Source organism: Pecten maximus, chromosome 2 (genome assembly GCF_902652985.1).
Source record: "Pecten maximus chromosome 2, xPecMax1.1, whole genome shotgun sequence".
Lineage (NCBI taxonomy): Eukaryota > Metazoa > Mollusca > Bivalvia > Pectinida > Pectinidae > Pecten > Pecten maximus.
In genome coordinates, this window is record NC_047016.1 from 5,372,144 (window position 1) to 5,426,922 (window position 54,779).

The following is a 54,779-nucleotide window of genomic DNA, read 5'->3' on the forward strand; positions in this document are numbered from 1 at the left end:
CCGATGTCATATAAGTCGACATTATAAGTTCCATCTGAACATATTCTGACCCACTTCCATTCCGCAATGCCTTGTGTGAATGTACTTGGTGATGGTGTGTCGATCTGACTCAAAAGCTGCGCGGCCACGTTACCATTATCAATAAGGACATTGTCAGCCTCCATGATATACGAACCGAATACAAGCTTCACTCGCCTTCCTTGCAAAATGAGTTTAGTCAAGGCTTCTTTGGATCCAGTAAGGGGTTCACCATCTGCATTGTGCATGTAAACCAAAGTCCAACAAGCTTCCACGAACCAGTATGTATAAGGAAGTGTACTTACCGATTCATGATTTGAGCGAATGCTTGCCAATGTACCACCGAGTTACTGTGCGCGTTGCCGTGGTATCAATTAGCGTTATGTACCAGTAGTAGGGGTTGCTATATCTACCAGTACTCGCCTTTTTACCAATTTTCCAGGGAATCTGTCCAACTAATTCGCACGACTCTGATTCGACTTCCAGACGGAATACAGAGCTCAGAAAATAGGAAGATGAACCGAAATCGTAAGCTAACCGTATAGTCATGCCTTGTTCAGCGGCTGATATCAGGCCAGCAATATTCCCACAAATAGGTTCAAAATCACTATCAGTGCAATATACGGGATTGGTGTATGGATCTGCCATGTGTACGTTTCTGAAGGAACAAAAGCAGGATTAAGAATGAATAATACATTGTAACCATGCAAAGTGCTCATAATATGTTATTAACGTAGGCACGACATACACCGTATTATTCGGATGGTCGTCAATGTAGTAAGGCTGCTGTGTTTAAGCAGTTAAATGTCTTCCTTATTGTACAAAAAACACCAAAGCTGGATATTTAATGGGGATATCTTTAGTTGTGATAGAGATAATTAAAAGGATATATCCACACGAGATATTTGTAACATGGAATTAATCTGACATTAGATTTCTTAATAAATGAAATTGAGAAATACCTTAAGAAAACAACGATATCGCATGCCTGAACAACTGATGTTAGAATACGTAGATGGCATGAAAAGTGGGAACACGGCATTGACTCTGGGATGGCTGACTGATATCCCAGCTTCCCATTTCACAACATGATGGTGTTTGTTATTAAAAACTAGATTTTAAATATCATAAATCATTGAAGTGATTATTTTGATATCCCAAACATCAAAAGAAACAACAATATGATTATAAGTAAATCATTTCAATGTGGCTATTTATTGAAATGATGTCTATATTTAATATTGCGAGGCCAATGTAGGAATCGGGATTGCTTAATTCTTCTGACCTAATTTCACTTAGCAACTATTTCCCTTGACGACTGGAACTAATAATGTGATCATGCGAATTCTACCTGTTGATGGAAATATAAACTCACTGATAATTGGATACGCAAAAATGTTCATTATATAAAACATTCATCAAAATAACAATGACAGACATAAATAATGAATTTTTAGCGATGTATGAAGTGATAACTCAAGATGGACACGGAAGTTGTGTTTTCTCTTCCACATATTCCACGTGCTACTGAACTACTTTCCCCTCTTCGCCTCATTATTAAATTGTATTTAAACATCTTTCTATCTGGCAGGAATTCAAAATACAGAGCAGACTACGACCCAAGGATAATAGATACCAAGATAAGTAATTGCGCCTTTGTGTATTACACGATGAGGACAATACATAGGAAATGATTCTATTTCTCCTACATACTTGTATATTCCTTCCTACTCGGTTATAATGAAGCAAACATCATAAATAAAATATCCCATATGGATCTCGGCGCTCAACGTTGAATAATCGTTATTGGAGGTATGCAAGACTTATTATTTCTACATTTTTTCATATTGTTTTCTCTTTTTTTCTTAATATCATATAAGTAGAGATAACAAAGCTCCACATGAATAACATTTCGGAAACAGCAATAAGAAATTTCAACTCAAATTCAAAATGATGACCTGTTGACCATTTTGCTTTTCGATCTGTCTCCAAATTCAATATACAATTGAACGATATGTCGAATTTGAGAAAGAACTTTCTGAGAAAATGATATAACAATTTCCAAATTCACTTTGCCGGCAATTTTGTTTTCCGAAAAGTTTCAAAATTCAACATGCTTAACTACATACGAAGAGGAGCCTACATATGAAACTTGAGAATTTCTGGTACAAAAAATAACGCTGATAAGAATTTTTAAAGGACGAAATGACGACACACGGACCACGGATGAAGGGCGATTTGAGCGGCCTACCATCATAATTTGAATAGAGACCCTTTGAAATATACGAAGAAATTAATCCCACTATGAAATTAAAATCATGATTTGAATAGAGACCCTTTGAAATATACGAAGAAATTAATCCATATGTTCTGCTAGACATTAAGCGTCTTCTTCAAAGCCGAAACTCGCCATACAAATGTTGGTCAAATCCGAGGTGAGTCACTTTGTCTTAATGTGAACTACGGTGGTGAAAACGGAACTAGTAGGCATATCAACAAGCATCGAACGCGTCTAACGTCATATAGCATAGTGAAACAAAATATTTACAAATGAAACCGTGACATGGTCTTCATCATTGAGCATCTATATGCTTTTATGTTGTTAATTTCTCCGCCAGTAGTCGACATTTATACCAGAAACCGCGATAATGAGAACAAGTCCATGGATATCGTATCTATTGTAAACACCGTAGGTAATGGTAAGTACCATCTAGAAATGGAAATTCAACATGTGGGAAACTCAGATAATCACACTTATCATACAACTAAATTGTAAGATGTTCATTCTGGTTACGTTGTAAGATAATATCGAGGTACATGTAGGTAGTTGGTGTTGAGGCGTCCGTAGTGTCCTTGATGTTTAGTTTTAAAGGGTATATCCGATCAATTGAGTCGATTACGTTTTTAATATTTCAAACTGACAAGATGACACGTCGTCGATATTTTGCAGGGAATTGAAATATTCTAAAGTCGATTCAACTAGGAGCATCTCGAAATATTACTGGCCAAATACATGGAGCGACCCATATTATTTTATACTGTATTAAGAAACTGCTTTTGTAATATTACTTTCTTAAAAATCGCTAACTGTATAAGTCCCTAAATAATTTGTAATCGATTATTGTAGTCGCTTATGATTTGTAATTCAAATTTAATACTTTTATGTTATGAAATATGTATGCATCTTATATTTCATTTGATGAGAATACTTCTATTTGAAAGAAATATCCTCTTATTCAATTCCATTGTACCCAACGAGAATTACCACTTCATATAGTTGCAAAAAAAATAAATAAATAAATAAAGTCGACGTAAATACCTTGTATACCAGACGGAGCGTCGGGATGATTGTAAGGATGTTAAGTGTTCGTGTTTACCGAGATACGTCCTCCCTTGGTAAACATTACCGTCGGTACAGACCATTGTGTAGCGCCAAAACATGTTTTCTTCAAACGTATCCCAGCCAGACTTTGACAAAACGAAAACGGAAGATGTACAGATGACACCTGTTTTGATAGCTACGTTGTCCACTTCTAGGAACAGATCCGGAACTATGTGGATACGAAGTTCCGCGCCCTCCTTTATAGCGTCACTAACAGTGTCTATGTCACCAAATAACACTCTACCGTCAGCTGCTACCTCATATACTTTCGTCCAGGAGTTGGTACAGGTTGCTGAAATAATGAAATAAAAAATAAATATACTTAAAAAGTAATACAATTTATATAGCTACAAAGCATAACAGACTTTAGACAATACCAACCTCGTAGTGATGAAAGGAAAGGAAATGACAAATGTTAGCCTCATTTTTTTCTTCATTCATGCTTATCTACCAAACACCTAATATTTCATAGATAAACCCGTCTCTCTTTTCTCTTACCCAGCATCTCTATTAAGGATATATAATTGACAGTGGTAATCATTCATCCATATTTGTTATTGATGTAGAAAAACAACCTGAAAGCCATAGCATTCCAGAATGAACTCAGGGAAATAAGAATGGTTCTGAACAAGCTACTGGTCAAATGTCAAAAAAATAGTAGAGGAGGAAGACAGATCCTAAAACGAGAGGAACATAGATCTGATAACGGGAGGAACATAGATCTGATAACGGGAGGAACATAGATCTTATAACGGGAGGAACATATATCTTATAACGGGGGGAACATAGATCTTATAACGGGAGGAACATAGATCCTATAACGGGAGGAACATAGATCTTATAACGGGAGGAACATAGATCCTATAACGGGAGGAACATAGATCTTATAACGGGAGGAACATAGATCTTATAACGGGAGGAACATAGATCTTATAACGGGAGGAACATAGATCTTATAACGGGAGGAACATAGATCTTATAACGGGAGGAACATAGATCTGATAACGGGAGGAACATAGATCTTATAACGGGAGGAACATAGATCTTATAACGGGAGTAACATAGATCTTATAACGGGAGGAACATAGATCTTATAACGGGGGGAACATAGATCTTATAACGGGAGGAACATAGATCTTATAACGGGAGGAACATAGATCTTATAACGGGAGGAACATATATCTTATAACGGGAGGAACATATATCCTATAACGGGAGGAACATAGATCTTATAACGGGAGGAACATAGATCTTATAACGGGAGGAACATAGATCCTATAACGGGAGGAACATAGATCTTATAACGGGAGGAACATAGATCTTATAACGTGAGGAACATAGATCTTATAACGGGGGGAACATAGATCCTATAACGGGAGGAACATATATCTGATAACGGGAGGAACATAGATCTTATGACGGGAGGAGCATAGATCTTATAACGGGAGGAATATAGATCTTATGACGGGAGGAACATAGATCTTATAACGGGAGGAACATAGATCTTATAACGGGGGGAACATAGATCTTATAACGGGAGGAACATAGATCTTATAACGGGAGGAACATAGATCCTATAACGGGAGGAACATAGATCTTATGACGGGAGGAGCATAGATCTTATAACGGGAGGAACATAGATCTAATGACGAGAGTAACATAGATCTTATAACGGGAGGAACATAGATCTTATAACGGGAGGAACATAGATCTTATAACGGGAGGAACATAGATCTTATAACGGGAGGAACATAGATCTAATGACGAGAGTAACATAGATCTTATAACGGGAGGAACATAGATCTAATGACGAGAGTAACATAGATCTTATAACGGGAGGAACATAGATCTTATAACGGGAGGAACATAGATCTTATAACGGGAGGAACATAGATCATATAACGGGAGGAACATAGATCTTATAACGGGAGGAACATAGATCTTATAACGGGGGGAACATAGATCTTATAACGGAAGTAACATAGATCCTATAACGGGAGGAACATAGATCTTATAACGGGAGGAACATAGATCCTATAACGGGAGGAACATAGATCTTATAACGGGAGGAACATAGATCTTATAACGGGAGGAACATAGATCTTATAACGGGAGGAACATAGATCCTATAACGGGAGGAACATAGATCTTATAACGGGAGGAACATAGATCTTATAACGGGAGGAACATAGATCCTATAACGGGAGGAACATAGATCCTATAACGGGAGGAACATAGATCTTATAACGGGGGGAACATAGATCTTATAACGGGAGGAACATAGATCTTATAACGTGAGGAACATAGATCTTATAACGGGAGGAACATAGATCCTATAACGGGAGGAACATAGATCTTATAACGGGAGGAACATAGATCTTATAACGGGAGGAACCTAGATCCTATAACGGGAGGAACATAGATCATATTACGAAGTCAATGTCACGTTTCTGATGACGAATGTCTTATATTATAACCCGGTAATAATATAAATGTGGCTTATCGCCTCGTTATGTTAATGGCAGAAGCGACAACACGTTTCATTATGAATTTAGGAACCGATACAGTATATGCTTAAAGTGAACACATATTGACCCTAATGAATTGTTACATTATTCGTCATAGTTCCAAGCACGGCCTGCGTTTGATCGGTCAGTAACCTTTCCGTCGTCGAATACAAGTCGTGTTCATGTACTTAGCAATCTATACTTGCATTAGCACATACATGTACATTGCATTAGCCATACAGCTGTATCACTCATACGAACTTCCGATAGTCGTCCTCGACCGACTAAATTAATTCTGCTTGGGTGTTGTTTCTTTTTGTTTTTTAGTTTTTAGTTTTTTTGTTTTTTTTTGTTTTTGTTTTTTTTTCTTTGATTTAGAAACCGTTATTAGGTACATGTATTATGCATTTGCAAATTGTCTTGACATGATTTATTTGTATCAACAATATATCTTGATTCTGTTCTATCTTGATGGGTTTAAATGGTACTTGAAAAATACTGAAATTGTAATATATTTAATCAGTGTAAAATTCTACTTTTTCTCCATCGTCTCTTATTATTTGTGTAGGTTTCTCGTGACCGAAGTCGATATTCTGCCTAAACTGTCCAGTGTATCCCATATAATTGCATTTTAATATGTTATCAAATAAACTTGATCATATAATTATTCAGCATAGGCATACTTGCATGTAGACTCTAAAGTAAAGTGCCGTACACAAGTGTCGTTCTTTCTTCCAAAACTTCCGTTCAAGTTATTTCACTTTTCTCATTTCCTGATGAATTCAGCCATTGTCATAAGAACATAAGGTGTTTTTCCTTTATTACCTATTTGCATTTGTTTGATTATTACTGATTTTGAGTAATAAATGAACTGGACCGATTTATAGAGCAAATGATGAAGTTCGTGTTTCGATATTGTAACTCTTCAGTGTTTTAGTATCGAATAGTGGCACGGAAAAAAAAACATCCATCATGAAGGTCGATTTTTTACCGTGCAAGTTTCAGAACTGTGGTAAAAGCTCCGTCCTCGTCGTCGTATGGCGTAGTATAATTCGCGTTTACCCTACTTTATCTAATTCAGAATTTGTTTAAGAAAGTACTAATATCCTATGTGTTATATGTGGCAATATAAAGTCCTATACATGTTTTATTTACGAATCAATAACAAACATAAGCGACGTAAACACATTTATCCGCATGATTAAAAAAGTACAAATAAAGATTGCTTTTCTAATTCTGAATCATAAAATAGCAATGACATTTCCTATGACTTAAGATATTTAACATTCTTAAAATATGAATATATTTGCTGTTTGGATTCAATGCTGACCATAAAACGGATCAAATTATTCGACAGAAGATGATAAATAATTGCATAACGTTAGCCTGGAGAGGTGATCGGCCATTGATAAGGACCGGTTCAAGAGACAGTACCTACTAGTGATGGACTTAGTTTGTGTTAAATTCGAAATGTCATGCTGTAAATTTACTAGCAAATGATTATTGACAAATAAAATATTCGACACAAACAACGAAGTCTGGGTATAATTTGGAGGGAACGGGCCGTAAGATGTATTCAACACAACCGCAGTATCAGAACAGTATTCAAAACGCCTGTGTTTAACTTACTAAGATAAGAAGGGAGAAAACAGAACAAATCATTCGACCCATCCGATATATTCAATTCAAGCGTGTTCGAAATAAATTCAGTTTTACTTTACATTCATTTTCGGTATTATTTCATATGATTTAAATAACATCAATATAAACATTACAAAACTAGCTTAAACTCTGAAAGACACAAAGCTTTAATAAACAATAAGTATATAAATTTAAACGATATAGAAACGGTCCCTTGCGCTACATGTTGACCTTCCCTTTTGTTGCCATTTCGTTTGTTTGTTTATAGTATCCTAATGATAGTATAGGAATAACATAGATACCTTCGTCAGCTTTATTAGGAAATGCGCGTCCCTCCGTGACATACTGGAAATTGATGTTGGGAACAGCAGTAAGGTGATCAACTATGGTACATTGCTTTGTACCTCTGTTATAGGATACCGCCCTCAAGCTGCCGTCTTTAGGTTGCATGTGTGATAAGCATTGTGCCACGCTGTCGGCCTGAAATGTGTCGAGGTTGTATACAACACTTTGGTTTGGTGATGTTCTGCACGTGTCTGCGGTTCCCAATTTCCATCTCTGCTGGATAATAACGGCATCACTGCAGCCTTTGATAAAATTTCAAAAAACGAGATTGTTCAATTTTACAAAAAGAAAAAAAAAATTCGTAATGAAATCAAAGCAAAAATATCGGACCACTTGGTTAAGACATACATGCTTTATATATAGAATTGTACTTGTAAGATAACCGTTGTTTCTCAAATAAGAACAATGCAATTATGAGTTAAAGATAACGATTTTTATAACCAGATCGGACTTTGTAGATATAAATCCTATTACGTCTTGACATAGGAAGCAATGGTAATTGACATACATAATGACCAAACATGATCTAAGCAGCATTGCTTTGATAACAGTTTAGACTCAAAGAGTGTATAGATGAATTGTCGTTCTCTGACACTGTTATCATTTAATATTGTTAATGTAATTAATGATTTACATACCTGTGACATAAACAATATACAGATGTATCACTTGTGTGAAGATGTTGAGGATGGCCATCATCTTCAGACACGGTCACCCTTTAAGTGTTTATACACATACTGTATACATTCTTCATCGTGAGTATACACCAACCATTAACCTGCAGTTCTGAAGCGTTAAGAAAGCGATACAATCCATTCAGAATCTTGTTAGCTTTCTGGAATGAATTTTATACACAGAATACTAACTAAAATATTAACCAGAAACCTTAGTTAATAAAAGATCAATACACTTTAGTATTCGAAATACCAAATCCGGCGAAGCACGCTATAGCTTCTATCAATAATGTATAGGTTATCGTTACACACCGACATAACAACGCCAACCTAATTTTAAATTGAATTCGATACAAGACCAGGTGTTCGGGAAGGTTGAGTGTCTTCTGTAATAATCCAGGCCAAATCCAGGTAATGACACCTTCTGTAATAATCCAGGCCAAATCCAGGTAATGACACCTTCTGTAATAATCCATGCCAAATCCAGGTAATGACACCCTCTGTAATAATCCAGGTCAAATCCAGGTAATGACACCCTCTGTAATAATCCAGGCCAAATCCAGGTAATGACATCTTCTGTAATAATCCAGGCCAAATCCAGGTAATGACACCTCTGTAATAATCCAGGCCAAATCCAGGTAATGACACCCTCTGTAATAATCCAGGCCAAATCCAGGTAATGACACCCTCTGTAATAATCCAGGCCAAATCCAGGTAATGACACCCTCTGTAATAATCCAGGCCAAATCCAGGTAATGACACCCTCTGTAATAATCCAGGCCAAATCCAGGTAATGACACCTTCTGTAATAATCCAGGCCAAATCCAGGAAATGACACCCTCTGTAATAATCCAGGCCAAATCCAGGTAATGACAACCTCTGTAATAATCCAGGCCAAATCCAGGTAATGACACCTTCTGTAATAATCCAGGCCAAATCCAGGTAATGACACCCTCTGTAATAATCCAGGCCAAATCAAGGTAATGACACCTTCTGTAATAATCCAGGCCAAATCCAGGTAATGACACCCTCTGTAATAATCCAGGCCAAATCCAGGTAATGACACCCTCTGTAATAATCCAGGCCAAATCCAGGTAATGACACCTTCTGTAATAATCCAGGCCAAATCCAGGTAATGACACCTTCTGTAATATTCCAGGCCAAATCCAGGTAATGACACCTCTGTAATAATCCAGGCCAAATCCAGGTAATGACACCCTCTGTAATAATCCAGGTAATGACACCTTCTGTAATAATCCAGGCCAAATCCAGGTAATGACACCTTCTGTAATAATCCAGGCCAAATCCAGGTAATGACACCCTCTGTAATAATCCAGGCTAAATCCAGGTAATGACACCCTCTGTAATAATCCAGATAATGACACCTTCTGTAATAATCCAGGCCAAATCCAGGTAATGACACCCTCTGTAATAATCCAGGCCAAATCCAGGTAATGACACCCTCTGTAATAATCCAGGCCAAATCCAGGTGATGACACCTTCTGTAATAATCCAGGCCAAATCCAGGTAATGACACCCTCTGTAATAATCCAGGCCAAATCCAGGTAATGACACCTTCTGTAATAATCCAGGCCAAATCCAGGTAATGACACCCTCTGTAATAATCCAGGCCAAATCCAGGTAATGACACCCTCTGTAATAATCCAGGCCAAATCCAGGTAATGACACCCTCTGTAATAATCCAGGCCAAATCCAGGTAATGACACCCTCTGTAATAATCCAGGCCAAATCCAGGTAATGACACCCTCTGTAATAATCCAGGTAATGACACCTTCTGTAATAATCCAGGCCAAATCCAGGTAATGACACCCTCTGTAATAATCCAGGCCAAATCCAGGTAATGACACCCTCTGTAATAATCCAGGCCAAATCCAGGTAATGACACCCTCTGTAATAATCCAGGCCAAATCCAGGTAATGACACCTTCTGTAATAATCCAGGCCAAATCCAGGTAATGACACCTTCTGTAATAATCCAGGCCAAATCCAGGTAATGACACCTTCTGTAATAATCCAGGCCAAATCCAGGTAATGACACCCTCTGTAATAATCCAGGCCAAATCCAGGTAATGACACCCTCTGTAATAATCCAGGCCAAATCCAGGTAATGACACCCTCTGTAATAATCCAGGCCAAATCCAGGTAATGACACCCTCTGTAATAATCCAGGCCAAATCCAGGTAATGACACCCTCTGTAATAATCCAGGCCAAATCCAGGTAATGACACCTTCTGTAATAATCCAGGCCAAATCCAGGTAATGACACCTTCTGTAATAATCCAGGCCAAATCCAGGTAATGACACCCTCTGTAATAATCCAGGCCAAATCCAGGTAATGACACCCTCTGTAATAATCCAGGCCAAATCCAGGTAATGACACCCTCTGTAATAATCCAGGTAATGACATCTTCTGTAATAATCCAGGCCAAATCCAGGTAATGACACCTCTATAATAATCCAGGCCAAATCCAGGTAATGACACCCTCTGTAATAATCCAGGCCAAATCCAGGTAATGACACCTTCTGTAATAATCCAGGCGAAATCCAGGTAATGACACCTTCTGTAATATTCCAGGCCAAATCCAGGTAATGACACCTCTGTAATAATCCAGGCCAAATCCAGGTAATGACACCCTCTGTAATAATCCAGGCCAAATCCAGGTAATGACACCCTCTGTAATAATCCAGGCCAATTCCAGGTAATGACACCCTCTGTAATAATCCAGGCCAAATCCAGGTAATGACACCCTCTGTAATAATCCAGGCCAAATCCAGGAAATGACACCCTCTGTAATAATCCAGGCCAAATCCAGGTAATGACACCCTCTGTAATAATCCAGGCCAAATCCAGATAATGACACCTTCTGTAATAATCCAGGCCAAATCCAGGTAATGACACCCTCCGTAATAATCCAGGCCAAATCCAGGTAATGACACCTTCTGTAATAATCCAGACCAAATCCAGGTAATGACACCCTCTGTAATAATCCAGGCCAAATCCAGGTAATGACACCCTCTGTAATAATCCAGACCAAATCCAGGTAATGACACCTTCTGTAATAATCCAGGCCAAATCCAGGTAATGACACCTTCTGTAATATTCCAGGCCAAATCCAGGTAATGACACCTCTGTAATAATCCAGGCCAAATCCAGGTAATGACACCTCTGTAATAATCCAGGCCAAATCCAGGTAATGACACCTCTGTAATAATCCAGGCCAAATCCAGGTAATGACACCTCTGTAATAATCCAGGCCAAATCCAGGTAATGACACCCTCTGTAATAATCCAGGCCAAATCCAGGTAATGACACCTTCTGTAATAATCCAGGCCAAATCCAGGTAATGACACCTTCTGTAATATTCCAGGCCAAATCCAGGTAATGACACCTTCTGTAATATTCCAGGCCAAATCCAGGTAATGACACCTCTGTAATAATCCAGGCCAAATCCAGGTAATGACACCCTCTGTAATAATCCAGGTAATGACACCTTCTGTAATAATCCAGGCCAAATCCAGGTAATGACACCTTCTGTAATAATCCAGGCCAAATCCAGGAAATGACACCCTCTGTAATGATCCAGGCCAAATCCAGGTAATGACACCCTCTGTAATAATCCAGATAATGACACCTTCTGTAATAATCCAGGCCAAATCCAGGTAATGACACCCTCTGTAATAATCCAGGCCAAATCCAGGTAATGACACCCTCTGTAATAATCCAGGCCAAATCCAGGTAATGACACCTTCTGTAATAATCCAGGCCAAATCCAGGTAATGACACCCTCTGTAATAATCCAGGCCAAATCCAGGTAATGACACCTTCTGTAATAATCCAGGCCAAATCCAGGTAATGACACCCTCTGTAATAATCCAGGCCGAATCCAGGTAATGACACCCTCTGTAATAATCCAGGCCAAATCCAGGTAATGACACCCTCTGTAATAATCCAGGCCAAATCCAGGTAATGACACCCTCTGTAATAATCCAGGCCAAATCCAGGTAATGACACCCTCTGTAATAATCCAGGCCAAATCCAGGTAATGACACCCTCTGTAATAATCCAGGCCAAATCCAGGTAATGACACCCTCTGTAATAATCCAGGTAATGACACCTTCTGTAATAATCCAGGCCAAATCCAGGTAATGACACCTTCTGTAATAATCCAGGCCAAATCCAGGTAATGACACCTTCTGTAATAATCCAGGCCAAATCCAGGTAATGACACCCTCTGTAATAATCCAGGCCAAATCCAAGTAATGACACCTTCTGTAATAATCCAGGTAATGACACCTTCGGTAATATTCCAGGCCAAATCCAGGTAATGACACCTTCTGTAATAATCCAGGCCAAATCCAGGTAATGACACCCTCTGTAATAATCCATGACAAATCCAGGTAATGACACCTCTGTAATAACCCAGGCCAAATCCAGGTAATGACACCTTCTGTAATAATCCAGGCCAAATCCAGGTAATGACACCTCTGTAATAATCCAGGCCAAATCCAGGTAATGACACCCTCTGTAATAATCCAGGCCAAATCCAGGTAATGACACCTTCTGTAATAATCCAGGCCAAATCCAGGTAATGACACCCTCTGTAATAATCCAGGCCAAATCCAGGTAATGACACCCTCTGTAATAATCCAGGCCAAATCCAGGTAATGACACCCTCTGTAATAATCCAGGCCAAATCCAGGTAATGACACCCTCTGTAATAATCCAGGCCAAATCCAGGTAATGACACCCTCTGTAATAATCCAGGTAATGACACCTTCTGTAATAATCCAGGCCAAATCCAGGTAATGACACCCTCTGTAATAATCCAGGCCAAATCCAGGTAATGACACCCTCTGTAATAATCCAGGCCAAATCCAGGTAATGACACCCTCTGTAATAATCCAGGCCAAATCCAGGTAATGACACCTTCTGTAATAATCCAGGCCAAATCCAGGTAATGACACCTTCTGTAATAATCCAGGCCAAATCCAGGTAATGACACCTTCTGTAATAATCCAGGCCAAATCCAGGTAATGACACCCTCTGTAATAATCCAGGCCAAATCCAGGTAATGACACCCTCTGTAATAATCCAGGCCAAATCCAGGTAATGACACCCTCTGTAATAATCCAGGCCAAATCCAGGTAATGACACCCTCTGTAATAATCCAGGTAATGACACCCTCTGTAATAATCCAGGCCAAATCCAGGTAATGACACCTTCTGTAATAATCCAGGCCAAATCCAGGTAATGACACCTTCTGTAATAATCCAGGCCAAATCCAGGTAATGACACCCTCTGTAATAATCCAGGCCAAATCCAGGTAATGACACCCTCTGTAATAATCCAGGCCAAATCCAGGTAATGACACCCTCTGTAATAATCCAGGTAATGACATCTTCTGTAATAATCCAGGCCAAATCCAGGTAATGACACCTCTATAATAATCCAGGCCAAATCCAGGTAATGACACCCTCTGTAATAATCCAGGCCAAATCCAGGTAATGACACCTTCTGTAATAATCCAGGCCAAATCCAGGTAATGACACCTTCTGTAATATTCCAGGCCAAATCCAGGTAATGACACCTCTGTAATAATCCAGGCCAAATCCAGGTAATGACACCCTCTGTAATAATCCAGGCCAAATCCAGGTAATGACACCCTCTGTAATAATCCAGGCCAATTCCAGGTAATGACACCCTCTGTAATAATCCAGGCCAAATCCAGGTAATGACACCCTCTGTAATAATCCAGGCCAAATCCAGGAAATGACACCCTCTGTAATAATCCAGGCCAAATCCAGGTAATGACACCCTCTGTAATAATCCAGGCCAAATCCAGATAATGACACCTTCTGTAATAATCCAGGCCAAATCCAGGTAATGACACCCTCCGTAATAATCCAGGCCAAATCCAGGTAATGACACCTTCTGTAATAATCCAGACCAAATCCAGGTAATGACACCCTCTGTAATAATCCAGGCCAAATCCAGGTAATGACACCCTCTGTAATAATCCAGACCAAATCCAGGTAATGACACCTTCTGTAATAATCCAGGCCAAATCCAGGTAATGACACCTTCTGTAATATTCCAGGCCAAATCCAGGTAATGACACCTCTGTAATAATCCAGGCCAAATCCAGGTAATGACACCTCTGTAATAATCCAGGCCAAATCCAGGTAATGACACCTCTGTAATAATCCAGGCCAAATCCAGGTAATGACACCTCTGTAATAATCCAGGCCAAATCCAGGTAATGACACCCTCTGTAATAATCCAGGCCAAATCCAGGTAATGACACCTTCTGTAATAATCCAGGCCAAATCCAGGTAATGACACCTTCTGTAATATTCCAGGCCAAATCCAGGTAATGACACCTTCTGTAATATTCCAGGCCAAATCCAGGTAATGACACCTCTGTAATAATCCAGGCCAAATCCAGGTAATGACACCCTCTGTAATAATCCAGGTAATGACACCTTCTGTAATAATCCAGGCCAAATCCAGGTAATGACACCTTCTGTAATAATCCAGGCCAAATCCAGGAAATGACACCCTCTGTAATGATCCAGGCCAAATCCAGGTAATGACACCCTCTGTAATAATCCAGATAATGACACCTTCTGTAATAATCCAGGCCAAATCCAGGTAATGACACCCTCTGTAATAATCCAGGCCAAATCCAGGTAATGACACCCTCTGTAATAATCCAGGCCAAATCCAGGTAATGACACCTTCTGTAATAATCCAGGCCAAATCCAGGTAATGACACCCTCTGTAATAATCCAGGCCAAATCCAGGTAATGACACCTTCTGTAATAATCCAGGCCAAATCCAGGTAATGACACCCTCTGTAATAATCCAGGCCAAATCCAGGTAATGACACCCTCTGTAATAATCCAGGCCAAATCCAGGTAATGACACCCTCTGTAATAATCCAGGCCAAATCCAAGTAATGACACCCTCTGTAATAATCCAGGCCAAATCCAGGTAATGACACCCTCTGTAATAATCCAGGCCAAATCCAGGTAATGACACCCTCTGTAATAATCCAGGTAATGACACCTTCTGTAATAATCCAGGCCAAATCCAGGTAATGACACCTTCTGTAATAATCCAGGCCAAATCCAGGTAATGACACCTTCTGTAATAATCCAGGCCAAATCCAGGTAATGACACCCTCTGTAATAATCCAGGCCAAATCCAGGTAATGACACCTTCTGTAATAATCCAGGTAATGACACCTTCGGTAATATTCCAGGCCAAATCCAGGTAATGACACCTTCTGTAATAATCCAGGCCAAATCCAGGTAATGACACCCTCTGTTATAATCCATGACAAATCCAGGTAATGACACCTCTGTAATAACCCAGGCCAAATCCAGGTAATGACACCTTCTGTAATAATCCAGGACAACTCCAGGTAATGACACCCTCTGTAATAATATCCAGGCCAAATCCAGGTAATGGCACCTTCTGTAATAATCCAGGCCAAATCCAGGTAATGCCACCCTCTGTAATAATTCAGGCCAAATCCAGGTAATGACACCCTCTGGAAATCAGAACAACTACGATGCTGGTAACGAAACCACCAGGCATATCAACAGGCATCGAACATATCTAACTTCATATCGCATAAAAACATATTTCCATATATGGTAACGACGCCGGCAATGAAGTTTTAAAAATATTGAACTTTCCCTTTCCTTCAGCCTGCATCTCTTAAAACATTATTTTTGTGCAGTTGTTTTTCTTTATGTCATTAGCCGACGTATGTTAAAGGGATAGAAATATTGGGAGGATGTCTTTGGATATCTTAAAATGTCGGTAGGGAAATCAGGGTCATTACTTTCTGGAACTTGAAATTTTATTTTATAATAAATCTAAGTCGTAACCTGTCCCTGCTAGTTACATTGTAAGTAAAGATCGAGTTAATCGGCTATTGTTAAACAGTGTGCTTGATTCCAAGTTATACACGGTATGTCCGATTGACATGTCGATACAGTGTTTTGTAATTCAAAGTTGACACGATGACGTCAAATCGTCAACATATATACCTATAGGTAACATTGAAGGATTTTTGCAAATTATGTAATATTCTAAAGTCAATTTAACTACAGGCCAAATATGAGGATATGTTAAATGGATTAATAATTTTGCATGGTCACTTCAATATAATCAGCCTCGTATCAAAACAAAACTAGGTTGGCTAACAGAGTTTGTTTATATGTATAATCCAATTAACGGCCGTAATAGCTCGCTTATTTGTTCTTGGTCTGACAAGCAAAACGGACGTTTCCGAAAGTTCCCAAACACAGTTCTCAGGGGCAAGTTATAGTAAAGATAAAGATATTTTACAATATAATTCGGTGTAACTAACAACTATGTACATGGAACGTCGTTTGTTTGTCTTTGAAGAGAACTCTCACAAAATGAAAACAGAATCTTTCCTCAGTTTTTAATGGTATTATATAGAACGTATCAATCAAATCTTCTGAAAAAAGAGTTTTAAAGAGCTGACGTTCAAGATAGATTAAAAACTTTTTTGGAATTCTTTGGCAAACAGTATCCAAATCCGACTGTCATATGGGCCGTCAGCCTAAGCTACTTGATGAAATGTTAGCCTGATATGTCATCATGATATGTCAGCCTGTTATGTCATCATGATATGTCAGCCTGATATGTCATCATGATATGTCAGCCTGATATGTCATCATGATATGTCAGCCTGTTATGTCATCATGATATGTCAGCCTGATATGTCATCATGATATGTCAGCCTGATATGTCATCATGATATGTCAGTCTGATATGTCATCATGATATGTCAGCCTGATATGTCATCATGATGTGTCAGCCTGATATGTCATCATGATATGTCAGCCTGATATGTCATCATGATGTGTCAGCCTGATATGTCATCATGATGTGTCACCCTGATATGTCATCATGATATGTCAGCCTGATATGTCATCATGATGTGTCAGCCTGATATGTCATCATGATATGTCAGCCTGATATGTCATCATGATGTGTCAGCCTGATATGTCATCATGATATGTCATCCTGATATGTCATCATGATATGTCAGCCTGATATGTCATCATGATGTGTCAGCCTGATATGTCATCATGATGTGTCAGCCTGATATGTCATCATGATATGTCAGCCTGTTATGTCATCATGATATGTCAGCCTGATATGTCATCATGATATGTCAGCCTGATATGTCATCATAATATGTCAGCCTGATATGTCATCATGATATGTCAGCCTGATATGTCATCATGATGTGTCAGCCTGATATGTCATCATGATGTGTCAGCCTGATATGTCATCATGATGTGTCAGCCTGATATGTCATCATGATATGTCAGCCTGATATGTCATCATGATATGTCAGCCTGATATGTCATTATACAGTTATCAAATGGGTATGAGGGCGATAGTAATTTTGTCAGCCCCGAAGCAACAATTGTTGCACGAGGGCGTTAGCCCGAGGGCAACCGTTGTTGATGAGGGGCTGACAAAATTACTATTGCCGAATTACCCCATTTGATAACTGTTTTATTATACCTTTACGTTTTTTTCTCTATATAGATGTTTGTGCTGGTATGAGAATCTGCTATATAGTCCTCCACTAACTTGACAGACGTTTATATGACCCTTATAGTGTTTTGGCTATCTCTAACCGTTAATAATGACTCGATCTCTACGTCTGTGGCGTTTTCAAAACGCGTGTGTTGATCCGTGTTTGACAGTTTCGTGAGAGAAAACAAAATGTTTGACTACCGTCTGCAACAACAAACAATCTGTGTCAATTAAGCGCTTGCATGTCGTTTTGTCTTTCAAACGTTCTGACGACGTTACAGCAGGGGTGTGACAGTTCGCCGTGTGACAGTTTGCCGTGTGACGGTTTTTTTTCGAACTGTCACACGGTGTGATAGTCCTGGACACACATGCGTAATCCTCTCGAGGCTGATAGTCAAATTATCACATTACTTTTATATAGAGAAAAAAACGTAAAGATATAATAACATAATATGTCACCCTGAGATGCCATCATGATGTCACCCTGAGATGTCATAATGATATGTCACCCTGATATGTCATCATGATATGTCAGCCTGATATGTCATCATGATATGTCAGCCTGAGATGAGCAACATTTCGTTCCAGGATATATCATTGCAGCTATTCAATAGAATATTACATGGATCTGTTACGTAGATAAGGATATCCGAACCCGAGCAAACGAGTTAAGCTGGTCAGTAAAGTTTGCATTCCAAAGGTTAAACAGACTCATGTTTGATGTTTTCTTAAATACTGATCATTAAACAAGAGATCCCAGAGGGATCTTGGCGCCCACCATTGAAAGATCTTTATAGGTTCCATGTCAGATTGTTTTTTTCTCTATTTTCCCCTTCCTATTACTAATCTGTGTAAATTGAGAAACATCCCTCCAGTACTTTTCAAACAAGGGTAACTTATATATGAAATTTGAGATTTAGCGATAATGGCTGTCTGTCGACAATGTTTTCAGATTGGCCATGTTGTTATCTGACTGGTCCCAAAATGAAATATGTATAACTAGGGACCAAGGGCAATCTATATATCAAATTTCAGAAAGATCCCTTCAGTTCTTTCTGAGAAATAGCAATAACAAACTTCAATTGTCAAAATCAAAGATGGCTGCCTGTCGGCCATGTTGTTATCCGATTAGTCCTAAAATGAAATATGCACAACTAGGGACCAAGGGCAATCTATATATCAAATTTCAGAAAGATCCCTTCAGTTCTTTTTAAGAAATTGCAATAACAAACTTCAATTGTCAAAATCCAAGATGGCTGCCTGTCGGCCATGTTGGTATCCGATCGGTCCTAAAATGCACTATACATAACAAGGGACCAAGGGGAACCTACATATGAAATTTGAGAAAGATCTCTTCAGTACATTCTGAGAAATAGCAATAACAAACTTCAATTGTCAAAACCCAAGATGGCTGCCTGTCTGCCATGTTGTTTTCCGATCGATCCCAAAATGCAATATGCATAACTAGGGACCAAGGGAAACCTACATATGAAATTTGAGAAAGATCCCTTCAGTACTTTCTCAGAAATAGCGATAACAAAATTCAATTGTCAAAATCCAAGATGGCTGCCTGTCGGCCATGTTGTTTTTCGATCGGTACTAAAATGCAATATGCATAACTACAGACCAAGGGGAACCTACATATGAAATTTGAGAAAGATCCCTTTAGTACTTTCTCAGAAATAGCGATAACAAACTTCAATTGTCAAAATCCAAGATGGCTGCTTGTCGGCCATGTTGTTTTCCGATCGGTCCCAAAATGCAATATGCTTAACTACAGACCAAGGGGAACCTACATATAAAATTTTATAAAAGATCCCTTCAGTACTTTCTCAGAAATAGCGATAACAAGAATTGTTTACGGACGGAGGGATGGACGGAGGGACGGAGGGACGGAGGGACGGACGGAGGGACGGCCGGACCACGGACCACGGACGCAGGGCGATTTGAATAGCCCACCATCTGATGATGGTGGGCTAAAAACTAGTCGAAATAGGCATATATATATATATATATATAGTTTAAAAAAAATACAAAACTTCTTTGAGACGAAGTTTATCCATTCACAGCAACTCTACGCCCTCAGGGAAACAAGACAATTATGTCGTGTCAACAGTTCATTATTATGACGTCGTCGCGAGTGTCAGCTGTGTCCTTTTTCCGGTCACACTTTACATTGTACATAATCTTACGTGGATCTGTTTCGTGGACAGGAATACATGAACCCTCTTGTAGGAATTTGGCTGATTAGCAAGAAGCCTGTCGCCGTGACTGTATGATTTTTCTCGTTCACTTAGAAAAGTTTAGAAATTGTGAGCTGTTTTGAAACCTGACAGACCATCAGTAACGCCACAAGGAAGGTGCGTCAAAATGATGGCGTTATCAGTTTTTGTTTTGATTTCGCAACATAAATTAATTGATGATGATGCTACTCTTACTATGAGAAGAGTCATAGCGAATGCCAACTGTCAATATCAATAGATATCAATCTGAGGGGAGATTCGAAAGACTTTCCAATTGCTTACTAGCTCAAGAATCTTACAAATCTTAGCTGCATAATTGGGAGGCGAGAACAAAACGCGTTACTCTCGACCTGAGTATAAACAAACATGGCTGCCCTCATAGACCGACGTTTTCTTGTTTTGTTTGGAACATACATTTGTGAAATTTTAGATGATGACAATGATGAGTGTGCCAACCTGCTGCTAATTGAGAATGCATCTAACTGTAACTGTAACACTGTAAAAGAGAGGAGATACGATATCCCCCGCATATATAGGGTATATTGAGGAAACCGTGTGTGTCGCCATCTTGAAACTCTGCAAACCCTGGGTCGGAGCTGCGTTACACGAGTATGGTTCAAAGGTCAAATTACGTCATTCGAGTTAAAACTCGACGTTTTGTTGAAACTCGCGTTACAATAGTTAACTCTAGAGTTTGATGTGAACTCGTCCCTTAGTGTGCTGTGACGTCATAAAAGTATTAATACCATGTAAAGGGCACGTGCATCTTGCCAAATATCTATGATGAGATAAGAACATATTTCACCGGGAAAGTGTGGGTATCCGTAAGAGAACTCTTACCTAGAGTAAATGTATCCCTATCTGGGGGAGGGATTCTACTAATCCAGTACAGCTGACAGAATGTCAGATAGGACATTGTTTACCTCACCTGATTCCTAGTGTTGTGTACATTATTATTTTAAGTGAAAATGCAGTTAAAGTCCAAACAAATTATTCATATCGGTTATGCCATAAAACTGATTTTGTTGATGATAATTCATCCCACTATTAATGCTTCGCCTCGTTTATCGATTAGAGTACAATAGCCTTCTAAGTGAGAACTGACTGAAAATCATAAAATATCAGGAAGCAAACATAAAACAATGGAGGCGGAGAAATATGAATATTTATTAAAAAATAAACACATAAACACACGCGGGTATCATCACACCATTATCACGCAGTATTAGTCCAGCCCGTAGTCTGTATCAAGTGTTATATCTATTGTATAATAATTTGAATTAGTTGGGTGGTAAACTCTGCTTAAAGTCTTTTAGTCCCGGAGTTTGACGTTACCATGTATGCCACGTTTGATTTATATAAAGAGTGGCACCAGTTCAGAATATATACAAAATTCAATTAGTTTTTTTATAATGAAAAATGATGTAATTTGTCTCCCCTTGGATCGTTTCATACAGTTTAAGTTTAGGTATCGGTATATGTAGTATTTGATATCCGTTATCAGAGGTGCTGTTCTGTAGGATATGCTTTCTATAACATTTCCAGTTCACTATTTAGAATAATTTTGTAACCTGTGCAACATGATAAAACTATTTAAGGAACTAGCCAGGTATGCGAGCGTTCACAATTCAATATCATTACATTATAACACCATTCATGTTTAAGTTGTCAACCAACTAATGTGTCCTGTAATTCTGGGGAGTATACCGTAACTCTCTATATTTCACGATGGGGAAGTGCATTCCATTTCTAAGGCGGTTACAACGTCGATGAATTGTGTCCAACCTTAACATCGAGAGCATGAGGCTGGGCAGTTATCTCTCATAAACTTCCGGTATTGCCTGCAATATCCCCTCCTCTTCATGTCAGCACAACACCGCAGTTTGTTCCTACACACATTCCCGTTGTCTGCAATGAGATAAATATATGATATATGCGTGTGTTATGAAAGTGTGTTAATACTAAAATAGAAAACAACCCACTTTCATGACATGATTTGTTTAGAACCACACAATATGATTAACAATACGATTAAATTTTCCTTTTAAGTAATAATACATCGTTTCATAACACCATATATTATCAGAAGCCTAAGCAATACGATTGACACTGTGATATAAGCCGTTTAGCAAATAACAAAAATGATACGCAATATTGATTTCCATGGTTATTGTATAGGGACCTCATTAATATCCGAATGCGTAATAACAGTAACCAGTATTCAACACGCTTAAATAGCATACCGTGTCGAATATGTTGAAACGATCTTATTTGTGGTCTGAAAATTTCAGAAGACAACATATGTAAGATTTGATTGGTAGACTCAAAATCACATAAGACAAATGTCTAGAATGCCTTGACGTGCTACGTGTTTACACTCATACCAACTAAGCAAACTTTGACAATAAGAATGGTCATTTTTATTACATGTACTACCAGTTTCTACGATTATGCATATGCAGCAATAAGAGACCAACAACAATCGGAAGAAAACAGATATTGGAATGAAGATGGCGAGAGGATAAATACCGTACAGATAAGTAACTATTTACATAAGTACACACAGTTACCGGAACACATCGGACATATCACAAAAAGCGGATAGATAATGTTCTTAACTCTGTGACACAAAGCCTATTCCGAACATTGAATACTAAAACACTGACGCGTTTATAATTAACTACATAAAGCTGCTACACATTATGACCTCGACACAGTCCACACTCCCGGCGACACTTCAGGGACATGTATTCCGGGTGTCTGTTACATGCTCCAGATAAGCTCCAGACACGACACGATCTCTGAGGGAATTCATTGTGACACGCCAATCCATCTACTCCTAATAGCAGGCAAGTTAGAAAATTTATATGACGTCATACACAAAATTGAAATTCAAAGAGATCCCATACCAGCTTAATAGTTGAAGTGTCACCATAAAGGGTGTATAGGTAATTCAAAACGGTATAATTTCTCTCCTAAACGTTTGTGTTCAATTTTACCATACATTTGGTATAAGTGTTTCTTCTCATTTATGTTACTATGTCTATCAGTATGTATAGAGAATCCTTCTATAATACAGCTATGTTTTGGCTTTGTGGATCACGCATTTCTCTCTTGTTCGCAAACATGATCCATGCTTTCACTTCTAAACTTGCTCTGACCTTGATCAGGGTAAATGAGAACATTCAATCTAATAACTAAAGTTTTATTAATATTGAACCGTTTTTTAACGACTAACTGTATTGGGGGGGGGGGGGCAGTATGAAGATCAGAATATTTAACATCAGCAGTATGTATAACAAAATATAAAATGTCGGCAGTATTAATAACAAAATACTAAATATCACCAGTATGTATAACAAAATATCAAATTTCGGTAGTATGTATAAAAAATATTCAGATATGTATATCAGAATATTAAATATCAGCAGTATTTATAACAAAATATTAAATGTTGGTGCTTAACAATTTCCAGAATTTCACTAATTATGTCTTACTTATACGTTGTGGATATAATATAATACCTAATCAGTGCTTACCATCGCGACCGTTGCCACTTCCACTTCCGCTACCGTTGTCGTTGCCACTTTCACCATTTCCGCCTATTGCAAAAAAAAGTAAACCAATATTTTACTTTGATTTTGCTTTCCACATCTTTGAAACAGGTAAATGCTTTTGACGCGTCTTATCCATCTATTAATCTTATGATATGCCTATTTCCAAATAGTTTATGAAAACATAGAACTATTATTTGTTTGCCTACAGTGCCATTATTACATACGTTTTTGTCCTGAATTATTATATATTATGTCTTATAATACAAGGGGAGATAATCTAAAGAGCAGCTCCGATTTAGTTTAAACAATATTTTTATTCAATATTCACATGTCATATATATGATACATAATAATAAAAGGATTCAGAAAAAAGTATCAAAATACTTATTTAGATCTGTCTCCTTAAATAATAGATTGGCGGGTGACAACACTGTATAGCAATTTATTAGTCAAATAGTATAACTTAAAAACAAAACTATTGATGAGAGAGAGAGAGAGAGAGAGAGAGAGAGAGAGAGAGAGAGAGAGAGAGAGAGGGAAAGAGAGAGAGGGGGAGAGGGGAGAGAGAGAGAGGGAGAGATATGTAATGGGACCTAGTGATACTATAGGTACTACATAAGCAAAATGACATAATAAAACATAGTAATATAATGTAAATATACAGCACTAGTGACCTCTTGGGACTCGTAAAATGGCACTATTAATTTAAAAAACGTTTGGTTTTTAAAATATAAAGTTGGATGCAATGGAAAATATTTTCATTCTCTGTAATCGATAGATTTGGATCTCCGTATATGAGTATATCAAAAGTGTAGTCTATTGGTAGATCTACAAAACATTCGTTTCTTACAATGGTATAGTTTGGACAAGACAATAGAAAGTGTTCAGTGGTTTCATGCGCTTGTCTACATGAACATACAGGGCTGTCGATAAGATTAAGACTAAATAGATGGGCATTTAGAGAGCTGCAATTCATCAACAATCTAGCATGATGAACCTGATCAGAACGTTTCCCATAACTATAATAAGGAGGGACTGTCGGTGAGTGTCTGTGTAGGTATTTTTTCAGGTTACTAAGGGAGGGGCTATTTTCAATATCTGGGTGTAGTGAGTTCCACAGGTCAATAGAAGAAGGGAGAAAAGAGTTTTTATAGAAGTTCGTTTTACAGAATACATTATTTAAGTTATCAGCATCGCGTGTGTTATATTGATGAACGTCCATTCTGCGTTGAGGGAGTAAATTAGAAAGGTATGGGGGAGTGAGGTCAAAAATCATTTTGTGTACCTGAACAATTTTCTTCACTTTACGGCGATATTGTAGAGTGTCCCACCCAGTTTCTTCATATAATTTAGCATGGCTTGTAAGTTTGGTCCCACCCGTTATAATTCTTGCAGCTTCCAGTTCAATATTTTCTAGAGATTGTGACTGCTGAATAGTAATATTATCCCAGACGATATCCCCATATTCTAGTATGGGCCTGATAAAGGAGAAGTATAAGGTTTGAAGTGAATTCCTATCTATTTTAAATCTGAAACGTCTCAATATGGCTAGTTTATTTGATGCTTTTTTAATCATATAATTTATATGTTCAGACCAAGTACCGTCATGGGAGAGGAATAGCCCTATATGTTTATGATGTTTGACCTCACTAACAGGAACGTTATTCATGAATAATGTGGGGTGACGGGGTTTATTAATTTTCCTGCTCACTAAAAGAGATTCGGTTTTTTCTGGGTTAAACTTAACCAACCACTGTTCAGACCATTCATGTATTTTCCTTAAACAGCCATTTAACATATCAGCACAGTGAGTGGGAGTATCTACTATAGCATGAAGAGAAGTGTCGTCTGCAAATAATTTTATTGTGGTGTTGATACCTTCAACGATATCATTTATAAAAATCAAAAACAATAGAGGGCCTAATATTGACCCCTGGGGAACCCCAGCACTAATTTCCATCCAATCGGAAGTCTTACTATTAACAACAACTCTTCCTATTATTTAAATAACTTTGAAACCATGATAAAAATCTTCCACCGATGCCTATTTTGCGTAATTTGGAAAGTAAACCCGTATGCCAAACTCGATCGAATGCCTTACTAATATCACAAAAGATCATTCGAATTTCTTTACCCTTGTCTAGTGCTGAATAAATGTCATTAGTGATTGCAACTAACTGATTTACTGTAGAGTCGCCAGCTCTGAATCCAGACTGAGACGGTGATAATAGAGAATTTTCAGTAATAAACTTATAAAGGTACTTAAAAACACATCTCTCCATTACTTTACCTACTATTGAAATTAAAGATATTGGTCGATAGTTTTTGAGAAGAGAAGGATCGTCTTTTTTAAACACAGGGGTAACATTTGCTAATTTCCATGTACTAGGAAAAGATGAAGTGGCTAAAGAATAATTAAAGATTATTTGAAGGGGATAACACAAAAGTGCTGCCGCTTCCTTACGTAGTCTTGGATTTACAAGATCAGGTCCCACTGCCTTGGAACAGTCCAGATTAGATAAGACGGAATAAATGTCATTTGTTTCAATATGGATATGAGTAAGCAAAGGTTCATTGTTGTTAGTGGGTGGAAGTTCTGTGTTAGTATCATCGACAGTGGAGTTAAGGCAGAAGAATTCATTAAATGCATTGGCTATGTCAGAGTCATTGGTAAGAGTAGACGTGTTAGTATGAATGGGTGGTATATTACTCTTTTTATTAGAATTTAACATCAGTTTACCTACCGTTTTCCACCAAGATTTCCAATGTGTTTTATTACCAAGTATTCCGCAAAGTTTACGAATGTAGATATTTTTCGCACTACGTATTAAACTTACACATTTGTTCCTGACTCTTTTATACTTACTCCAATCCTCCGCAGTTCCTGATCTCTTGGCTAATCTGAATAATCTTTTTCTTTTCCGACATAATTTATGAATTTCACTGGACATCCATGGGGGTTCTCTGGTGCGTATTGTTACTAATTTGTTAGGAATACATTCCTTAGCAGTATTATAAGTATATTAGTAAAGGAATCGACAGAGTCGTCAATGTTATCATTTGTTAGAATAGTATCCCAGTCAATATTAGTAAGTTTCTCTCTATACATGTCGTAATTACCCTGATCAAACAGCCATATGTTACGTTTAACTGACGACTTTTTCTCTACAGATATATTTAAGCTACCAAAAATGGGGCAATGATACCTCAGAGGTTGGTCTAGAAAACTTTCACCTACAGAGCATTTATCAATCAACTGAGGGTTACTAACACATATTACATCAAGTAGAGATGAGGAGTTTTCAGTATAAAATGTAGGAGACGATATCATTTGGGACAGGTTAAAAGTTTGGAGAAGTTCGTGTAAGTGCGAGACTGATTGATTGTTAGTAAGATAATTAGCATTCAGGTCACCGGTTACAATAATGTTTTCACATCCAGTGTTAAAAGCTAGTTCTATAGATCGTGAAATATGGCCCCATTGAGAGACCGGAGAATTAGGAGGCCTGTAGAAAGTGCCGTAGAGTATAGAAGTTCCTGATAAATTTAGTTCAACCCAAACACATTCTACAGAGGGAAGCTCTAAGTCAGGGCGACGCTTAACAGGTATGTTGTTTTTAACGTACACAGATACTCCCCACCGACACGATCTGGTCTAACGTGGCAAAAAGGGTCGCAATAGCCGGGAAAGGTAAAATCAGCTAAATTATCATTAATGGAGAGCCAAGTTTCAGTGAAAGATAAAACACAGACGTTGTGTAGTTCTGTAAATAATATAGCCATCTTATTCCGGAGACTTTGGACGTTCAAATGTACAAATGAGTATTTAGAATTGTCGTAGTAGTCGCTTGCATTACTAGAGAGGTATGAGGATTCAGAGGATATATCGAAATCAGAATCAGAAATATTTACAGGTCCTGGGTTTATCTCAACATTCCCCGATTTCATAAGTAACAACTGAATTACACATAGGAGAAAAAACATATCACCAAGTCCCAGACAGCCACGAGTGCTGACATTTTGTTTAAAGGTTTTTGAAAAAAATCGGACACGTTTTCTGTTAAATAATCCTATCCGAGTACGGTATAATGACAGAGATATTGGCATTATGTCACATCAGTAACATTGTACAGAAACATGAAACTGTGGTGTGCTCGGATAGAAAATGCCGGGTACAATTTTATCATCGTTAGTATCACATAAGTCATTAGATCAAGGGGGTACAGGGAATAGAAATTGTTTCCAGATGAGTTAGAAAAAGAAGTAGAGAAGTTTTGAAGTCCAGAGAAGTAGAAGAGAAAGAGAAACATATGTAGTGTTTGGTTGAAATGGAGGGACAGAGGTCAGCAAGATATGTACACAAATGTCACTTCATATTTACTAAATACGCAATATTTATGATTCACATATACAAGAATATGTGGTTCCGTGCTGGACTGGTTATGACTCGACTCCCTATATATGATAACTAGTGTCCGCTATCTTTTATAGAAGTAGATTTAAAAAAAATTCAAGTTCTGAAGGGCATGCGTCAGCAAGCGGTAATATACAAGTCAAGCTGGAATAGTCATGTTATAATTACAACACAAGAACGCCATTTTGGCTAACCTAGCACGTGGTGACCTTGAGTGGGCGCACCACGTACTACTAATTACATATATACAAAAATGTGCATATATATCTAACTAAGAGTTGAGCTCCGATTTATCTATGTCCTTATAAGCGGGTGTGAATCAGAACATTAAGCTTGGTGGAGGGGAGACAACACTTGCCGTGATGGATATAAAAGTAGGTTAGTGGACATATTTCATTCCGTTGTAAAGCTAACAATGCTAGTTAAAACACCTTTCATACTAGATGAGAAAATACCTCTGTGGTGTTATCATAACGTAACGAAACATTTAACCAATGCCCGTGCTAAATTAAATATAGGTTGACTGTGTGATACGTTTCACTTTTATTTTTTTACTATGTTTTGAAACATCAATTAGAAGGTACAGATAATATTCATTCCAGACAGGTAAATAATTTCTAAATGTCTGACAAGGCCATGTGTTATTTCTTCTGGGCTGCAGATGCGTGTTGCTGCGGGCGGTTAGTATATGAACCTACCCATTTTTAATAGTTTACTTTTTAAAATTGTGTCTGTCTCATCTGTTTTTGTATATATCCGTAACCAGTCATAGTAGAGTAACCTTGTCATCTTCGTTTGGAATTATATTATCTCACGTGGGCCAGTAAAAGTAGTGATGGAATGTTAGTAACCTGCTAATGGCATGGGGTTTTGAAATAGGTTTTCATTGTTGTTCCAGATCTGAAGAAAAAAGAGCGGTGCCTTTGTCAATGGAGTTTCAATGAAAAGCAAACATATATCTATTTTATAATATACTAATGGCTACATTGAGCTATTTAATTTTGAAACTTGAAGTAACTCTTTTACTAAATTTAGGGTTAAAGTAGTTTTAACACTAATGCCTTTGGAGAAAACTGGTCTACAATAGTGAGAACAGAGCGATGTTGCTCTTTCTTTATTTTTTTACTCATAAAATCATGTGTATTATAATTTCGTGATGATTAACTTCTGAAATGGACATTGATTTTTTCAATACTCCAGCAAAATATTTCATAAAGGTTAACGGCCTGTAATTTTAAGAAAACGTTTGTTCTTTGAACATAAAAACATAACTAATTGTCACTTCTATATTGACAACGGACAGGGTTTATCTTTAGATCTAGTGAATTTGAGTGAATTCGTGATATGTATTGCAAAACTACAACAACGCACCTGATTATCCGATCTGCAATTATATCGAAGCTAAAATAGCTTGGTAAAAATCTTATCTTGTATTTGTTACTGTTGCTTTTGAAACTGAAGGTGAAAACACGAAAATACAATTACTGAAACGTAACAATAGTTCCAACACAAAATTAATAAATCGAGGGCAAAATAGAAGTAGAAATGATTCCATGGAAACCCTTATAGTCCCCCGGAAGGGTAAGTATCTCCTGTCACATCGACGGCCCGGGTAAGTCTAATTCTTAAACTGTCGTATCATGCAAAATCTTGATGTTAAAACTAGGCTTAAAACGCGTTTCTTAACAGAACAGCCTATGTATAGAAATAGGCATGAAGTTAGCTGCAGCGGATTCATTATTCGAATCCCCAATATGCAGCTTATTTAATCTCTAATACTGAATAAGAAATTCACTGTTAGCTTCAGCTCGCAGGTAAAGAACGCCTATATACACATTCAAATAACTTATATTTCCATTCATCATTTGTTCAAAAGCTGAAATTTACATTCATTAAACGAATTTTGTCAATTTTCAGTGTGTCAAATAAAGAATGGAATTATAAATAATGCATCCGTTTGGTTATAAAAGATGTTTATGTCTAGTTGATAATGTCCAGTAAGACGCATTTCCCGAATCCAAACTAATACTAACGACTCGACAAAAATTAACAATAATGAAAAAATGTATTTTGGTGTGATCGTAAACATATAAATTGGACATATAAACGTGGTACACAATGCTATAGATATATTAGAAAAGGAACAGAAAAGCATGACGTTGTACATAAATGAATCATTACATACAAGTGTCTATTAGGATATGAATTACTCACCAAAACTAAGCGATCTATTTGTGAATTAGTTATCGACAATCTATCATTAGAGTGAATGAGTGTAAAATGGTGAAGGTGAATTCAAACTGTCTTATAAACATGTGCAGATGAAATGGCGATTGTTAATAGCGGTTTAACGGCGCCCATGCTTTGTATAATAGGCCAAATGGAATTTTAACTTATTGTTATATTGGTCAGAAGGAACCATAGTAACATAAACTTACCTAGTCGATTTGTTAGAACTATGAATCAGACTCAGAAATATGCAATAGTTTACTGAACAAAAACCAAAAAGTATTTTGACAGGTTATTTCGAAAATATTAATATGAGTATGAAATGTGTTGTTAATATAAGGTAGGTGTTGATGTTAAAGTGTATGTAAACATGCTAACATAGCTAGCGATGAGTTGGATAGACTACGATTGGTCGTAAGCTTGAGATCGTAAACTTGAGATGGACGAATACATTGTAGATAATTCCACATCAGGAGACTCTACTCGATGTTGATAGCTCGTTGTAGGGAGGTGTAATATATTTTAGTGTGGTGTTAATAGCTCGGTCTTCTTATTTAGCACATCTGAAGTCTAGTTGATATATTGTTAAAATTCCAGTGTTTAGTCAGCGTTTACAATGTAGTATGCATGTATATCACGTACTAGTTAGTACAACACATTATTGAACATTAAATTACCACAAGACAACACACAAAGAGCAATATTTATTACTAAGTAACAGACAAAATACCACAACATGCACCACAACATGTTCAATTACCGGTGCAACCTTTGCATGATTTTCGACAGTTTGGTAGCATCCATTCCTTGTTGTTCTCGCATTCGCCGCCTCTGGCCCATGTTCCACATCTTCCGTCATTGTCGCGACAGACTGTGCTCTCCTCTGTCACTGAAACAATGCACATCCTATTTAGAAGATTGATCAAACTACTGATTCATCGAACTCATTTGGTCAACATTTTAGTTGCTTTTTATCGCATTTATGACACATAATTAAAGCATTCGACGGTTAACAGGATAACATAATATGCGATCTGGCGCTCTCTACTCGATAGTGCCATTTATTTCACTTTTTATCTATTTTTTTTTTTGCACATATGTTGACAGGAGTTTTGCTCCAGTGTGATCCTGGTCAACATACAGAGGCGCGTATTACTATATATCTACTTTTGTAGGTACGCGAATGAACGAAGGATCCTAATATAAAAACAAACTTGTTATAGATAAAAACACAACTGCTAGACCAGGTGAATAATATCCAAATATTATAAAGAATTCAGTTAAACTGAAACACCACTCAAAACTATCATGAATACTCTTACAGTATGAATTACAATATCATAAAGACTCCATTAGTATTTCTGTTTTAAATATATTATTGGATTTTTTTTCTGTATAACTGGAGTCTTTATGATAGTTAGAAGAGGATTTTCAATATTACTGGAGTCTTTATAATAATAGGTAGTTTTATAGTATTTATGATGACCAGTAATTGTATTACTATATTCTTTTCAATAATTAGAAATAATTTTGAATATTACAAGAGTGTTAAGGATAATAAGGAGTAGTTTTTTCTGTAATTAGATTTTCAATGCCACTGGAGTCTTTAAAATAATTAGTACAAGTGGTAGTTCTTCAGTATATTGGTGTTTTTAAAATGATAAAGAATAGTTGTTTAGAATTTCTGGAGTCTTTATGTTAATTGTAATTATCATAAACACTCAAGTATTGCTGGAAAACCTAATTATCATAAATACCTCCAGTAATACGAAAACGCTACTCCTACTTATCACCAAAACTCCAGTTATATCAAAAAATAATTTTACACCTTGTAGAAATAGCGATGGCGTAACATATTATGTTCTTGACACTATTACCGCATCAAATGAAGTATGAAATATCTGCTGATTTTTTGTTTTGTTTTTTATTTGGTAAAATCTATAAATCAATCATGGCTTCAATTTCATACCTTGATGAAAGGCGACTTTTTTCATATATTACATTACAACTGAACTATTGAAACGCAAACTTGTGTAAACGTACATGTTAGATTTACTGATTGTGAGATTACCGTTAAATTTGACGTTTATTTATTATTGTCACTTGAACCTTAAAAAAAGACATCAATCTACTGACGTATTGTAAAGGTTTTTCAGTGTTAATAGTTTCAATCAAAATCCACACAAAGGATTTTATAATCACAGTCACAGAATAACCATTACACGGTTAAACAACGAAATGTTTCAAAACTTACCGCAATATGTTTTCATTTATGTTTCATTTAAACGATTACGAGTCAAATAACACAGTGTTACTTTCAAATAAATCATGTCCATGCCATTAACTAATGTACCTGTAGATTTTCGGCAATGAGCCTGACGCTTACAGAATTTACCATTGATATGACAGCAAAGTAAATAAAGCTAACAAATATCTTCCAATAAGTCGATGACGAACTCAAAACTTTAACGTAAAAAGAGCAATAAGTTATTAATATGTAGGTCAATAATAATTTTAATTATGACATATCGTCTATACAAAGGCTAAACGTGTGTTTTCAACACAGGACAAAAAATGTCCTTGAAACTCGATATTGATGTTTATAAATGATATTTTCAAAAACATTGAAATAGACAAAATACATATTACAAACTGAACCTGACCTGAACAGCTGACCTATTGTACTTGACCTAAATATCTAAATATTTCTCTAGAGCTAAAAAGCTCATCTGCAGCATTCGACTTAAATAGCTGATCTGCAGCATTCGACCTGTATAAATGATTTTGTGTACAGGACCTCAATATGTTATTAAATCAACCAATATCATACTCAAATGAGCTATGTCATGAAATAGTAATAATTATACAAACAAGAGACAGTGTACAAAATTGTAACTGTATAAATAGTAACAATTATACAAACAGGAGACAGTTTAGAGAGGTGTTACTGTATAAATAGTAACAATTATACAAACAGGAGACAGTTTAGAGAGGTGTTACTGTATAAATAGTAACAATTATACAAACAGGAGACAGTTTACAGAGGTGTTACTGTATAAATAGTAACAATTATACATACAGGAGACAGTTTAGAGAAGTGTTACTGTATAAATAGTAACAAATATACAAACAGGAGACAGTTTACAGAAGTGTTACTGTATAAATAGTAACAATTATACAAACAGGAGACAGTTTACAGAGGTGTTACTGTATAAATAGTAACAATTATACAAACAGGAGACAGTTAACAGAAGTGTTACTGTATAAATAGTAACAATTATACAAACAGGAGACAGTTAACAGAAGTGTTACTGTATAAATAGTAACAATTATACAAACAGGAGACAGTTTACAGAGGTGTTACTGTATAAATAGTAACAATTATAAAAACAGGAGACAGTTTACAGAAGTGTTACTGTATAAGTAGTAACAATTATACAAACAGGAGACAGTTTAGAGAGGTGTTACTGTATAAATAGTAACAATTATACAAACAGGAGACAGTTTACAGAAGTGTTACTGTATAAATAGTAACAATTATACAAACAGGAGACAGTTTAGAGAGGTGTTACTGTATAAATAGTAACAATTATACAAACAGGAGACAGTTTACAGAGGTGTTACTGTATAAATAGTAACAATTATACAAACAGGAGACAGTTTACAGAAGTGTTACTGTATAAATAGTAACAATTATACAAACAGGAGACAGTTTACAGAAGTGTTACTGTATAAATAGTAACAAATATACAAACAGGAGACAGTTTAGAGAAGTGTTACTGTATAAATAGTAACAATTATACAAACAGGAGACAGTTTACAGAGGTGTTACTGTATAAATAGTAACAATTATACAAACAGGAGACAGTTTACAGAAGTGTTACTGTATAAATAGTAACAATTATACAAACAGGAGACAGTTTAGAGAGGTGTTACTGTATAAATAGTAACAATTATACAAACAGGAGACAGTTTACAGAGGTGTTACTGTATAAATAGTAACAATTATACAAACAGGAGACAGTTTACAGAAGTGTTACTGTATAAATAGTAACAATTATACAAACAGGAGACAGTTTAGAGAGGTGTTACTGTATAAATAGTAACAATTATACAAACAGGAGACAGTTAACAGAGGTGTTACTGTATAAATAGTAACAATTATACAAACAGGAGACAGTTTAGAGAGGTGTTACTGTATAAATAGTAACAAATATACAAACAGGAGACAGTTTACAGAAGTGTTACTGTATAAATAGTAACAATTATACAAACAGGAGACAGTTTACAGAAGTGTTACTGTATAAATAGTAACAATTATACAAACAGGAGACAGTTTACAGAAGTGTTACTGTATAAATAGTAACAATTATACAAACAGGAGACAGTTAACAGAGGTGTAACTGTATAAATAGTAACAATTATACAAACAGGAGACAGTTAACAGAGGTGTTACTGTATAAATAGTAACAATTATACATACAGGAGACAGTTTAGAGAGGTGTTACTGTATAAATAGTAACAATTATAAAAACAGGAGACAGTTTAGAGAGGTGTTACTGTATAAATAGTAACAATTATACATACAGGAGACAGTTTACAGAAGTGTTACTGTATAAATAGTAACAATTATACAAACAGGAGACAGTTTACAGAAGTGTTACTGTATAAATAGTAACAAATATACAAACAGGAGACAGTTTAGAGAGGTGTTACTGTATAAATAGTAACAATTATACAAACAGGAGACAGTTTAGAGAGGTGTTACTGTATAAATAGTAACAAATATACAAACAGGAGACAGTTTACAGAAGTGTTACTGTATAAATAGTAACAATTATACAAACAGGAGACAGTTTACAGAGGTGTTACTGTATAAATAGTAACAATTATACAAACAGGAGACAGTTTACAGAAGTGTTACTGTATAAATAGTAACAATTATACAAACAGGAGACAGTTAACAGAGGTGTAACTGTATAAATAGTAACAATTATACAAACAGGAGACAGTTAACAGAGGTGTTACTGTATAAATAGTAACAATTATACATACAGGAGACAGTTTAGAGAGGTGTTACTGTATAAATAGTAACAATTATAAAAACAGGAGACAGTTTACAGAGGTGTTACTGTATAAATAGTAACAATTATACAAACAGGAGACAGTTTAGAGAAGTGTTACTGTATAAATAGTAACAATTATACAAACAGGAGACAGTTAACAGAGGTGTTACTGTATAAATAGTAACAATTATACAAACAGGAGACAGTTTAGAGAGGTGTTACTGTATAAATAGTAACAATTATACAAACAGGAGACAGTTTAGAGAGGTGTTACTGTATAAATAGTAACAATTATACAAACAGGAGACAGTTTACAGAAGTGTTACTGTATAAATAGTAACACTTATACAAACAGGAGACAGTTTAGAGAGGTGTTACTGTATAAATAGTAACAATTATACAAACAGGAGACAGTTTACAGAGGTGTTACTGTATAAATAGTAACAATTATACAAACAGGAGACAGTTTACAGAAGTGTTACTGTATAAATAGTAACAATTATACAAACAGGAGACAGTTTAGAGAGGTGTTACTGTATAAATAGTAACAATTATACAAACAGGAGACAGTTAACAGAGGTGTTACTGTATAAATAGTAACAATTATACAAACAGGAGACAGTTTAGAGAGGTGTTACTGTATAAATAGTAACAAATATACAAACAGGAGACAGTTTACAGAAGTGTTACTGTATAAATAGTAACAATTATACAAACAGGAGACAGTTTACAGAGGTGTTACTGTATAAATAGTAACAATTATACAAACAGGAGACAGTTTACAGAAGTGTTACTGTATAAATAGTAACAATTATACAAACAGGAGACAGTTAACAGAAGTGTTACTGTATAAATAGTAACAATTATACAAACAGGAGACAGTTTAGAGAGGTGTTACTGTATAAATAGTAACAATTATACATACAGGAGACAGTTTACAGAAGTGTTACTGTATAAATAGTAACAATTATACAAACAGGAGACAGTTTACAGAAGTGTTACTGTATAAATAGTAACAATTATACAAACAGGAGACAGTTTAGAGAGGTGTTACTGTATAAATAGTAACAATTATACAAACAGGAGACAGTTAACAGAGGTGTTACTGTATAAATAGTAACAGTTATACAAACAGGAGACAGTTTACAGAAGTGTTACTGTATAAATAGTAACAATTATACAAACAGGAGACAGTTTAGAGAAGTGTTACTGTATAAATAGTAACAAATATACAAACAGGAGACAGTTAACAGAGGTGTTACTGTATAAATAGTAACAGTTATACAAACAGGAGACAGTTTACAGAAGTGTTACTGTATAAATAGTAACAATTATACAAACAGGAGACAGTTTAGAGAGGTGTTACTGTATAAATAGTAACAAATATACAAACAGGAGACAGTTTACAGAAGTGTTACTGTATAAATAGTAACAATTATACAAACAGGAGACAGTTTACAGAAGTGTTACTGTATAAATAGTAACAATTATACAAACAGGAGACAGTTTAGAGAAGTGTTACTGTATAAATAGTAACAATTATACAAACAGGAGACAGTTAACAGAGGTGTTACTGTATAAATAGTAACAATTATACAAACAGGAGACAGTTAACAGAGGTGTAACTGTATAAATAGTAACAATTATACAAACAGGAGACAGTTTACAGAAGTGTTACTGTATAAATAGTAACAATTATACAAACAGGAGACAGTTAACAGAGGTGTAACTGTATAAATAGTAACAATTATACAAACAGGAGACAGTTTACAGAAGTGTTACTGTATAAATAGTAACAATTATACAAACAGGAGACAGTTTACAGAGGTGTTACTGTATAAATAGTAACAAATATACAAACAGGAGACAGTTTACAGAAGTGTTACTGTATAAATAGTAACAAATATACAAACAGGAGACAGTTTACAGAAGTGTTACTGTATAAATAGTAACAATTATACAAACAGGAGACAGTTTAGAGAGGTGTTACTGTATAAATAGTAACAATTATACAAACAGGAGACAGTTTAGAGAGGTGTTACTGTATAAATAGTAACAATTATACAAACAGGAGACAGTTTAGAGAGGTGTTACTGTATAAATAGTAACAATTATACAAACAGGAGACAGTTTACAGAAGTGTTACTGTATAAATAGTAACAATTATACAAACAGGAGACAGTTTAGAGAGGTGTTACTGTATAAATAGTAACAATTATACAAACAGGAGACAGTTTAGAGAGGTGTTACTGTATAAATAGTAACAATTATACAAACAGGAGACAGTTTACAGAGGTGTTACTGTATAAATAGTAACAGTTATACAAACAGGAGACAGTTTACAGAAGTGTTACTGTATAAATAGTAACAATTATACAAACAGGAGACAGTTTAGAGAAGTGTTACTGTATAAATAGTAACAAATATACAAACAGGAGACAGTTAACAGAGGTGTTACTGTATAAATAGTAACAGTTATACAAACAGGAGACAGTTTACAGAAGTGTTACTGTATAAATAGTAACAATTATACAAACAGGAGACAGTTTAGAGAGGTGTTACTGTATAAATAGTAACAAATATACAAACAGGAGACAGTTTACAGAAGTGTTACTGTATAAATAGTAACAATTATACAAACAGGAGACAGTTTACAGAAGTGTTACTGTATAAATAGTAACAATTATACAAACAGGAGACAGTTTAGAGAAGTGTTACTGTATAAATAGTAACAATTATACAAACAGGAGACAGTTAACAGAGGTGTTACTGTATAAATAGTAACAATTATACAAACAGGAGACAGTTAACAGAGGTGTTACTGTATAAATAGTAACAATTATACAAACAGGAGACAGTTTACAGAAGTGTTACTGTATAAATAGTAACAATTATACAAACAGGAGACAGTTAACAGAGGTGTAACTGTATAAATAGTAACAATTATACAAACAGGAGACAGTTTACAGAAGTGTTACTGTATAAATAGTAACAATTATACAAACAGGAGACAGTTTACAGAGGTGTTACTGTATAAATAGTAACAATATACAAACAGGAGACAGTTTACAGAAGTGTTACTGTATAAATAGTAACAATTATACAAACAGGAGACAGTTTACAGAAGTGTTACTGTATAAATAGTAACAATTATACAAACAGGAGACAGTTTAGAGAGGTGTTACTGTATAAATAGTAACAATTATACAAACAGGAGACAGTTTAGAGAGGTGTTACTGTATAAATAGTAACAATTATACAAACAGGAGACAGTTTAGAGAGGTGTTACTGTATAAATAGTAACAATTATACAAACAGGAGACAGTTTAGAGAAGTGTTACTGTATAAATAGTAACAATTATACATACAGGAGACAGTTTAGAGAGGTGTTACTGTATAAATAGTAACAATTATACAAACAGGAGACAGTTTACAGAAGTGTTACTGTATAAATAGTAACAATTATACAAACAGGAGACAGTTACAGAAGGTGTTACTGTATAAATAGTAACAATTATACAAACAGGAGACAGTTTACAGAAGTGTTACTGTATAAATAGTAACAATTATACAAACAGGAGACAGTTTACAGAGGTGTTACTGTATAAATAGTAACAATTATACAAACAGGAGACAGTTTAGAGAGGGTGTTACTGTATAAATAGTAACAATTATACAAACAGGAGACAGTTTACAGAGGTGTTACTGTATAAATAGTAACAATTATACAAACAGGAGACAGTTTACAGAAGTGTTACTGTATAAATAGTAACAATTATACAAACAGGAGACAGTTAACAGAGGTGTTACTGTATAAATAGTAACAATTATACAAACAGGAGACAGTTTACAGAAGTGTTACTGTATAAATAGTAACAATTATACAAACAGGAGACAGTTTAGAGAGGTGTTACTGTATAAATAGTAACAATTATACAAACAGGAGACAGTTTACAGAAGTGTTACTGTATAAATAGTAACAATTATACAAACAGGAGACAGTTAACAGAGGTGTTACTGTATAAATAGTAACAATTATACAAACAGGAGACAGTTTAGAGAGGTGTTACTGTATAAATAGTAACAATTATACAAACAGGAGACAGTTTAGAGAGGTGTTACTGTATAAATAGTAACAATTATACAAACAGGAGACAGTTAACAGAGGTGTTACTGTATAAATAGTAACAATTATACATACAGGAGACAGTTTAGAGAGGTGTTACTGTATAAATAGTAACAATTATACATACAGGAGACAGTTTAGAGAAGTGTTACTGTATAAATAGTAACAATTATAAATACAGGAGACAGTTTACAGAGGTGTTACTGTATAAATAGTAACAATTATACAAACAGGAGACAGTTTAGAGAGGTGTTACTGTATAAATAGTAACAATTATACATACAGGAGACAGTTTACAGAGGTGTTACTGTATAAATAGTAACAATTATACAAACAGGAGACAGTTTACAGAAGTGTTACTGTATAAATAGTAACAATTATACAAACAGGAGACAGTTTAGAGAAGTGTTACTGTATAAATAGTAACAATTATACAAACAGGAGACAGTTTACAGAAGTGTTACTGTATAAATAGTAACAATTATACAAACAGGAGACAGTTTAGAGAGGTGTTACTGTATAAATAGTAACAATTATACAAACAGGAGACAGTTTAGAGAGGTGTTACTGTATAAATAGTAACAATTATACAAACAGGAGACAGTTTAGAGAGGTGTTACTGTATAAATAGTAACAATTATACAAACAGGAGACAGTTTAGAGAAGTGTTACTGTATAAATAGTAACAATTATACAAACAGGAGACAGTTTACAGAGGTGTTACTGTATAAATAGTAACAATTATACAAACAGGAGACAGTTTACAGATGTGTTACTGTATAAATAGTAACAATTATACAAACAGGAGACAGTTAACAGAGGTGTTACTGTATAAATAGTAACAATTATACAAACAGGAGACAGTTTAGAGAGGTGTTACTGTATAAATAGTAACAATTATACAAACAGGAGACAGTTAACAGAAGTGTTACTGTTTAAATAGTAACAATTATACAAACAGGAGACAGTTAACAGAAGTGTTACTGTATAAATAGTAACAAATATACAAACAGGAGACAGTTTACAGAGGTGTTACTGTATAAATAGTAACAATTATACAAACAGGAGACATTTAACAGAAGTGTTACTGTATAAATAGTAACAATTATACAAACAGGAGACAGTTAACAGAGGTGTTACTGTATAAATAGTAACAATTATACAAACAGGAGACAGTTTACAGAAGTGTTACTGTATAAATAGTAACAATTATACAAACAGGAGACAGTTAACAGAAGTGTTACTGTATAAATAGTAACAATTATACATACAGGAGACAGTTTAGAGAGGTGTTACTGTATAAATAGTAACAATTATACAAACAGGAGACAGTTTACAGAAGTGTTACTGTATAAATAGTAACAATTATACAAACAGGAGACAGTTTAGAGAAGTGTTACTGTATAAATAGTAACAATTATACAAACAGGAGACAGTTTAGAGAGGTGTTACTGTATAAATAGTAACAATTATACAAACAGGAGACAGTTAACAGAGGTGTTACTGTATAAATAGTAACAATTATACATACAGGAGACAGTTTAGAGAGGTGTTACTGTATAAATAGTAACAATTATACATACAGGAGACAGTTTAGAGAGGTGTTACTGTATAAATAGTAACAATTATACATACAGGAGACAGTTTACAGAGGTGTTACTGTATAAATAGTAACAATTATACAAACAGGAGACAGTTTAGAGAGGTGTTACTGTATAAATAGTAACAATTATACAAACAGGAGACAGTTTAGAGAGGTGTTACTGTATAAATAGTAACAATTATACAAACAGGAGACAGTTAACAGAAGTGTTACTGTATAAATAGTAACAATTATACAAACAGGAGACAGTTAACAGAGGTGTTACTGTATAAATAGTAACAATTATACAAACAGGAGACAGTTTAGAGAGGTGTTACTGTATAAATAGTAACAATTATACAAACAGGAGACAGTTTACAGAAGTGTTACTGTATAAATAGTAACAATTATACAAACAGGAGACAGTTTACAGAGGTGTTACTGTATAAATAGTAACAATTATACAAACAGGAGACAGTTTACAGAGGTGTTACTGTATAAATAGTAACAATTATACAAACAGGAGACAGTTAACAGAAGTGTTACTGTATAAATAGTAACAATTATACAAACAGGAGACAGTTTACAGAAGTGTTACTGTATAAATAGTAACAATTATACAAACAGGAGACAGTTTACAGAGGTGTTACTGTATAAATAGTAACAATTATACAAACAGGAGACAGTTTAGAGAGGTGTTACTGTATAAATAGTAACAATTATACATACAGGAGACAGTTTAGAGAGGTGTTACTGTATAAATAGTAACAATTATACAAACAGGAGACAGTTTAGAGAGGTGTTACTGTATAAATAGTAACAATTATACAAACAGGAGACAGTTAACAGAGGTGTTACTGTATAAATAGTAACAATTATACAAACAGGAGACAGTTTAGAGAGGTGTTACTGTATAAATAGTAACAATTATACAAACAGGAGACAGTTTACAGAGGTGTTACTGTATAAATAGTAACAATTATACAAACAGGAGACAGTTTACAGAGGTGTTACTGTATAAATAGGTGTTACTGTATAAATAGTAACAATTATACAAACAGGAGACAGTTTACAGAAGTGTTACTGTATAAATAGTAACAATTATACATACAGGAGACAGTTTAGAGAGGTGTTACTGTATAAATAGTAACAATTATACAAACAGGAGACAGTTTACAGAAGTGTTACTGTATAAATAGTAACAATTATACATACAGGAGACAGTTTAGAGAGGTGTTACTGTATAAATAGTAACAATTATACAAACAGGAGACAGTTAACAGAGGTGTTACTGTATAAATAGTAACAATTATACAAACAGGAGACAGTTTACAGAGGTGTTACTGTATAAATAGTAACAATTATACAAACAGGAGACAGTTTACAGAAGTGTTACTGTATAAATAGTAACAATTATACAAACAGGAGACAGTTTACAGAAGTTTTACTATTTAGATTAGTAACAGTTATACAAACAAAGGATAGCCTAGAGATGTCTTATTCTATAGATGGCTACAATCACAAATCTATCGGGGACGTAGACATTTGACTCCACATGTGCAATCAAAAAGGATAACGTGTCTAACGCTGAGTTATAAAGCAAAAAATGTATCTGTGAAAAATGGGTACGGATAGTAAGTGAATCATAGAACGTTTACATAGATGTCGGCGGTGCTTACTTTCGGTGTAGTTACAAAACAGTGTCGCTTGTTCGCACTACTGTGGGTGTAGAATACAAAAGAGTGCCGCTTGTTCGTACTACTGACGGTGTAGTTACAAAAGAGTGCCCCTTGTTCGCACTACTGACGGTGTAGTTACAAAAGAGTGCCCTTTGTTCGCACTACTGACGGTGTAGTTACAATCATACATGGGTTGGTGTCGCCCACTGATTGCTATACACAGGCGAGAGTTTACATTAGGTAGTTACCTCGGCATTCCCCGCATGCCTTACGGCAGTTCCTTCTCATGTAGTCTGGGTTCTTGGAACATTCCCCCATCGCCTCCCAAGTCTCACATTTGTCTTTCTTGTCTTCACACTTCACATTGTTTACGCCATTACCTATATCAGAACAATTAAGTTAGTATGTTTTATTATTCGAACACATATAAAGTAGTCAGTATGACTGTATAAGTAACAAAGCGTTACCTGTACACAATTTTTTGTCGCAGGTTTGTCCTGTCAGACACTGGCTGCAAGGCGCTCCCTGATCGTATGGCGTCTCCCCTATCCAGTTCCCCCTGACAAAACGATAGTGGAGTAAAGTGTCAATATATACAAACAAAAATCATCATGATAAAAAAAAAATAATGAGGCATATGAGGATGACAACAAACCAAACGGAAAAACAACCGATTGCGTGTGAAACGACAGCTTTAATTACAACTGACAGCCGATTATATACATTTTGATTAAGACCTGTACATTTATACACCAGACAAAACAGAGCTTGTATTAGATAGTTATCCACAACAACGATGATTCATCATTCCAGAACTCTTTATTGATGCGAGGGGTCAAATCATTAAATCACACAAGTGCAGCTTGTCTTTTGAATAGTAAATATGATATTGATTTGCCGAATTCCATGGTAAACAAGAGGCCCATGGGGCCTGTATCGCTCACCTGGTTGGATTTGACCAAATGTCAAAATAATGTTCATGTTCAATTCCTTTTGTTTGTTAACCTTAAACAATGCTATTTATGGTTATAGCATGGGGATCCCAACTGCTTTAAAGAAATAATGAAGTCCAGACTCTCTGAGTTTACAACATGCATTTATAACTTTATGACTAGTAGCGATTTGAAGGAATTACCTCTATTTCCCATATGGGGCCCCGCCCCTTTTGCTCCTCGGGGGTCAGAGTCACCATTTATGCAAAATCTATTCCCCTTCCCCCAAGAATGTTTCTTACCAAATTGGGTTCAAATCCATTCATAAATTTATGACTAGTAGCGATTTAAAGGAATTACCTCTATTTCCCATATGGGGCCCCGCTCCTGTGGTCCCTCGGGGGTCAGAGTCACCATTTATGCAAAACCTGTTCCCCTTCACCAAAGGATGTTTCTGACCAAATTGGGTTCAAATCCATTCATAACTTTATGACAAGTAGCGATTTAAAGGAATTACCTCTATTTCCCATATGGGGCCCCGCCCCTTTGGCCCCTTGGGGGTCAAAGTCACCATTTATGCAAAATCTGTTCCCCTTCCCCTAAGAATGCTTTTGACTAAATTGGGTTCAAATCCATTCATAGCTTTATGACTAGTAGCGATTTGAAGGAATTACCTCTATTCCCCCATTAGGCCCCCGCCCCTTTGGTCCCTTGGGGGTCAGAGTCACCATTTATGCAAAATCTATTCCCCATCCCCAAAGGATGTTTCTGACCAAATTGGGTTCAAATCCATTCATAACTTTATGACTAGTAGCGATTTAAAGGAATTGCCTCAATTTCCCCTATTGGGCCCCGCCCCTCAGGCCCCTTGGGGGTCAGAGTCACCATTTATGCAAAATCTGTTACCCTTCCCCCAAGAATGTTTCTGACCAAATTGGGTTCAAATCCATTCATAACTTTATGACTAGTAGCGATTTGAGGGAATTACCTCTATTTCCCCATTAGGCCCCGCCCCTTTGGCCCCTCGGGGGTCAGAGTCACCATTTATGCAAAATCTATTCCCCTTCCCCCAAGAATGTTTCTTACCAAATTGGGTTCAAATCCATTTATAAATTTATGACTAGTAGCGATTTAAAGGAATTACCTCTATTTCCCATATGGGGCCCCGCTCCTGTGGTCCCTCGGGGGTCAGAGTCACCATTTATGCAAAACCTGTTCCCCTTCACCAAAGGATGTTTCTGACCAAATTGGGTTCAAATCCATTCATAAATTTATGACAAGTAGCGATTTAAAGGAATTACCTCTATTTCCCATATGGGGCCCCGCCCCTTTGGCCCCTTGGGGGTCAAAGTCACCATTTATGCAAAATCTGTTCCCCTTCCCCCAAGAATGCTTTTGACTAAATTGGGTTCAAATCCATTCATAGCTTTATGACTAGTAGCGATTTGAAGGAATTACCTCTATTCCCCCATTAGGCCCCCGCCCCTTTGGTCCCTTGGGGGTCAGAGTCACCATTTATGCAAAATCTATTCCCCATCCCCAAAGGATGTTTCTGACCAAATTGGGTTCAAATCCATTCATAACTTTATGACTAGTAGCGATTTAAAGGAATTGCCTCAATTTCCCCTATTGGGCCCCGCCCCTCAGGCCCCTTGGGGGTCAGAGTCACCATTTATTCAAAATCTGTTACCCTTCCCCCAAGAATGTTTCTGACCAAATTGGGTTCAAATCCATTCATAACTTTATGACTAGTAGCGATTTGAGGGAATTACCTCTATTTCCCCATGAGGCCCCGCCCCTTTGGCCCCTTGGGGGTTAGAGTCACCATTTATGCAAAATCTGTTCCCCTTCCCCAAAGGATGTTTCTGACCAAATTTGGTTCAAATCCATTCATAACTTTATGACTACATATAGTAGCGATTTAAAGAAATTGCCTCAATTTCCCCAATTGGGCCCCGCCCCTCAGGCCCCTTGGGGGTCAGAGTCACCATTTATGTAAAATCTGATCCCCTTCCCTGAAGGATGTTTCTGACCAAATTGGGTTCAAATCCATTCATAACTTTATGACTAGTAGCGATTTGAAGGAATTACCTCTATTTCCCAATTAGGCCCGCCCCTTTGGCCCCTTGGAGGTCAGGGTCACCATTTATGCAAAATCTATTCCCCATCCCCAAAGGATGTTTCTGACCAAATTGGGTTCAAATCTATTCATAACTTTATGACTAGTAGCGATTTAAAGGAATTGCCTCAATTTCCCCTATTGGGCCCTGCCCCTCAGGCCCCTTGGGGGTCAGAGTCACCATTTATGCAAAATCTGATCCCCTTCCCTGAAGGATGTTTCTGACCAAATTGGGTTCAAATCCATTCATAACTTTATGACTAGTAGCGATTTGAAGGAATTACCTCTATTTCCCAATTAGGCCCGCCCCTTTGGCCCCTTGGAGGTCAGGGTCACCATTTATGCAAAATCTATTCCCCATCCCCAAAGGATGTTTCTGACCAAATTGGGTTCATTGGGGGGGGGGGGGGGGGGGGGGGGGGGGGGGGGGGGGGGGGGGGGGTGATAATTTATACATCGTCCTGTCAAGGAATACTTATTATTCGGGTGATGATGTATTTATTATTAAAAGTACCATCGCCTTGTGTATTGCGTATCTATTAAACAACGTTAACATATGTTATCACTTTTCTAAAGGAAATGTACAATTATTTGAACACTAAAATAATTATATTGAAACAAGTAGCCTCAATATGATCCAATGTCTGTTTGATAACTTTGGGCCCGACATTGTAGTAAACCGCCAATAGAGTACGGTTCTAGTGTAGTCCATGATCAATTATCTATGACAGGCAGTTTTCACAATCACAAAATTGATTTCTAAAACGAAATCCATTGAGCTGTTTAGTTATCTGTAAATGTCGGAAGGCTATCTTCCAAACACATGCATCAACCAGCATGATAATGGTTCCGCGGATCTGCTGCGGCGGTATCAGTGGAGTTATCGAATTGTTGGCTCTTTGTGGCCGGAACAAAATAAAGACAGCGTAATAGATACCATGATTAGGTTGAAGAAAGGTGACAAAATGACTTTTTTTTACACTGTTTGTCAAAACATAGCATTTGTTTACGATACCACGAACATTTCGCGTTCTACAAATGGCAGCAATATCAAAGTAGACATATCTGATAGCAATGATTAGCCAATCGTTTTCGCCTGCAATAGCTCAACACTAGGAGGACACCATTCCAAAAATATATGATCAAATAAAAAGGGATAAATAAGTCCCGGTAATAACCCGCGATAAAAGACGAGTCCTAGTAATAACCCGCGATAGAAGATAACAAGTTCCGGTAATAACCCACGATAGAAGACAATAAGTCCCGGTAATAACCCGCGATAAAAGACAACGAGTCCTAGTAATAACCCGCGATAGAAGACAATAAGTCCCGGTAATAACCCGCGATAGAAGACAATAAGTCCCGGTAATAACCCGCGATAGAAGACAATAAGTCCCGGTAATAACCCACGATAGAAAACAATAAGTCCCGGTAATAACCCGCGATAGAAGATAACAAGTTCCGGTAATAACCCGCGATAGAAGACAATCAGCCCCAGTAATAACCCACGATAGAAGACAATAAGTCCCGGTGATAACCCGCGATAGAAGACAATAAGTCCCGGTTATAACCCGCGATAGAAGACAATAAGTCCCGGTAATAACCCGCGATAGAAGACAATAAGTCCCGGTAATAACCCACGATAGAAGACAATAAGTCCCGGTAATAACCCGCGATAGAAGACAATAAGTCCCGGTAATAACCCACGATAGAAGACAATAAGTCCCGGTAATAACATGCGATAGAAGACAATAAGTCCCGGTCATAACCCGCGATAGAAGACAATAAGTCCCGGTAATAACCCACGATAAAAGACAATAAGTCCCGGTAATAACCCACGATAGAGAACATATATTTTGTTGGACTATAAAAAAAGAACATTGTAAATTACTCTAGGTTATATGAATCGCTCAATCAGTAGAGCACTGATTTATCTACCTAAGGGGTAAAGGTCTGATATGTGTAGTTCGATTCCTTCAGAGAGCAGTTTGCGTGTCTAGTTCCAAAGGGTGTACCCTTGAGCAAGACATGTTATCCGTCTCTCATTCACGTTGAACTCTTGGTCTATCCCAAACTATTTTTTAAATGCTGAAGGCATTTTAGTAATCATTATACCAGCACTATCATTACATTGTTAACACAGAATACTAATCCAAAGGATTGTACAAAAGATACAAAGTTTTAATACAATGGTATCAGCTATAAATTATCTAGTATTCAATGATAAGGAACAACTAAACATAATACACTAAAGGTAACTACACGACGACAACCACATACCTATAATTAACTAAACATGATGTATTACAGGTAACTTCACGACAACCACATACCTATAATTAACTAAACATGATGTATTACAGGTAACTACACGACAACCACATACCTATAATTAACTAAACATGATGTATTACAGGTAACTACACGACAACCACATACCTATAATTAACTAAACATGATGTATTACAGGTAAGTATACGACAACCACATACCTAGAATTAACAACTAAACATGATGTATTACAGGTAACTACACGACAACCACATATCTATAATTAACTAAACATGATGTATTACAGGTAACTACACGACAACCACATAGCTATAATTAACTAAACATGATGTATTACAGGTAACTACATGACAACCACATATCTATAATTAACTAAACATGATGTATAACAGGTAACTACACGACAACCACATACCTATAATTAACTAAACATGATATATTACAGGTAAGTATACGACAACCACATACCTATAATTAACAACTAAACATGATGTATTACAGGTAAGTATACGACAACCACATACCTATAATTAACAACTAAACATGATGTATTACAGGTAACTACACGACAACCACATATCTATAATTAACTAAACATGATGTATAACAGGTATCTACACGACAACCACATACCTATAATTAACAACTAAACATGATGTATTACAGGTAAGTATACGACAACCACATACCTATAATTAACAACTAAACATGATGTATTACAGGTAACTACACGACAGCCACATACCTATAATTAACTAAACATGATGTATAACAGGTAACTACACGACTACCACATAATCATTGTTCTCATAAAATATATGTGGATCAACAGAAAATCATATAAATGTGTGGAATTGACTCACTTAGGATCATAAAAGCAGCCGAGGTACCAGGCATTCTTGAATCTCCTTCCGAAGGCAGTTAAACTCTGACACTGGACCATGGCGCAACCAACCTGTGTGGTTTTGTGCCACACCATCTGTCGACACAATAAGGAAATACTTAATCTCGACGTGAATAACCAATCAATAACTAATTGTATCATTAGATAATTCGCATTTAATTGCTTTGCGGAGAAAAATACCTGCGGTACATAAACGAACGTTGGTTATGGTAAGTCATTAGTTGGAAACTAAGGACCACGCACAGATATTATTTTTCGAATGTTTACCTTAGATTTTTGTTCCCATAAAATTTTTTTTTTTTTTTTTTTTTCTGGATTGCCTTCATTTTGAGATATGCGTTGATACCAATTTAGTAAGTAGCTCGCAGTATAAATAATGAAATAAAAAGACTGGTCTAAAAACACTATATTTTGAAGTAAACAGACGATCAAGTAACCCTATCCCCATCCTGACCACAAAATTGACCTGATCCAACCTATCGCACAAATGATGTCTAGATTCGAACAGTGTACCTACATAATTGTGGATTATTATTCATGATGTTTCTGCCTCCACAGGACATCATAAACAATGGCAATATCCAGTAGAATGGCACTTTCAAATGAACTGTCTAAAAATATTATATTATATATCAGCCTAGCCCGAGGTGTGCTATACCAGCATAACCCGCGGTGTGCTATATCAGCCTAGCCCGCGGTGTGCTATACCAGCATAGCCCGCGGTGTACTATACCAGCATAACCCGCGGTGTGCTATATCAGCCTAGCCCGAGGTGTGCTATACCAGCATAACCCGCGGTGTGCTATATCAGCCTAGCCCGCGGTGTGCTATACCAGCCTAGCCCGGCAGTGTGCTATACCAGCATAGCCCGCGGTGTACTATACCAGCATAACCCGCGGTGTGCTATATCAGCCTAACCCGCGGTGTGCTATACCAGCATAGCCCGCGGTGTGCTATACCAGCATAACCCGCGGTGTGCTATATCAGCCTAGCCCGCGGTGTGCTATACCAGCTTAATACTTATAATTCTTAACATATATCCTGATCGCGAGGATGTATATGCAATGATATACTGCAACCGATTTAGATCTTCAATATGCTATTTTTACTTCCGTATACAATATGATACAATTCGATAATTTGATGTCCATATATACGTTGTTCTGATAATTTCTAGTCTAAAAAGAAAGAAAAGGTGAGAGGATTCCTGTCTTACACCCAGCCTTTTCTATCGACAGGCCATTCATTAAAACCAAAGAATACCAACAAGCTAACTAAATCGTAATAATGCCAAAACACTAATCCCACGTGGGAAAACATGAAAAAAAGCGGAGTTTCCTTGTAAATCGTTAAAAACGTGTGCGAATGATAGAGCCTTGTGTTATGGAGTGGGAAGCGTCTTCTAATTCGACTAAAAGCTAGACAACCTCGTATGTAACCATCAACGTGTTTTACCTGGGTGTAGTGACAGGCTCCTCCACATGACTGTGGCCCCAACGAGTACTGGTTTTTCTCATCATACCAAGACTTCAGCGCGTCAGCGATTAACTTTTCGGTCGTGTATGCATTAGTGTTGAAAGCCAAATTTTCTCCTCTGTCTTCGTGCTGATGTTTAAAATCGCATCCTTCAATCCATGACGCGGCTTCCGTGGAAAGATTCTGATTCCAAACCTGTAGATCAGAAAAGATCATCTAATTTGTACTAATCGGTTATTATTTTGTTATGCGCATAAATTTTAGTGCGCCAAAAATACAATGATAGAGAGCAATCCGTTTAATTGTTACGTGATGTTATAGACATAATGGATGAAACATTCATAATCGCCTACTGCTGGATACTGGATTCTGGATACACCTGTATAGCTCCGGAAAAAAAAAAACAGAAAAAGAGAAAAACAATACAAAAATCGAAAGTGGGGGAGAGGCTATTTTTCATGGCTGTTATACCTGCAGGTAAAAAAGAAAACAACACAAACACAGAAAGTGGGGAGAGGGACACATAGAATGACTTGATGACTGTTATCCAATATGTTTTTAATCATTGACAAAGGCAAACACATTTGAATAACATTTTATATACATATAGTAATAATTATAAAACATGCAGAATGATGAATATCCTGTGCGAATGGTGAAAACAGAAAACAATCCCTGTTGTAATTATGTGTTTATCTGTATTAAAAACCAAAAACCTAAAGCATCATCCTATAATAATATCCTTACCATGACCTGCATGTTTGCCGCGGGTGGCTGAACTTGCCTCCTGTAGCGATTATGAAGATCCAGTAAGAGGTCCTTGTAGAGATTGATGTCGAGGCTGGCGCCGTTCAGTGTGCCAGCACACAGTGTGCCAGCGGCACACACTGCTATCATCAACAAACCCAGTACTGTCATGGCTCACAGATATAACTGGCAAGAGTGTAAAACACTTTCATGATAAAAAAGACACATAGATCTTCAACACATTAAACAAATGTTTTACTCTCCAAATCCACAAAAATCCACACCTTTATAACAAAACACAACACCAAACACAGATTAAAGGTATTTTCCTGCTTTATCATGCATATAAATAGACACCATCATGGATCCAGCAATGACTACTAGTATTCAAAAGATATGAACAGTAATATAGCAAATATATATTCGAGTTTAGCAATTACAGTATCTGCAATCTATATATAGAATTCATGAAATCTTAAAAGATGCATTTACGAGTGGCCAACCACATGAAAACTCAGAATGACGAATATCAAACAGATCAAAAAAAATATCACTCGATGTATGTGTATATGTACAGGCACGATTGGTCAAACACAGAGAAAGACACATCCATGACCATAAAACACAGATATAAAGCGCATATAGGATATCAAATACCGCATATAGAAAATCGAAATAGGACTGTTTTTTAAATACCGAAAACTGGATATTTATGATGAGGCAAAGAGATATACCATTCCTAATCAAAGACAGAAATGCATACGGTTTGTGTTTTTTACCGAAAACGGAACGCGTGCAAGATCTTATGAGACAACATTTTCCAATGCAATATATGTACATTTAACACAGATGATGAATGGAGAGAACCGGTCCTCCAACTCACGACATACGCCTAGCTACAATTATCACGCAGCTTATATCACTGCACCACATCCACGTTCTTAAGTAATAAATCAGTGGTCGGCTAGATACCCTGACATGATCATAGTGACAACTAATCTATTAGATGATATGAATATCTCCATGGCAATGTTTATAATGCGAATGGTACAGTTATTACATATATTCAACACAGTACGACAATTAATTCAATATATCATATAAATGCAGATATGGTAACACACCTACAAAGTAATTGTTTGCGTTTTTCCAAATATTTGGTTTTATCTAATAGTTATTAATTTTTGATAACTTACCAATTATGACAAAGACAACAAGATAAAAACATAAGTAACATACCTTCTAAACTGTACAACAGAAAATCTCTCAATTCGGTTAGCCGACTTGTCGATATAAAGCTGCAGGTGTCCTGCTGAAGAATGGAATCCTCTTTAGGAGTTCGTGTTTTATAGCATGTAATCAACAGGAAAACAATAGGAGGAGGAGTCATGTCCGCAGGACCAACCGGGATGTAGGAGGAGTCTACAGCACGTCCGCAATGTAAAGTAGGAAACCAAACGGGCTGGGCCGGAATCTCGCGACAGTCATTTCATCAACACTTAATCCAACAAAGAGGGAGGGAATACCGTACTCAGTGGTAATTAAGGTAACATGGCATTAACTGTGCCAAATTTATCTGATAAGGCTAAACGTAAAAGCAGTAGCCATGACGGACAGCCGAGTTACGGCATGTAATGGCCATGTATAACAGTTGTATGCAACATTTATATACCTGGTAATTAAGTAGTAACAGTAATGACAGCACTACCATTGCCAACTATTTAATGCTATTTGAGCACAGTAAAAAACAGAATATATCAACCATCATGGATATTAAAACTTATGTTTCTAAAAGATATCGACTATTACGACTGGAATACTGGCTTATTGTGTTAATTGGATTCGATTTCGGTCTGATTGCAGTCGTGTTTTACAGCGGCACATATTGAATACAAATCGTCTATATACACTTGGGCAAACAATTGGGTAATGTTTTGTAATTTTGTCTATGTTAATGTGACATTTTTGTTTGGAAGAAATTTTTATAGCAGTAAAGCGGGTTTCTTAAATGGCATTTGCTTTTAACCTAAATATTAGATATTTCAACTAGTAAACAATTTAGTTTAAAATAATGTAGACATATTTTCCAAATTATCGGTTTGAAGGGAGGTGTGTGTATGGCGTGTACTTATCACAGAAAATATTTTTCAAGTTTATAAGCGAAATATTTTCTGGATTAAAATTCCAATCGAAAGTCCTCAAATGTGCTTCACACATACCTCGGATGTGATAGATGTATGAATATGTCAGGAATTCATGTATTTTCATCGCCGGAAAACAGTTTATTCACGAATGGCGAAAATATGGGTTTTAGAGTAATTTATGAATTTTAATAATGATTTTGAAAATAAAAACATTTCAAACATAAAGATTTCTACATGAAATAAACGACTCCATGTCTGCATTACCGCTGACTGCAGACAACTCAATATAGCTTTGTAAACAGTTCCCTAGTTATACAATGGAAGCTTCCTCATCAAGTCCCAGGTCATGTGACGTGAATCACATTCGCGGAGTTTAGAGTGATACCATTGCTATATATAGTAAGTAGGGCAATGGGACATTAATTAATATCCTATCATTAAAGCCTTAATGTAATAACAGCTTAGACAGTGTTACTTATGCAGATCTCATCTTCTATTAGAAAAAAGTCTGTTTTGAAGAAAACAGAACTATACATTCAAGAGGAAACACTCGTATACCAGTTCACTTATTTTGTTACATTTGTATCTATTTTCAAAGTCCAGTTTCAAAGCTATCCATGTTAACAGATGATCTAATAGACGACTTGTCACTATCATCATGTCAGGGTGTCGGGCCGACCATCACTGAGACATTGAAACGTTCTTATTTAAGAACGTGTTTGTCGCGCAATGGTAAAAGCTGCGGGTATTTCTTGCTAGGCAATTGGGTGCCGTAGATCGCGAGTTCGAGGCTTGGTCAGGGCACGAGTCATAAAATTGTCTTCTTCGTCATTTGTGTTACTATAAATATTCATACACTTATATATATTACATTAAATCATTTTGTAATCTTGCCTGTACGTTGTTTTTGAAAGATTGAAATTGTACATGTTTTTGTTTAATCATAAATGTGCATTTGTTCTTGCTTAGTCATAAATGTCCCTTTTTCAATACTTGATATACAATATGCCCCATACTTTTGTGTTTAATCGTGAATATGCCTATTTCGTTATTTGCAATGCTATATGTCTTATATTTCTGTGTTTTA

At 36.4% G+C, this 54,779-nt stretch overlaps 1 protein-coding gene across 1 annotated transcript; it reads right to left on the bottom strand.

Moving 5' to 3' along the window:
• Positions 1-21,570: 21,570 nt before the first annotated feature.
• Positions 21,571-51,719, bottom strand: LOC117340626 (cysteine-rich venom protein pseudechetoxin-like). The gene is made up of 9 exons (XM_033902393.1): positions 51,549-51,719; positions 50,781-50,996; positions 49,285-49,400; positions 43,546-43,637; positions 43,327-43,458; positions 31,386-31,514; positions 23,965-24,027; positions 23,133-23,264; positions 21,571-22,333 (listed from the first exon to the last, which is right to left on the bottom strand). The coding sequence occupies exons 1-9, from the start codon at positions 51,717-51,719 to the stop codon at positions 22,212-22,214; spliced, it is 1,173 nt and encodes a 390-aa protein (XP_033758284.1). The 3' UTR covers positions 21,571-22,211.
• Between the last annotated feature and the right edge of the window lie 3,060 nt (positions 51,720-54,779).

What these genes read in the sequence shown, in the direction of transcription:
- LOC117340626 (XM_033902393.1), bottom strand. Translation starts at nt 51,719, where the DNA reads ATGACAGTACTGGGTTTGTTGATGATAGCAGTGTGTGCCGCTGGCACA. An exon ending in GGCTGCTTTTATGATCCTAA is followed by an intron (nt 43,638 to 49,284) that starts GTGAGTCAATTC and finishes TCGTTTTGTCAG; the next exon opens with GGGGAACTGGATAGGGGAGA. An exon ending in AAGTGGCAACGGTCGCGATG is followed by an intron (nt 23,265 to 23,964) that starts GTAAGCACTGAT and finishes GCCTGCTATTAG; the next exon opens with GAGTAGATGGATTGGCGTGT.